The 64373-nt window shown below is 43.2% G+C and overlaps 3 protein-coding genes across 10 annotated transcripts; 2 read left to right on the top strand and 1 right to left on the bottom strand.

Moving 5' to 3' along the window:
- Window positions 1-11309: 11309 nt before the first annotated feature.
- LOC116784407 (24-hydroxycholesterol 7-alpha-hydroxylase) lies at window positions 11310-35727 on the bottom strand. 4 transcript variants are annotated; one of them, XR_004356055.1, is made up of 13 exons: window positions 35375-35715; window positions 30168-30303; window positions 28692-28866; window positions 26503-26652; window positions 25737-25830; window positions 24192-24290; window positions 22218-22308; window positions 21074-21207; window positions 20152-20247; window positions 18195-18283; window positions 14509-14596; window positions 12296-13774; window positions 11310-11876 (listed from the first exon to the last, which is right to left on the bottom strand). XR_004356055.1 is itself a non-coding variant. In XM_032682993.1 (12 exons), the coding sequence occupies exons 1-12, from the start codon at window positions 35549-35551 to the stop codon at window positions 13703-13705; spliced, it is 1401 nt and encodes a 466-aa protein (XP_032538884.1). In that variant the 5' UTR covers window positions 35552-35715; the 3' UTR covers window positions 12146-13702. The 4 variants fall into 4 exon arrangements, 1 of the variants encoding a protein (XP_032538884.1); XR_004356057.1 differs by lacking the exon at window positions 18195-18283 and having other exon boundaries at window positions 35375-35727; XR_004356056.1 differs by lacking the exon at window positions 26503-26652 and having other exon boundaries at window positions 35375-35723.
- A 4034-nt stretch (window positions 35728-39761) lies between these two features.
- On the top strand, window positions 39762-49932 carry SLC25A27 (solute carrier family 25 member 27). 4 transcript variants are annotated; one of them, XR_004356058.1, is made up of 9 exons: window positions 39769-40107; window positions 41581-41772; window positions 42530-42614; window positions 43233-43355; window positions 44064-44176; window positions 46368-46452; window positions 47026-47137; window positions 47481-47583; window positions 48729-49932. XR_004356058.1 is itself a non-coding variant. In XM_032682994.1 (9 exons), the coding sequence occupies exons 1-9, from the start codon at window positions 40005-40007 to the stop codon at window positions 48798-48800; spliced, it is 969 nt and encodes a 322-aa protein (XP_032538885.1). In that variant the 5' UTR covers window positions 39770-40004; the 3' UTR covers window positions 48801-49932. The 4 variants fall into 4 exon arrangements, 3 of the variants coding, with proteins under 3 accessions (XP_032538887.1, XP_032538885.1, XP_032538886.1); XM_032682994.1 differs by having other exon boundaries at window positions 39770-40107; window positions 47045-47137; XM_032682996.1 differs by lacking the exon at window positions 43233-43355 and having other exon boundaries at window positions 39762-40107; window positions 47045-47137.
- Window positions 49933-52260: 2328 nt separating this feature from the next.
- Window positions 52261-63287, top strand: TDRD6 (tudor domain containing 6). Of its 2 annotated transcripts, XM_032681467.1 has the most exons (5): window positions 52261-58923; window positions 59363-59481; window positions 60535-60624; window positions 61050-61107; window positions 62619-63287. In XM_032681467.1, the coding sequence occupies exons 1-5, from the start codon at window positions 52308-52310 to the stop codon at window positions 62678-62680; spliced, it is 6945 nt and encodes a 2314-aa protein (XP_032537358.1). In that variant the 5' UTR covers window positions 52261-52307; the 3' UTR covers window positions 62681-63287. The 2 variants fall into 2 exon arrangements, with proteins under 2 accessions (XP_032537358.1, XP_032537359.1); XM_032681468.1 differs by lacking the exon at window positions 61050-61107 and having other exon boundaries at window positions 62619-62759.
- The last annotated feature ends 1086 nt before the right edge of the window (window positions 63288-64373 follow it).

Below are 64373 nucleotides of genomic sequence, written 5' to 3'. Positions count from 1 at the left end.
CCACATTGCAAACGAGGCCAGAAGGTGCATTTGTATGACTCTTAAGGAATGTCACATTTACAGTGGGGAAAAAAGCTGATGCTGGTCATGATTTTAAAAAGAAGAGAAAGGCCTCACATACCCCCAAGGCACACTTTATTAAAGGAAGGGCTATTTTCTCTCTTCCAGCTGTACATCCGAGGCTGCTCAGTGTCAGAGGCTAATGCTGATTTTCTGTGTCTCTTTGCTTTGGAATGTAATACAGAGTGATTTAATCAATAAGGTGATATGGAAACTTAAAGAGTTTTCTGTAAAGATGGCTTTGAAAATCTATAGGGTGTAATGGAGAACTAGAAGACTCTCATATAATTATTAAATACCCAATAAAAATCTATATAAGGAATAATTCTCCATTAGTTAAAAATATATAAAAAGATGTGTGCCATTTATAGCAGCACTTTCCAATAATAGCAGAAAAAAATGGTGTAACGTTTGAAATCAATAGCATATCCCACCTCATCTGTGCAAACAGCAAAAAGCAATGCATTGGAGATTGTTCTACTTGCAACAGAGGAGTTTCTTCCTGGTCCCTTAACTAAGGACTGACTTATGTCTCAATGCATGTCTGGTTTAGACCCCTTTCAGGCTTTCTGCTTTAGTTCTACTTTTGTTTTTAAATAGTAATAGGTAACTTATTATTATTTTTATTGGTTTGTCCTTATGTCTAAAATATCAATCCCTGACCGTGATTTCACTGCTTCAGGCACTGTGCAGAAGAGAAAGCAAGCTATGGAACCAAAGAGGTAACAATACAAACTAATTAGGCTTTAAATCAAACTATACACTTGTTGGTTTTTGTTTTAAGAATTAAGCCTGGTAGGATATCTTACATTGTCTCCATTTACATGTATTCCCTTAGCATGATGTGTTATTTTAATATTCTGAGTAGGAAGAGCATCCACTGTGCTTTATCTGTCCTGCATTTTATGTTATACCATTTCCTTGTGTCTTCTTATCCCCATCCTCTTAACTGTGTCATGTGCACAGCAGCTTCCCCCAATTTTCATTAATTTTCATATTGGGAAGATTATTTTCATTATGATTAAGTTGCCCTAGCATATGTTTTCCTTGCAGTAAAACAGGAATCTCTGCAGTTATGAAAGCAAGCTAATCCATGTTCAGGAAAAATCAGGAATATCAAAGTCAGCACTTTGGATTTATATGCATCCAGACATTATCGCTAAAATAAAGGTGAAAAAACCCCTAAATTCTACTGTTTGCAGAAAAGTGTCCTTCAAACTAGATAATTATGAGAATGGCAACAATAGCAGGGTTTTAAGCATTAAAGACTTCTTTTAGGAAAGGTCACAAAATAATATATTATTTAGACACGGAAAAATGGTGTTGCCAAAATAAGAGATGTCCTTCTTGGGGCCCTTTAGCCACATGGGCCCCAGAGCTATTCGGGCCACGCACCCTGTGCTTCCTAAGGGCTGTGAGCATCTTCCCTCAACCCAAGTAATTGTAGAGTGCCAAAACCTGGAGGAAGCTGAAATTCTGGAAAGGATACCAAAGGAGGTGGTAAAACAGCTGCTACTTGCAGGATCTGCAAGCAGTGCTGCAGACCTACTCCCACAGAACTGAGTGGGAGTTTGTTACTGATATCCGAGAGCGCAGGCTTAGCCCATCTCCTTCAAATCCTGAGCTGCTCATTATCTTCAGTCTGCACCTGCTTCCTATCTCCAGATTTAATCTGTAAGCAGAAGTGGCCTCTCGAGTGTGCTGAAGCAGCCATGGTGAATTTCAACACCACTGAAGCAGTCTAACCAAAAGATTTTGCCCCCTGTCATATTACTCTGATTTCTAATCATCAAAATACAACCCCCCTGCTTCAGTCCTGCACCCTTTGCAAAAGCTTGGGTGACAAAGTTTCTTCTTTTCAGATTAAATAAGTAAGTAGTGCCTCAAAATCTGTATCTGTACATGCTCAAAAAGTGAATACTTCATCTTTTACATTTCTGCTCACTGGGATAATCCCACATTCTTTGGCCAGATATGGATTATGATTTTTTGCAAATGGCTCAGTCTGGAGATTAGAGTGGATAAAGCAAGTAAAATTAATGTTGACTCTGTCAGCATTATCATACCCTTGACTGTTTCTGTTACTTTTTTAGAATATAAAAAACACAGTTGGATCCATCTAGCTCTGTGTTTTGTCTCCAGCAGCTAAGACTGCATGCTTAGTAAAACAGTGTAAAAATAGACCCTGTATTCTTTTCCTATTTACCTTGTAATTTTTCAGCAACTAGTGAGATAGGGATTTCTGGAACTCAAGGTTGTGTCCAAGCTACTCCACTTAGTAACTATCAGTGGTCCTGTTCTCTAGGAGTTTAAGCCCCATTTGTGATTTTTCTTTCCACAATGTGCTGTGACAGGATAATTCTTCACTATTTAAAACCAATTTCAATTCTTATTCCTGAATAAGTGTTGCATTGTTATAGAGGCTGTAAATTTAGTATTTTGACCTTCTCACCAGCATTATAAGATGAGGGGATATGGCCTTAAACTGAGGGAGGGCTGGTTTAGATTAGATATTAGGAAGTGATTCTTTACTGTGAGGGTGGTGAGGCCCTGGCACAGGTTGCCTAGAGAAGCCGTGGCTGTCCTGTCCCTGGCAGTGTTCAAGGTCAGGCTGGATGGGGCTTGTAGCAACCTGAGATAGTGGAAGGTGTCCCTATCCATGGCAGGGGGGTTTGAATTGGATGATCTTTAAGGTCCCTTCCAACCCAAACCATTCTGTGATTCTAAGATTATTTTCCAGACTTGAATTGGACTGCCCTTGAGATGTCTCTCTTTCAAGCTCATGTGGTTTTCTCTGTTTTCAGTGGGAAACTTTATTACCATTCTCTCTAGCCTTTCTAATTTTACAAGAAAACACTACTTTCTTTAAAACTTTAGTTCTACTAAAATGACTTGAATTTTGCTGGATCTGAAGTAGGCAAGAGCTGCCTGGCCAGGGGACTTTGAAGAACTCTGAGCATCTGAGTGACAGAGTCCTATGACTTTGGTGGTCTCCTTGTCATCTCAGGGAGGAACTACTAATTCTTAACATTCAGTTCCCCTTTTTGACCACTTCTTAGCCTCATACTGACGTTTTAAGAGCGCTTTCCCCTTCAGCCTCCAGATCTCCTGCAGCAGAAGTGGTAGCTGGAAAGAGTGTCTATGTATGTATGGCTGGGGTTATTTTTTCCCCTGTACATTACTTTGCACTTATCACTGCTGAATTTCATCTGCCAATTTATCACCCAGTCACTCAATGCAGTGAGACAGCATTGCCTCGACACCTCTTCAGTGCCATCCTGTGTGTGTACAGCAACTGCAAAGCAGCTTAGCTACATCATACTACAGAAAAAAAAATGTGCAAAGCAAACACCATCTCTCTGTTTTGTTGGGGTTTTTTTTGTTTTGTTTTCTATCTACAGAGCATTTTGCATGGTTCTGGGCACAAGAATAATAATGGCACAGATGAAAAATTGATGCAGAAAAGGAGAATATCCTTCACTTGTTGTAAAATGTCAGTGCCTGTAGTGCCCTTGCATGTGATACTCCATGAGCAAGGTTGATTGTGGAGCAGAGCTGTTTCCTTTGGGGGTTTGGAGATGCAGAGAAGCACATGGTTCAGCTGTGCACAGGGCTGCCTCTCCAAATCTAGTATGTTGGGGTCCGGGAAGTAAAATTAAGTACCTAAAGGGGGCTTCCAGAACTTGGAAGGGCTACAAGAGAACTGGAGAGGGACTTTTCATGAGAGCATGTAGTGATAGGACAAGGGACAATGGCCTTAAGCTGAATGAGGGCAGGTTTAGATTAGATATTGGGAAGAAATCCTTTACTGTGAGGGTGGTAAGGCCCTGGCACAGGTTGCCCAGAGAAGCTGTGGATGCCACATCCCTTAAAGTGTTCAAGGCCAAACTGGATGGGGCTTTGAAAAAGCTGTTTTAGTGTAAAGTGTCCCTGTCTGTGTCAAGGTTGGAACAAGATGATTTTTAGGGTCCCTTCCAACTCAAAACATACTATGATTCTACAAGTACCTGTGGCACTGTTCTGGTAACCAGTGGGAGAACCCCTGCATTTGGCTCTGTTGCTCCCTAAACTCTGTCTCTGGTATATCCCTGTTGTTTCTGAGCATCTTCAGGGGCAGACAGAGGTCAGACAAGAGGCTTGTGTCTTTTAAGTAATGAGAATAGGAACAAAGAGTCTTCACATTTTCCATCCACTTCTGAGAGTGAGAGTTACCTGAAAAAAGGTCTTTTGGATTTGGCATTGCAAAATTCCCTGTCTAACGTGAAGTCACACAAATCGGAACTTTATTATCTTACAGCCAACCCTGAGTTTTGAAGACAACAAAAATGACACGTCCCCATTTCGGGTTAAGGAATATTTTTAACCAAGGGATGTTTTTTCAGCCTAGATGCATGATAGATCAAGGGGAAAAACGGGTTTCATTGACTTTTAAAACAGTCTCCATTTCAAGAAAGAAGAATGCAAACTTTTTGTTCTGTAACAAACAACATCCTTGAAGCACAAGTACAGTTCTCTCAGATATGAAATATTATGGCCAGGTATTAATTCTCCCATTTGAGTGAGGCTGCTGAGAGATGAGAAGATTTTCAGTTTCTTCCTTGTTTCTTTAAAATTTTGTGTTTTCCTTCTGATGTCCTTTTCCCAGTTATCTTCTCTCTGCAGAGTTCTGGACTGTTTATTCCATAACTGGTTCACTCAGGCCAAGGCCTGTACAAGCTACTGTGCAAATTCAAAAGCAGTCCTGGAGGTGTAGCCACAATTCAAGAGTGCAACTGATGATATCAGCTCAAATTGCTCAAGAATAAACTGTGGTTTGCTGCCATGTGTTAACAACTGGAAGCACTTGGTCTCTCGAATTTACCCAGTCACAATACAGGAAGCTAAAACATCTGGCTCTTCAAATGATCATAATGTTACAGAGGGAATGACAAAGATGCCAGACAAATAAAATCCAGGATATGAGCACAGTTTAGCCACAACACAAGTTCAGTCTCTAGACATCCTGTCTTACTTTTCTGATGCACTGATTTCTGTTTTTCAGGCTTTAATTCACCATGAAGGAAACTTCATGTATTTGAGGAAGTGCTAAGCATCGTGATAGTTTTTAGTAAGTAATTCTTACCACCTATCCTGCTATTTCTTACATTTGTGATGAGAATTATTAGAAGTGACTTGCCCATTGTGACCCAAATGGAAATAAAAAAATGCAATGAGCCATAGCTATGTGACCTCCAGCCAAACGCTTCAAACTCATGTACCTAAATATAGACACCTAAATAAATGGCCTGGTTTTCAGAAGCACTGTGTAACTCTCAGAGTTGTAGGTGCTCTGAAAAAATCAAGATGCTTATTTAGGTATCTAAATACAGACTGAGCTTATGAATATATTAATTAATTTGCTTCAGAATGTAAACAACTAAGAAAACAAAGCTACTAGAAATTCTATTTTTATATGTGCTAATTAGAAGACCACAGAGTGCAATTCACTGCAAGACACAATTTACTCCTATAAAGCAAATAATGTGGTAATTATTGTTTATTAATTGTTGAGAAATAGAATTTTGGAGCCCTAGTTCTGAAGCAGTGCTAGACAGGTTTGATGGAGAAGTCCACTGTAGTAGATTTCTTTGCCTTTTATTAATCTTTATCCACAATTACAGAGATTGACACAGAAAGGCTTTCCAAAATGTAATTTTAAGGAGCTTCATTTATACTGAGAGATCATAAAAAACCAATTTATGTGTTTCAGTCTCTTCAAGTGTGATCCATAATCTTGAGGCTTTTTGTGTTTTTCTTTGTTGCAGAAATTTTCATTCATTATTCTGACACTTTTAGGTGACTATTGAAGGCATAATGGGAGTATCATGGGAAGCAGAGGGCTGTGAATGATGAGTTATTAGTCAGCACATGGCACCACATGCACATTCAGTTAATAGAAAATAAGCAGCTCCAGTAGATAAGTAACAATTGCAACTGTATTTTTGAGCCTGAATTATGCCTAGAAGTAAGAATTTACTTCTTCAACAGTTCTATTAAGATATGTTTTGCTTACACACTTTATCTGGGTTTATGCTTATTTTATTATTTTTATATATTATAGCCCCGATCTTCTAGAAATCACATCAGTGATTGACAGGTGGCCCCTGGATGGTGCCAGTGCCCTTGTCCTGCCAGCCCTTGTGCAAGGTGAACACTGGAGATGGCAAAATGGAGACGGGCCTGGTGACACAGATATTTTTGGGCAGTCACAGCTCCCACAGCACTGAGTCACTGTGGCAGAGCAACCTCTGAAGAGTGTCCTTCTTCCACATCAGCCAGGGGGAAGACTCTACTCTTTCCTCCTGCTCTCTCAGCAGGGTGATAGGGCTCCTAAAGAAGTAGCTAGGTCCATCCAGGCATTTTGGCCTACCCAGGGACTGATCTACCAGGCTTAGCCTTGCAGTGCTGCACTCCAGCTTTAAGCTTTTTAGATATTTGGTTATCTGAAAATCCTGAAGGAAAATGTAAGCTGAGCTGGGAAGGGAGGAAAAAGGACACTAGTGAAGTTCCCAGGGAGGACAGGAACAGTAAATGGAAGTGGAAAGGGAAGGGAAAGGGGAAGGGGATATGTAACATGGCCTTTAGTCTAGACTGTGCCCTTGGCCTGCCACCTTGGGAAGAAACCGCTGTGCCATGAATTCATTGTGTAAATCTGTTTGCAGAAGGAGCCTGTGCTAGAGATGTCCTGTTCAGACAGTCAGCCCACCAAGACATCCAGTGGCACAGCACAATCCCAGGCTCTGAGATACTCAGAGTCCAGAAGGCGGGACAGCCCAAGCTCCCACATTTTGCCCAGCTTCCACCTTCGACCCCTGCACAAAGATGGCAACACAGGCATGTCTCCATGTGGAGGGATGAATGTACCTTGTCAGGTACAGATCCATGCTGGCAGGTGTGGCAGCTCAGGGCAGATGTTTTAGTAATTGCAACAATCACTTGTGGCTTGTGGGTCTGTAGAGAACTCATTTCCTACACACTCATGCATGTGCAAATTGTGCATGTCCACAAAACCTCTGAACCAGGCTGCAAGGACAGAGTCTGTAAGAAAAATTCAGTTGAATATGTTCCTTAACACCCAAAGGACAGACTATTGCTGATTTGGGCCTTTTTATTATTTTAAGGGAAAACCAGATCATTGCGACAAAACCGGCTTTTAACAGAGGGGTGCTTGGTTTCAGTTTATGGTAAGCAAAGAAAGCAAAGACCAGTTGCCAGGTTTTCAGATAGTAAAACATTCTTTGGTTTATTTTTTCAGAAAAAGGAACTTCAAACCTCAGCTTTAATGCCTGAAAACACCCTTGTAATCATATTTTTTTATCTGTGTATTATTCCAGTTCTATAAACAAGCTTAAAATAGTAAATGAAAATACCAAGATTTGGACAGAAGAACATCAAAGACCGTATCTTCAGCTGTAATGAATTACTTAAAAAGCAGAACTCTAAGTATCTTGCACTGCTTGTCTATTAATTTTAACCTGGGAATCACACTTGGGGAACCATGTCGTGATACTGGAAGGCCCTTGATTTTCTTCTGGTATCAAGCAAACAGGACATACATGATGCTTTTTCTGAGCGATGGTGGTTTTCAGAATAAAGGCCAGATAAGAGGCCAGTACCTTGAAATTGCCTCTGGATCTGTGTCAACAGTAACAAAGACCAACACTATGAACCCAGTGAAACTTTTGTGTTTAATTTGAAAGGGTTAAGTGTACAATTGAGACCTTTGACATGAGAAAGTGTGACAGAGCCCCATCTTCAGCTTGGATCACTCTTTACCAGTGCAAGACTCCACAGCTAGAAGAGTTTGGGCATGTAGTGTTGAGAGACTACACCCCTCAGAGCCTCACTTGGCTCTTAATTTGGGTCAGATCTTCACAGAAATCACTGATTATTGTCTCTGAGCAAGGACCCAGGAAAAAGGGAATGCCAAGTCTTTCCATTCCCTCATTACACTTTGTAAAGAAAATGATCCTCCTTAGATTTAGGCTTCTCTGCCCAGCTGTGATCACTTGATCTGAGTATTACACCCTCAGAAAAGAGATATTTCCTGCCTTTGTAGACTACCTAAAACTTGCTTTATTGAAGCAGAATGCCCGTATAGAGAATTTAGGTCTTCAGACTTTCCTGATTTATGTTTTGCAGATTCCTGAAAAGTAATCAGGATGCCTTTCTCTCCTCTCTGCGAACACCCCAGATCAAAAGCTTCTGTTTCAGGAAAAAAAAGGCAATTTTGTTGTCAGGACTATTAATTTAGAAATGTCATTTCAGTGCTTGGTAAAACAATTCAATTTCCTGATCTACATTTTTACCTCATTTCAGGTGGGAATCTGCTCATTTTCAGTTCACTGCAAAAAGGCACAGCAAGCTCCAAAGGCCCATCCATTATTGAACTTGGGTATCCTCAGGCTGTGCTCAAGTCACTTCTGAGCATTCTCTTTCTTAAGCTCACCAGATGGACTCCAAAGCTGAGCAGGCTTAGCAACATTTCCATCAACTTTCTGATTCAGCTCTGATCTCTCTCAAATTTATCAGCAGCCGTTTGGAATCACAGCCAGGGCAGTTACAGTGCTATTAATGGGGATGTAGTATCTCCTCTCCAGCACTGAAGTTTTTGTTTTCATATCCAAAATCCATGGTTTCCCCTTCAGGCATAGTATCCCACTGGGCCTTGGGCCCAATTGTTTGCTCATTTGCCATCACTCCTTCCTCACTTGTCTTTTTCAAAGCTGCACTCTTGGAAAGATGATGTATGAAGTTTCTAAAGCAGTAAAAGCCTGGTGCAGCTTAGGGAAGTCAGAGTATGGGTGTAGTTCCTACTCACAGATGGTTGCTACTCAACATTCTAGGTTATGCTCCTCTGCAGAGGTTGGTTTTATGAAAGGACATTGTATTTTTACTCAACAACAAACCTTCCCATAGTCTTTAAATTCCAAGCTTTGCATTAAAAACAAAGTATTTCTAAAGACTGAGGGGTACAGCTTGTTCATCATCCTCTTAAAATGTATGGATTAGGAGATTTAAAATATTTCCCCTGAATACTTTGACTGTAACTCCACAAGTAATGTAATTTACAAGGAGCACATCTCAGGAAAGCACGTATCTTATCCAACTCTTCCAGACACCCATTGCTACCCATAACCAGGCTTGAGTGCTCTGATGAGTGGGAGCAATACTTACAACTTTTAAGCCATAGAGGCTTTGCAGCAGTGGGTAATTGTCATTATTACCCCAATGTATAGGTGAGGAAACTGAGGGATGAAGTGACTCCCCCAAAGAGCCCAGTGAGTCAATAGGAGAGTTGGGAATAGAGGTCAGAATTCCCTGCCTTATGCATTGGAGTCCTCAGATAATATCATTTTATAAATGCTCTATCTTTGTAAAGACTTCAGTGCTATAATTATCCTCCCAGGACTCTCATGGAAACAAGATATTTATAACTCCATTAAGCCTTTCCTGGTAATTTTATGATCAAAGTGAAGAAAACAAATAACACCGTGACAATCAGCTGCATGTCCAATGTCATTCAGAATGGCCACATGATGAAAGACTCGCCTTGGTTGTTGCAATTAAGTGCTTGCTATCTTTCAAATGCCTTTTTTGTGTCTAATTCCCCTTCCATCACATACTGGCTGAGAGGAAATATTTTTCTGCCATATGATGAGCCACACATTTAGAATATACCAAATAACTGGGAAAGATGCTTGCTGCCAACAAAGCCCACTGGTTTGTGCTCTAAATGCTTCCTAAAATCCTTCAATGTTTGCCAGTTTCACCTAAAATGAGCAAAGCCACCTCAGTGTTTCCACTAACCCCCATATGGCTTTAAAATTACAGCACAGATGCCAAGACTAACTGTAAACAACAGGTTAGGGACTGAGGCATTTGGACCCTGGCTCAGCAAAGCACTTAAGCCTGTGCTTAAACTGAAATCCATTCTTATTCTGCAAATCCATTTTAAGTGTTTGTTTAAAGCAAAGCACATGCTTAAGTCAAGTTTTGCTTGGCACGGTGCTTAAGCCCAGCACAGAGTGAGGGCCTTAGAATTAATTTCTTTTGGGCAGGAAGTAATTATTTTTAGCTCACCTCTCAGTGGCCACAGCCCTATCTTTTAGTCCCCAGACATCTATTTCGAGGAGGTATACGTGCTAAGCCTAAACTTCTGGGTTCTGTGGCAATCAGTGGCAAAGAAAAGAGAAAGAGACCACTTGAAATACTTGACTGCTCAGTACAGATGAGAGGGGCCTTCGGGGAGGCTCATTAGAGGGAAGACATGAAAGAAGTTGTGATTATTCTGGGAGGTGGTTGCTGATATGGCACGTCATCTTTTCACTGTACTGACTGGAGAAAATTCACTTGCAGTAGGTGAACAATTTTAACTCAAAATGTTTTCATGAGTTTTATATTTCCAAGGGAAATTTATGATTTCAAGGCAAATATTTATACTTTCTTCAAAAGTGTCAAAAAAGGTTTGGCTGCAATGTGATAGTTTCTCTTTTTTTTCCTTGTTTTTTTTTTTTCCCTGAAACTCTTCATTAATATACCATAAAATTCAAAAATTGTTAAAGGAAATTTGAATTAGCAGAGTTTTATTGCTCATTTCTCATAATTCTATATTTCCTCTCTCTGTAAGACAACTCCTACCACTGTTTCACTGGCTTAGATGTTGGAATTATTTATCAGGTAGATCTGGCCTATGGCATATCTGGAGGAGAAACAATTGCATTTTCTAAGATGTTTTTTGACGGATGTCCCACTGCATTCCCTTTAACATCCATACTTCATACAGAAGGTAGAAATACAAAGGTAAGTCAAAATACAGTATTTTTTTTTCCTCTGTGGGCTTAAAAATCTGCTGCTTCATACACTTTTGGTACTGGCATGGATAAAACCTGTTTCTGACTCCTGCTACTGATACATAGAACAGCTTTCTAACAGCAGAGAGGGTAAGAGGACAGATCCCCTATGGAATTTCGGCACTGCTGTATTTAAAAGCAGATTGGATGAACACTTGAAGAAGAATAATTTAGATACTGTTAATCCACTCCTGCATAGGGTATCGTGATGACCTTTTAATTCTCATTTAACCCTGTCCCATGGGAAAGTCTCTCCCTCCCCCAGAAGCTTCTGAATTATTTCCAGGCAGAAGACCTCATTTAGCTCTATCTCTTGACCACTACATTGCTTTACTAATCCATCTCCCTTGTTTTTTCCACCTAGGAAAGTACAGTGAGTGCCTGGAGCTGTCATCCACCACAGGCACTGATGGGATCCCAGAGCCAAGCCCTCTTTTCTTTACCTGCTTGTTTGGTATTTTGGTATTTCTCTGCCACAAACAGGTATTTCTTTCCTGCCAAATGCCCACATTTCTAATAAAAATAAGTCATGCCTTTCAGGACAGATATTTTCATGTCTGATTCTCAGCTGCTTAGCAAGTTGCTAAATCCTGTATCCTCACAGAAGTGAGGCTGCTGTAGCTCTGGGCCCAGCCTGTAGTGAGGCTGCACATGGATTCCCAGCAGGCACATACACAAACACACGTGTAAAACGCGTGTATGCAATGATGGCCCCACTGGCCAACTCAGACAGAAACACTCAGCACTCACAGAAGCAACACCAATGGCCTCATCCTGCTCCCTGCTCTGGCACATCAAGGTAAAGGTCTGTGCAAAAGGGGTGCAAAATATATAGAAAAATCATCACAGAATCACAGAATGGTTTGGGGTGGAAGGGACCTCAAAGATCATCTCATTCCAAACCCTTGCCACAGACAGGGATACCTTCTAACCAATTCGATGTTGACCTTCTTTTTGGGACCTTTTACCTTTAAAGTCAAGTTTGCCATTATAGAATTTTGCTTTTTTGATTTACCTCTCGTGGGGAAAAAAAAAAAAAATCCCACATCACACAGACAAAACCAAACAAAACAACACAAACAAAAAACACAAACAAAAAAACCCATGCACCAAAAAAAAACCAACAAAAAAACCCCAAACAAAACAAACCACAAAAAACCCCACCAACCTCCAAACCCCAAAATCAATTAAACAGAAAAATAAAAAACAATGTGCATTTTGGAAAAAAAATAACTTTGCAAAACTGGAAAATACATAAAACCATAGAATCACAGAATGGTTTGGGTTGGAAATGACCTTAAAAAGATTATCTGATTTCAACCCCGTGTCATGAACAGGAACACCTTCCACTAAACCAGGTTGCTCAAAGCCCTGTCCCACCTGGCCTTACGGATATTGCAGTGATTGCCAAATTTTAAAATTAAAATATACACTTCTAAGTAATACCATACATGAAAACCAAGGGAATAGATTTCAGTTTTGGAAGAGACACTGAAACAGCAGTTAAGAGTGCAACTCTTGCAGAGTTGACTATAATGAGCTAAATTAGAAGTTGGATGAATCATTTTCCAACCATATAAATCATTGAAGTTGTTCTATCCATAACAAAGGTAAGCCAACCACGTAATGAATTATACAATGTGTTATTTTCCTGTGCTTGTTATTCCCATAGTTTTACTGTTGTTGAAAGTCTATTTGTGTGGGATTTTTTTTTTTTTTGCAAATACTTTTAAAATGATGAATAATCTTTACTTAAAAGACTAAAAATACATGCCAGCTATTATTGTATATGAAATCTGACAGCAGTGAAAGTGTTATCTGAGCTTACTTGACAGCTCCATCAAACAACTTTTACTAGGTATTCTTTATAGGATTGAATATTCTTAGATTTGTGCAATTTGTTCTATAGGTCATGTGAAAGGGAAAGCAAAAGTGTTCTAGATATTAGACAACCAGTCTTTTCTTGCAGTCACTTTTTATTGGGAGCTGAACATCCCAGTCAAACTTTCATTGTATATTCATGCCAGGACCGATCCTGAATCCTGTGGAACAAGTAATGCTCAGTAGAAATTTTAGGGGCTCCGATGGAATAAGTGCTTGCAATTTTTCCATTACAAATGCATTTTATTTGCAAAAAGTTGGCACCTGTTGCAGGCAGAGCAGGCCAGATCTTCACCTACCCACAGAGGCAGTGGCACAGAAGTCATGATACTTTATCAGGCTGTGGAACTGATCCGGTGGTCTCTGCTCAGACTGTCCTGGATATTGTGCACACCAACACCAGGGAGATGTACAGTGTTACCAATCTGATTTCTTAACATGAGGCACCACTTTGGCCTTGGTTTGAAGCAACCTGCACATTCTAGCTGGTTCTAGCACAGCTTCCCCGCAGGATTTCCAAACACTGCAGCTTTTTGTCCTGAATGTTTGGTTGGCAAGCTTAGCATATCAGATTTGCAAAATCTGTGAATAACTGCCCCCGAAAGTATGAATGCAGCAGGAGAGCTTGGATTTTAAGCACTAGGACGTGGGCAACCAGGTGCAGAGCACAGGTATGACTATTCTGGTATGGCAGAGCACAGTTCAGCATTGAATATGTGAATACTGAGTATGTGCAGCATTGAAAGTTGAAATTAAGAACTCTTCAGGCAGAGAACTTATCCGAAGGTGTAGGATAGGGAAGCAGCTCAGTGGTTCATCCATCGCGGGGGGGAGGTAGGTGGGAAAGGAAGGTTAGTGCTGGGCAGCTTTTATTCCCGGCATTTATACTGGACCCGGAATGGTGCCATGGGTTGCTGTGTCCCCACCAAGTGTAAAGGGCTCTGCAGAGAGAAGAAAATCAGTAGGAACATTTAAGTTAGTTCAGTTATTGGATTATTATCTTGCTTTAGTATTAAGATATAAACATATTCTTGGAGCTTTGGTCTTAGAGAACCAAAACCAAATACCAAGAGTATTTCTTGGCTTTGCCAAAGCCATTGAGGAAGGCCTTCATGATTAGTTTTTATTCCAGTCACTCTGCCAGGATGACACATGAGCTCTTAAGAAAGTCTCACAGTTTTGAATATTTTCAAAATATTAAAATAATAAAGTGGAGACTGTGCCATTCTCCCTTAATGGTAAAACTTCTCTATGTCACAGTTACTCCTTCAGTCTTACCCTAATGATTTACCTTCCACCACTGAAAATGGAGTGGAAGAGCACTATGAGTGCTGCATCTGATTTCATATGTTTAGAGTATTAATGATCCAGTTCCATATTCACTGTTTTTGTGAGGGGCAGAAAGCAATTATCAAATCTCTGGTGATGTTTAGGCAACAATGAGACAAAATACTTTTTTACGGTAAGTGCAGCTCCACTAACTGGAATTGCTGAAGTCATTCTGGGTTTTCTAAGTTCAAACAAAGACTGAGCTATGCGTTACATGTTTTATAACACTCCTCTCAAAATTTCATTTCATTATACATAACCACAGTTGACCATGGCTGTTCAGCTGAGCCTGATGACTGGAGGATATAAAGATGGGGAATGCTATATGATTGCATGGAACTCTTACCTCCTTTGGTACTGCATCCAACGCCACAAATTCATACTTGTACAGGAACAGAACAACGAACAACTGGATTTCCATGATCGCAAACCACCTGCAAGAAAAGGGAGGAAAACATTTGCCATCCAGCCTGAATATAACACATGTGTTATCATCAGGTAACAAACAGGGTGTCTGACACATTTTACACTCCATGCTTTAGTTCTGCTTGAAAGTTTATCTTCCATAGGGAAATCTGCTGTAGCTTTGTTCAGCTTTGTTCCTCAGCAAAGAACATGAATGTAGTGGTTGCCCCTTCTTTCTGGTGAACCATTAGACCAACAGTATCCTTCTGACACCCTATTTTAAACCAGACCCTTATCATTATGGATTTTTCCACTGTATAAACATTTATGTTCTCCTAACGCTTGCTGACTTGAAATAACTTCCTAGGAGTGAGAAGGCAGTCAAACACAGAAAAGGCCATATGACTAATCGTGCTATATAAAGTTATATAATACAGCTGGGAGCCTGATGACATCAGGGAGCGGTGACAGTGGGAGTTATTATTTAATGCATCAGCATTAGGATGCAGTAGGAGACCCAAGGGCATGATTTCTTTTTTTCTGTAACACTCTCAGAAGGGTCCTTCTTAGTCAGGCCGGAGAAGATTTCGGATAACTGCAGGTGAACTCCTCCAGGCTATTGCTTTTTAAGGCTGATACATACAAAAGCTTTCTGCTTTAAGCAGCATACACCTATGCCCGGTCATGGGATTACTCACTTGCAGAATTTAGACATAAGTCTTAAATACCCAGTTAAAATAGTAATACTACCTTCCTCTTCTACAGTTTATTTTCTGTAATCTGAGTGATGCTGGAAAACCTGGATGAAACATCTATTGGGGAATTCACAGGGGAGGAGGCCATGTGACTGCGCATGGCGTCAGCCTGGAGTTGGCCTGGGAGGTGTGAAGAAGCTAAGAAGCCCCAGGAGACCCAGGCTAACTCCTGCAGAACCATCAGGATCTGCACATGAAGCTGCCCTGGGCTCTGGAGTGGGAGGATACTTGTTTGTTTTAGCTCAGCTTCAGACCCAAATTATCTTTGTGATGTCACACTGGAACTACCTTACGACAGGGAGCTTTTGATGACCTTGAGCTCTGGGGAAAGCAGTGCAGGGATCTTTCAGTAGATATTAGCCCAGATCAGGTGGGATGTACTAGCCCAAACTCCATGCCTGCAGCACTGTACAACGGTGGGATCCTTCCAGTCACAGTCCTGTTTGCACAGTGGAGCCCTGGACCCCTGGTGCTTGAGGTCCTGCCTCTGAGCACCCTCGCTGGTCTTGCAGGGGTGAATCATGATGCACCCAAAAGCATCTGGATTTCCCAGAAAGTGGAAAGGCTGCGTGGACAGAGTCCTTCAAACACCAGCACAGCCGGAGGTGGACTGTGCAGCCTTGACCCCTCTGTACCCTCTGCAGCCTGTCCCATGGATATAACCAGCAACTGACCACAGCACTTCCCACCACCAGATCCCAAAGTGTTTTTCCCAACAGGCTGCTGTGGTTACTCTGCTCTGCGCACAGAGATGCTAAGATACAAGGATAATAAGCAACACATGTATCTGAGGGTGGTCAGAAGGACAATCCAGGAGTGAAATGCCAGACTGCAGCATTCCAGCATGTCCTCTTCCATGGCTTGTTGTACTGAGCAGAAATCGTGAGCTTTCCTGCAGCAAAATGCTAAAGCCCCTTAGTTCCCACCTGTCTTTCATGTTCACGACTGAGTCCTAGAGCAGTTTTCCTGTAAAAACCCTGAGTCACTGATGCCTTCCCATTTAATTTAGTGACAAAGGGGCTGAACCAAGATGTGCTTTCTGAAATCTTGCTCCCAGTGCACTGCCACATATTTGGGTGGTGCTGGAACCCAGGATCCCAGCTGTGGATTAAGACGCTGCAATAAATGGAGCCCGAGAAGGAAATCACAGCTGTTGCACTGGTTTTACAATGTCAGCACAAGACAGGAGACAACAGACAGAGCCATGCAAGATAAGCACAGTCACACAGGCAATAATCACCTTGTTAGACCAAAGTAGTCAAACTGACATCACATTTTTCTTTTAGGTGAAAAAGATGGCACAGAAATGTCTTTGTGGGAGCCCTTCCCATGTCAGTTTGCTAGAATATTTGACAAGTAAGTTATTTATTTCATTAACTTTTCATTTCATGTTGAACTTTTGCAATGGAGAAATTAAATGTTTCATGCATTTAATTTATAAATCTCAATAGTGGATTAAAGGAAAATGCATCTTAAACTTCAAATATCATTCTTTCATTCAGTCACATCAAGGAAATCTGCAGCCTGGAATCTAGATACAACCGTTGATTTAATTTTCTTTTTTTCAAGACCACCGCATTATTCTTATACAATTATTGCTGAAAAACTTGAAGTTGTATGTTACCATGTGAACTGCCAAATGGTTTTAAAGAGTTTTTTTGTCTGTCAGCAAGAAAAATATTCTCCATCTGTTGTCTATGTAGAAATGTTATCATTTTCTTCCTAACCACAAACTTATTTTAAAGATGTTATCAGAGTCCAGAGAACAGCCTGAACAAATAGGTCAGGATATACAAACAAGCAGCTTTCAGAAACATTGTTTTGCAGCTTTCCCTGTACCTGCAGATGCCTCTTGTGAATTTTGCTGTCACCCTTGCTGGAATGAGGCTGTGCTCATATTTAGCTCAGGAATATGGTACAAGCCACGGAGGTACAGCAGTGAGTGAGCACCTTCCCCTGGTAAGCCTAAATAATGAATGCAGTTTTATTCATTTTGCTCATTTTAATGCCTTCACAAAGTTTATCTGACACTCATGTCCAGCCTGCTACAGGGAGCAGATTCCAGAATGCAGATCCTCTGCAACTCTCTCCAGATTCCTTGCTCCACATGGGACTCAAGATAAAATGACTACTTTTAAGGATTCTTGATTACTTGCTTCTTAGAGGAGACCAGGTTTTGAAGGCAGAGGATTGAGCATAGAGATGTTTGAACACAGAAACAAGGAGCAGCTGGCTCCCTGGGACTTGTTCCAGAAAGAGGGACAGCAGAGAAAACAGCAGAAGGAATTCAGGAAGCATCAAGGCTGGCATTGCTGGAGGAGTGAAGTGAGACAGGATCTGCAATTTAAGCCATTATACAATTGTGTGGGCCTTAATGCAAAGACAAGATTCAAACACAGAGGGGCCAGTTAAAATATTTCAAGATCAGCAAAGATGTCAATGGCATTGTAGAGGATGGAATGAGAATCTCAGACCAGAGAAATGTTCTTTAGGTTTGTTTAGAACTGGTTTATGGCAGCTTAAATACCTCTGTCTGTAAACTGGCAAGTTTGAAAGTGGGACGACTCCCCCTTGACGAAAAGATGCCTCAGCAGAGGCAGAGCTGGGCTGACTTTCCTTCCAGGGGGTGGAGGGGCAATAGCCCTTGATACACTAGTCTCAGATTCTGCTTTTGCAGTGTGACTTAACCTGTCTTTTCCAGGAATGAAACCACTTTTAAATCAGTTTAAACAAGGTCCAGATGATGCCAAATATTAGGAGACTGACAAAGAGCAAAGCAAACACTTTATCTCCAAGTGTAAGAGGAGCCCAGTTCAAGAGAGTTGTTCTCTCCAAGATTTGGGAATAAATAAACCCCAGCTGTTTCACTGACCTTCCTGGACACTGATGCTTCCCTCCTCCAAATGCCACAAAGCTGTCCAAGAAAGCATTCTTCTCTAAATTTGCCTCTTTCCAACGATCCTGTGGGAAGAAACTTTTTTTTCCAAATCAGCCTTATATAAATAAAGCTTAACTTTATTTCTCCAGGCTAAAAATGACCTTGGACAGCTAATCCTCAATACAAAGTTGCACTAATGCCATTTTTTTGCATTCAACCTGTTAATGTTAAAGTCTGGATTCAAAAGTCAGCACCGACTCAGGGAAAGAAATGAGGGTCCCATCTGAAACATATTTAGGTGCCTCAAAATGCTGGTGAGGTTTTCAAAATCATCCCTAAAGCATTCTTCCTATACCTCCCCATTTGCCTATAAAAAATGGACCCTTGTCCTTTTAAATATACACAAATGCCAAGCAAATGTTCAACCAGTACTGGGGGAAGCCTCAGCCACAAAATTGTGTCATGACACACAAGTGGCTCGTGCATATCTTGCACAAAAAAACATTTCTAATATGCTGTGTACAGACAAATGCAAGGTCCATGAGCTGTATCTGGTGTAAGCCAGTGTGTGAGAAAATGAACTATTTGGAACAAAAACAGCTCTGTCTGTACCTACAGGGATCCTTGTCCATCCTGAGTTGCTTTGAGAGAAAAGGAACAACACAAGGGACAAGGCTGAAGTTTTGGTGGGTGACACTGAGAGAAGCAAATCTCTTGACTGCTGAGTGACAAACCAGCCTCCACAAACTCAGCACAACTCTGCCAAGTAACACCCTGTCAAGGTTCTGGTGGTGAACTACTCTGATGAAGCTGTCCCAGAGAAGATGTCTTTCTTTGGTCTAGTTTTGGGTTTTTTTTTTTCAGCTAGGGCTGTTTATATCTTTCTGAAGAGGAAACCTGTTAGCATCAAAATTCAATAAAAGAAAGAAAAAAAATCTAAGGGACAAGGAAGGAGGTGACACATTTGGAATGACAATGTCATTCAAATGCCGAGGAGCACTCATCTATTCCTCGGGAAAAAAAAGTGTGAGTTTCTAAAAAATAAGCTAGTTTGCTTTTTAGGAATAAAGTTACTAAAGAAATAAGCTGCTGCATCAGGGTTTCAGCTTCAGATTTCAAACAGTCAGGAATTGTTATGAGAGATTTCAAACTGAGAAGAGTTTGCTAGAAAGGAAGTTTTGTTTAAATTACTCCTTGATGTATTTCTATAAAAAAGACAAACTGTTCTATATCAGATGGTGCTAAAAAGAGCAGTTACAAGCCTGCCCACACAGCCACCTGCAGTGGAATAATAATCAAGAAACTAGATTAACTACTAAATTAGCAGAGCTAATACCTACCAGAAATCATCTGACAGGGAGAGGAGAGTACTTGGAATCATAGAATTAGTTTGATTGGAAAAGACCTTTAACATCATTGAGTCCAGCCATTAACCCAGCACTGCCAAGGCCACACTAAACCATGTCCCCAAATGCCACATCTACACATCTTTTAATCCCTCCAGGGATGGTGACTCCATTACTTCCCTGAGCAGCTTGTTCCAGTGCCTGACAACCCTTTCAGTGAAGAAGTTTTTCCTAATATCCAATGTAAACCTGCCCTGGCATGCCTTGAGGTCATCTCCTCTTATCCTATGAGCTGTTACTTGGGAGAAGAGACCAATCCCCACCTGGTTACAGCCTCCTGTCAGGGAGTCACAGAGAGTGATGAGGTCAAGATCACAGTGATATGAAGGAGTACCATATTACCTGGAACATGTAATTGAGTTTACAGTCTTGCTTAATCTTACAGGCTCCTCCTTTGTGGGCCCATCTTTTCTGTGTACAAAGCCATCCTCCAGTCAATGGGGAATACTCAACTTTGGGCAAATTTGTCTGTGTGCTTTTGTTGTGAAATAAGTGAAGAGGAGAAAAGACAGCAAAATATACACACAAAAGAAGTGACAACTTACAGGTTTGAACGTTTCTGGGTCTGGAAAATATTTTGGATTCCGGTGCAACCAATAGGGCGACAACATCAGCATGTCACCTGCAGGGATGGTGAAATTCTAGAAAGAAGGAAAAACTCTAAGAAAGGAGAAAATCACAAGTCAAATCCCCAAACAGTCCCTCCTTGGTACTTCTCTTCCATCACAGAAAGTCCTAAGAGAGAAGTGGAGGTGATAAATCCTTGATGGCCATATTACATGTTTGAATTTTCTTCTTGCTGTTGCTGTTTTCTTCCATAAAACCTAAACAGTGGAGACCATGAGAAGACTGTGTTCTAATTTGTTTTTTTCAGGTATCAAAAGACAAGAAGCATTATTTCTCCTTTTCTGATTCTTGATGTAGCATGTGAGCTGTTCGGTTTTTTTCTAAGTCTTTTCTTGAACATTTCATTCAATGTAAAGAAATTCATAGAAGGTCTTATATGATAGCAGACATTAGTAATTTCTTAAGTGTCAGGAGCACTGCTTCCTTAAGAGAATGGGTTTTTCCCAAACATTTCTTTGCCAGATTCCTAAATGCTGACACCTCCCTTCTGAATGTCAGTGAGGAGGACAAACAGAAAATGAGTTTTATCAGTTACTAAATTGTGGTCCTTTCTACTACATTTGTTGTGTCTGATTACTATTTTACATACCATCAGCACAGTATCTCCATCTCAATTCAATTCAATATAAAATCAACTAAAAATTGAAGGTAAAACTGTGAGCAAGAGAAGCAAAGCCACTCATAAATTAATGATGGTGAATAACTCCATTAAAAAGAATATATTTGTGAGATTGGGAAATATCTCTGGTACTTTAATTTTATCCAGATCTGTTGGGAGAACCCTTTCCAGACAAATCATACAGCATCCTTTGGGGAAAAAACCCCACAACCAAATCTCACCTTAATTTTAATTGGGTTTATTACTTTCTTGGTGATTGCACCTGGAGACCTCAGCCGTATGGCTTCCAAAGTGCACCATTTAATAAAAGGGAGCTTCTTCAGGTCCTCTTCAGAGACTTCCAGTTTATCTTTACCTGTCGTGGCATGAGAAAGAAGACTCAGTGTGAAAAATGAGATTTCATAATTGTTTTGATAGAGGCTGACATATTTTGCTTTAGAACTGTTGTTAAAATACTTCAAGACATATTTTACATTCAAATTTTTTCTTTATATTTCAAAGTTTTAAGAAAAGCCATTGAAGAGAATGTAGTAACTCTAAGGTGCTGTATTAGATATGGTGTTGGCCAAGAGAAGCCAAAGATAGGTCATTTTGAAAGGTAAGAGAGTCTCTGGACTTTTTCAGTGCTTTGGTACTGCATGGAAATTGCAGGGATTGTAGGCACCAAGACAAGAAGCCATGGCTGAGCTCCTGGGCTGTGTTAACACAGGCAAATGAAACATGGCCAGAAGAAAGGCTTAAGCACTGCTTTGTGATTTTCTTTATTGGCTAATTATTGACATGTTTCTTGATATGGTTTTGACCCATGTCAACAAAGAGCCTTCCATGAAACTTCAAGCATGGTTCAGGGCACTGCATATGGGAATCACTGCTCCCAGTAGGTAACTGCTTTTTGAGGGAAAGAGATTAGCCATGGGGGGTGAATCATGCTGGATAAATTGGCCTCTGATGACAGAAAAGAGAACAGTTCCTGGCCTGCTTTTTTCCACAGAATAGCTGGAACTGGTGAACATCACACCACGAAAAGCAGCTGAACTGAAAAACCTCATCTGATGCTATCATAGGTACATGGAAAAATCATAACACTGGTTAATACAAATCCAAGTTTAAATGATTTAAATGATAGGAATGAGGAAACATATACAGTTCTTTTCCTACCTTCTTTTGATAACATCAAAGGTGTTCTTGCTTAAAAATACTTCTTGAGCATATGCTGAGTAAAGAACTGAGAGCTGGATTCAACGTTATCAGTAGCACTCTTAGCAGCAACACTCCTTGTTCCCAGCCACTGACCAAGTGTGCTGTGTGCTGGGCTGACACAGAATAAATCATTTCTAACCTCCAGGACATGATCAGATTTATTACCTGCTTTGCCAAAAACAGAATCCAGGTCTTCCATGACTTTCTTGTAAATGGAAGGATGAGACAGTATGAAAGCAAGGGTCCAAAATGCAACCTAAACAGAGATGGAAACCCTTGAATTTAGGAATACAGAACAGAATGACAGTATCTTTGTAGCAAATCATGGAGGTAGGTGAAAAAATTTTCACTTTTTTTTTTGTGCGTGCCTGTTGTAGTTGGGATGCACAGGGAGCTGTGCTTTCTGGGTAAATCCATATCTAAGGGCTCAGCTCCTGGGAGATTACGTCGTCATCTGCTGTGTACTTATCTTTAGTGAACATTATATAGCTTTGGCCTTGAGCTTTGAGGCACAGAATCCTTACTTTATTTTCAAATAACTAGGTGTTAAAATGAACTACGAAATCATTGTGTGTGATTAGTTTCAGCTTCATGAATGGAAATAAAATTCCTACTAATATTAGCAGAAATGAGGTTAAATAATTTGCAGGGCATTGTCATAGTGAGTCACACTAAAACGGGCAGGAAAAGTTTTAATTAACAGCAAAACAGGGAGTAGTATATCCCCTTTAGAAATAATTTGCTAACTGATTATGCAATGAAGTTGAAAATCAAGAAATTTAGGAAAGGAGAAAATCCTCTTAAGTAGGATGAAACCAGAAGGACTGGCAGCAGTGCCAGGAGTCTCTCTCCTCTTGCTGAGCTAGCGGGAGATGCAGCCTGCACACAGATCTGGTCATGGGCCATCTGTGCTGGTGAGGGATGAGAACTCTTACTGTTATTTCCCAAATAGCCTGACGTGGATGCAGGTCCTCCTTCTGCAAAACAAATCTGGTAGCTTAGTTTTCTTGTACAGCACTTGAACATTTTGGCTTCACTCCACGGGCTAAGGAGGGATAACTGAATTGTTTCAGATAAAAGGGTTTAAAGTGCTTGTAAAAAAATGCCCTTGGAAGGTGAAAGGCCTTTTTTTCCATCATTCCATTCCCCAGAACAGTGGTTGTGCCTATTCTGAGAAACAGCGAAATATCTGTATGTCTATTTACAGCTGAATATTACAGGAGTAAGTGTTGTGGAAGGAATGTCAGTTATCCTGATAACAGACAGCAGGCTATGCCTCCCACTTATACCAACACATGAATCCACAGAAACTTCACTGAAATGGATGAATTTCCCTTAGGCTAAATTTCAGTGATATCCAATCTACAAAAAACATAGATATATCCATTAGGGGTACATATAAAAATAACTCACTATCATGTTTTTCTACATCACATCTGTAATGGACGTAACTGTGCTGGAAAGGGCTTAGTAGTCATGGTAAATAAAGGATGGTTGTGCTGCTATGGATTTTTCATCTGAGAAATTCCTATAAATGTCTTTGGTCAGCCTAAGCTGTGTTAGATATATTAGGTTTGTTAGCATACTTATATCAGGATCATTAATCCAGCAAATCCTTTTCTAACATGGACAAAATTTAACAGAAGTAGAATCAAACTATTGCTTTTCTTCCACTGGCATTTTTACAGCAGATCCCCCAAAATGAAAGAGACAAATTCACTCAAGGATTTACACATGGAGGAAGTTACTCTATATTATGCTTTTGATATTCTTTACAATTGGTAACACCAGGATATCTAAAATAGAGTCTTTACTATAACACAGCCACAGTGCTTCAAAACAGAGTTAAATGCTCTTCACAGCTTAAGACTGTGATCTTAACAGCTATGAGGCTTATGTTCCTGAAATGTTATGATAGGGGACAACATAATTTAGGAAAAATACAAGAAGAGCTTTTCTTGTCATTGCTTCTGTGACATTGCAGCCTGGGTATATTTGTAGTGATGCATGTGGGCGTGATAATCCCTTCTTTGGAATCCATGCAGTGTGTGTGTGACCTCTGCTTCAAAGTCTTTGCTTCCCAAATACAGGCTTTTGAACAGGATAGAAAGAAGATGTTTCTGTAGCTGATGTACTTACGGGGACAGCATTTGCTTGGGCAGCCCAGAGCATGAGGAGACCATAATTGGGAGCTAAATGTTTTCCTTGCAAGTTGTCCAGAAGATGTTGCAGTAGTGTCTGTTATAAATAAAAGATAATGGCTATTTCCAAAATATTAAAAGTGTTTAGGGTAGGGCTTACTAGAATTCAAGGATTAGTTTATCAAAGAGAAGTAATATTAGTCATGGCTTTTTTGCAACCACAAAGTAGAGATGACAGCTGTTAAGAGAAAGTGAGACACACATAGGCAGAGAGCAAGAAGCACTCAGTGCTCCACGTGAATCCCTACTGAATACTTGCACTGGTCTCAATTTCCTTAACATTTTTAGGGCATTGGGCACCCTCAATCCCTATTGTTGCTTGTACATGGAAGAATTCTATTCTAACTCCTGCTCTACTCCTCTAAAGAACCTGAAAATAGGAACGAACCAGTTGAATGAATGAAAATGAAGAAAATGTTCTCTCTGTTCATGCTTGTTATGAAGAGATGGTCTGATATATTAGTAAACTCCCTGGTTTCAGGCACTTTGTTGGTGACCTAAGCAGTGACCTCAACGGGTGGATATTCTTTGAAACTATAGCAACTGTGTAATGTTCTAGGATCAGCTTTTGTTTATAGTATTTCCTTAAATACAAGGCAACCATGCATTCAAGACAAAGCTTCCTGTCTACTTTTCAGAGGGAAAAAGGCTGACTTTGAATAAAAAATTACTGATCTTTTTTCCAGATTCCCACCCAATCTAAGACACCAAGTTTGTGCCTCCTATTTTGTGCATCTTCTTAGGTCCCACCATCCCCTCTCCACCCTTCTCTTTCTTTCCATTAATCTGTTTTATTTTGCGAAAGAAAATGTGGTATGTAAAGCTTTTAAAGTCTAAATAAAACTTGTTTTGTTTAATGACCTGTTCTACAACCATTTGGTAGATCAAAATTCCCAGGCCAGTCTGCCGTCACGTTTGTCAGCTGTATCGACAGAATTCCTGCCAGAGCTAAGGAGAATAACCAGGGGAACAACTTATCACAGCTTTGACACAATCAATATTTAGGGTACTTGGCTTCCAATCCAGTAATCTGCTATTTTCTACTAGTCTGGCTGTTGGACGACCTACTCACTCTACACCAGGGTTTAAAAATAGTACATGTAAGGTTTTGAGATTTCACAGCATGGTGCCCTCAGAGAAACAACTGAAGGATCTTTCTCTCACCTCTTTCAACTGCTCACTGCAGTGTGATACTGGAGGCTGGCAATGGATCATAGCTCTGAACCCTTGGCTTAAAATTCCCCAGAGGAAGACATTAATCCTCAGAATTGTTGGAAATAAACTAAATAGAGAAGTAGAAGTCAAAGTTGTGGATCTGGATCTGTCCTACTGCAGGTAACAGCAATACTAGACAATGAAGGCATAGCTATAAAAGTTGACATATTTGATTCATTTCTTCCAGTACTGAAATAATTCTTGTCCTCCATTGCTTCAGTGAGAATATACAACAAAGTCATCTTATTTCCTAGCCTGGGATGTTTACCTTGGATGTGGTGTCTGAAGGGTTGGTCCTTTCAGCATCCAACACTACTTTCTCAAATAATTTTAGAAGCCATTTTTTGGATTTAGACCAGTTCCTGTAAAGAAAAGCAACAAACAAGAAGCACTTAAGTGAGGCAGCACAAACCAGCATTTCCTTTTCCATGAGAAGGACTCCTTGTTTGTTTTCCAAAAGCCCCTGGGCAGCAGTCAGTTGATGGATAGCCAAGTGTCAGTCTGACTGATTGATGTGATGACTGACATGAAGAACAGCACGTCCAAGACCTTCACCTTGGCCAGACCTCATCCTAGAGCCAGGACCTGTGGCTGCAAGACTCCTGCATTTTCCTACCTTTTCACCACAGGTTTTCATTGTGGCTTTGGACAGATTGCTTAGGCCAATCTTTTCAAGTATGATCCTCCTGAAGAAAATCAAAGCCACATTTTTAGAGTACCCTCAATTCTTTCTGAAGGCTATTTTGGGGTGTTTAAGGCAATATCATGGCCCTGGGAGCACTGACAGGCTCTACAAGCACTTCCCACCCTCAGAAATTGGGTCTCTCTACCCAAGGTCAACTCTGCAACAGTGCAGCCACATAATGTGAGATTGGTCTGCTGGGAAAACAACGAAGGTATGGAAAAGATCGGAGGGACACCTCATTGGAGACCCCCTGAGCTTGGGACTCATATTTAGGGTCAGGCCTTTGCCCTGTTCTGCTGCTCCCTGGCAGGTCCAAGCTGGACCCTGCCTACCCAAGCAAGGTTGTTACCTCAGGAAGCACTCAGGCATCTGAGAAGCGTATTCAAAGTCCTCATCGTACTTCTGAAAATGTTCTTCAAACTCCTTGATTTTGCTCTGACTTGTCGGGCAGATGCCTTTCCCAAACAAGGTGTTCACCACTGCTGGATACATGACATGCCTGCAAGGACAAGATCCCCAAGACTTAGGGGCCATAGGAAGCCATGGCAGCAGTTTTAGGTCAGGATGCCGCGTGTTAAATTGCCAGCACTTGTGGGACTCAAGCATCCTGCCGGTATGGAAGGGCTGGCACAAGGCTCACACTACACTCATACCCTTTTTTAAGATTTTAAGCAGAGACTTGAAGATACATAAACCTCAGGCTGGTCTTCTGCATGTGACTGAACTTCATCAGTTATCATTTGGTCACCTGAGCAGTGGCAGGAAAGCTCTGGGCCTCAAGGTCCCTTCTCCCCATTAACAACCCCTCTCATTTCAGGTCGTCCTACGTGAACCTTCCAGGCATTGCACAAACCCTTCTGGACCAGACACCCCAAAACATTGTTCCTCTGTCTGCAGCTTTGCTGGACAGTGTTCCTTTGTTTTCATCTCACTCCTTCCCTGCTTGTTCTTCCGTTATCCTGCAAACTCTGAGCTCCCTTCTCAGGCCCTTCTCCTGTACGGTCTTTGCAAGGTTCCAGCCTCTGCTAAACTGGGAATAGCGCTCACTGTCCTGCTTTTCTAAAGATCATAAGGAAGCTGGGGCCATCTAGTGGCTTTGTGGATTTAGTTTTGAGGCAGCTAAATAACAGCTATCCTGGGCATTGCATTCCAATTCTTTTACTCTGCCTTGTAAGAACAGATCACCCCCACTCCCAGATTTACTGTGGATGACTTTTATGGATTCTGTATTTTATCATCTAGCAAATAACTTGGGTTTATAAATTTTAAACAAATAACAGCTGATGTGAATGCCAGGACAGCCATGGAAGTGGAAAGAACACATCAGGGATGCAGTAGGATGGAATGCTCCATGCATAATTTGTAGGCTCATGGCACCGCTGACTCTTGTGGACCACAGTCTGTACTGGTGCCAGTACAGCACAGAACAACAGGCCCCTGTCCACAGAAACTTGATCCCAGGTTAAAAGACAACAGATGGATTCAAAAGGGGAATAACAGGAAAATGTGAGCCAACATTAGCACACCAGGCAGTGGTATGGGTCACCACCAATTCAATGATGCCCATTTTTTCACAAGAAGCAGATGTGAATTTGATCTCAGAAGACAGGTGGAGAAACATCATGGGATGCGAGGGTTTGCACCCCATTATCAAGACAAGTGGGATAATGGGAGGGTTTCAAAGCCCCTTTCCCCTGTATTTTCCCCCAGTTAATCCATATTGCAGCAATTGCAGTGACAGGTGCTGACTGTTTTAGCTGCAGTAAAAGCTGTGTTATGCAGAAAAAGTCAGCAAAAGACAACCTGGTGTTAGAAACCGGCCTAAGCCAAAGGCAATATTTGCCCTATCCCTTGGAAGTGTTCAAGGCCAGGTTGGATGGGGCTTTGAGAAACCTGGTCTAGTGGAAGGTGTCCCTGCCCATGGCAGGAGGTTGGAATGAGATGACCTTTAAGGTCCTTTCCAACTCAAACTATTCTATGATTCTATGAATATTCAACTTCTAGTACTGACGGACAGACAAGATATAGATGTTGTCCCAGATGACCAGGAAAAAGGAGAAGTTAAGAACTCTGTTGATGTCACATGAAACTGTCAGTAAAGGGATTTTTTTTTACATGAAGAATGAAGTTCTGGCAGCAAAGTTAGTTGCAGAGGATTAGTTAAGTTTTGGCCTAGGCTTGGCCCAAACATGAAAAGTTTTCAACCTGCTGAAGATCAAGCATTTTGTCTGTTCTTAAGTTCTTTATAAATGTGTGAAGTTTTTATCCCATCTTCTGGGAAACAGGGTTTGTTGGAAGATTCCATGTTCTCTTTTTCTTTCAAACAGGCAATTCAGATGCTTCTCCTAGCTGGGAAAAAACACCTTTAGATGAAACCCTGCCTGCTCTGTGAGCCACCTGAAGCAGCGAATCTGTGATGAGCATCCTGACAAAACTTTTGTAACACTTGAGAGCCTGAGCTCCACCTGCTTTACAGTAACACCTCTGCTCCCATGTAGGACACCCCTGCATTGGAGATGTGCTGCAAAACTCCCTTACCTTACCAGGTCATTGAGGTCGCCTGTGCCCTCCATGCCCAGCTGAGCCATGTGCTCATGTAGCTCCTTACACAAAGTGCCCGTGAACATGTGCAGATTGGAAGGACTCATTTTCCCCTTCATCATGCTGTACAGGTTACCGTGATTCTGATAAAATGCTTCTGCAGGGACAGAAACTAAATACAAAAAGAAACAGAAACATTTTGGAAAGTAGACAAAGTAGATTTTCACTGAAAGACAGAGTGAAAACTTTTACACTTATCTTTTGACTGTAATTTAAGTGCCTTAACCCTCATTTTCCTAGAGTGAAATACTCTGTAAGCTTCTTTCTAAAGAAGCTTCTTACAGTAAAGATTTTGGTGAGCCCTCTGCTTCTACCAGTCTGTGTAACATCTTCCTGCCTCATGAAGCTTCAGTGCCAGAATCAACAATCCAGAGACTTCCCCCCAGTGGAATATAGAGAGATGTGCATACACATCCACAGAACTGACTATAATGAAAAATAAATTATCCCAAGAAAAAAGTTTGTATCACCTTTCTACAGTGGCACATCCTCTCAGGAGAGGCTGAGAGAGCTGGGACTGTTCAGCCTGGAGAGGAGAAGGCTCAGGGGGGGTCTTGTCACTGTGGATAAATATCTGGTGGTAGAAGAAAGATGAAGCCAGGCTCTTCTCAGGGCAGGAGGCAATAGGCACAATGGCAACAAAGGAGACTCCACTGAGACACGGGGAAGTTTTTATTGTGAGGATGATCAAACACAGGAACAGGTTGCCCAAACAGGTTGAGAAGTCTCCAGCCCTGGAGATATTCAAAGCCCAACTAGACACAGCCCTGAGCAATCTGCTGTCACTGACATTGCTCTGAGCAGGGACTTGGACCAGGCAATCTCCAACAGTGCCTTCCAGCCACAGAGATTCTGTGATTTAATCTCTCTGACAATTTGCTTCTCTCTTATTTCACAGTCCAAAATTGCCAAACTACTCAAAGAATTGCTGTCTGTGCTATTCTGTGAGGATATAAGCACACGAGCTGATAGAGCATGCCGCTCTGGATGGGATATATACCTCGCCCATTTTTAATGCCTGTTGTACCACAGGGTAACAACTAATTACTGCTACAAGCTGATTTTCAAATGAAGTGATAGGACTACACTCACTCCAAACACGGTACACACAGGAGGAGTGTCTAGCCACAGAAAAGGACCTGATCTCAAACTTGGGTTGCTTGATGATGAAAGTAATAACAGTCCTTGGATCAGAAACCTCTACTTCCCTGTGACTGAATCCAAATCACTTTGCAGGTTTACAGTGCTGGATCCACATGGAGAAATTGAGTTTCACCTTCATTTCACAGCATGGTCATGGGTTAAAATAAGCATTTAAGGTATGATCAAAGAGCCAGTGGGCTTCTGGTTTGCTTTAATGTTCCTGGGTAACTAGATTTTATTTACTTTAAAAAAGAGCCAGGTCTCAGTTACCTGCATTCTTGACAGCTTGTTGTACTGCCTGTTCAAAGTTTAAGTCTTCAGATTTAAAAAATGCTTCAGTTCCTTCTTCCTCAGTCACAAAAGTAAATCGTTTTCCCAGAGCGAATATTGTGAATACGGGTCCATACTGGAACAAACAAAGATTTCATATTACTGCACTGTTAACTCAGTGCTGCTGAGAGGTCAGGAGGGAGGAGCTCGTCCTTTCTGCTCTCTGCACACCTTTGCTCAAGACATGCACAAAGAGGAGCACAAATCAGACCAAAATTTGTAGACTTAGGGACCAGAAGGGAATGTGATTTGTGGCTGCCTGACCTTTTGCAGAGTAGAAGGGATTCCTTCTCTGAGAGTAACACTTTATACTTGAATTACATTACATTTCAAACAATACAACCTACCTGGATTTAGAGAATCCAAGGGATGGACTATCTACTGCATCCCTTGGCTGCCACAGTGAAGTACCCACAGTGTAAAAATACATAATTGTACCTATTTCGATCTACAGTTTTTTAGCAAAAAATCCCCACTCCTACATCTTTTTATTCCTCTCCTTCTCCTCTCCCATCCCCTCCCCTTCCCTTCCCTCTCCTCCCTTCCCTTGCTCTTTTCTTTTTTCTCTTTCTTTTCTTTTCTTTTCTTTTCTTTTCTTTTCTTTTCTTTTCTTTTCTTTTCTTTTCTTTTCTTTTCTTTTCTTTTCTTTTCTTTTCTTTTCTTTTCTTTTCTTTTCTTTTCTTTTCTTTTCTTTTCTTTTTTCTTTTCTTTTCTTTTCCTTTTCTTACCAATGATTTCTTTCTTTTACAGATGTTGAAAGATTAATATCGAAATAGCTAACAAGCTTTGAGCAGAACAGATTGACTTACATTCAGGGAAGGTTTTTGATGCCATAAATCATTCTTTCATCTTGCCTTAATCTAATATCCTAGAGCCCTCTCAAAACTTTCAGCAATAGGCATTCACTTCTGAATTCTACATTATGCAAATGGTCACTGACACTTGGAAATACTCTAAACTAGAAAACAGATGTGCAGTATCTACTGTCTGTGAGATGTAGGCATAAAAAATCATTCCATCTTGCTCACATGGTTTATGCCATTGACTGTAACCGTTTCTTTTGCTGTCTGTGTCTGTATTTAAAGTCTGCTTTATCAAAAGGTCTTTGAAGCCAAGAAAATATTCCTCTTGACATCAGTTGAATTTTGATTGTGTCCTTCAACTGTAAATTATTAAAGAAAGAATGACTGTTCAGACCCTCTGGGTAATAATAAATAAAATATTGTTTTAATAATAAGTGTTCAAGGCCAGGTTGGATGGGGCTGTGAGCAACCTGGTCTAGTGGAAAGTGTCCCTGCCCATGGCAGGGGGGTTGAAACAAGATGAGCTTTAATGACCCTTCCAACCTAGACCATTCTATGATTCTATGATTCTATAATAGCTAGATTTCTAAGGTTGCTATTTTATGTCCAGGTCCTCATTATCAGGCTGGCTAAAAATCAGTGAATTCGTACTCTGCTTGTTTTCAAATAATATTTTTAAATTAACATTACAATGTATTTAAACTAATTTTAAAATAAAATCAATTTTGAACTAATAGCAACTAGACTCTGATTACTACAGAGACAGAGAAAGCAAACTAAAAACCCTCTCAGGATTTACTGCTTTCACTCATGAAAGCTCTGTTTTTTCAAAAGACTGGGAGACACTGCAGTGCCATGGTGAGAGGAAGATCTCTCACAGAGAGATAAAAATTTATTTCTCTCTACAGAGAAATAAAAACTTCAGAAGGATGCTCTTCAAAACCCCAAAGGAAGGAAATCAGGGAAACAGCCATTTTTCCATGGGGCACTGACAGTCAGGGAGCAACTACTCTTAGCTGGGACAGCTGCAGTTGCATCAAGAGTCACGCTGGAAGCTGGGAGCACTGGGTGGGTTTCCTCTCCCTTGGCACACACACATACATGAGGTCAGTGCCATGACCCCTCTTTATCTCAGGGACTCCAGCATTTTGGTCTCCTCTGCATGGAACCAGGGCCACAGACCTTCAGGGACTGGGCTGTGGACACTGACTATGGAAATGCTCCACCAGAAGCCTTGTCCTCCTGTCCAGCCTGTTTCCCCTCCTCATGTCCCTTGCCCTGTAACCCAGTGAGCCATCCCTTGCCCAGCCACACACAAGACAGTAAGGCCAAGAGGCATCTGATGAGTCCTGAGACATGGCACCATGTCCCAAAAGCAGTCAATACACTGAGAGGGATATATGGATCCCACAAGTCCCTACAACAGTGCAGAACAATCTCCTGGGTTTAACTGAACTTTTCCTGTTAGCTTAATAAGCAAACTGATAAGAAGAATTTGAAATTCCTTACTAACTCATGTCATGTTTGCCAGGCAAAGTGGGGAGCTTCATCCTTTGAACTCCTCATTAAGCAGCTCTCCCTGTATTTTATGTTGCACAGTGACCCTGGTTACCCATCCCAGACCACCTGCAAAACTGCTTTAACCAGGCAGGCAGCTTTAGGAGGAAGAGGTGGTATCTTTTATTAGATGAGAGATTAAATATTTTATTTGAGCAGGGGAACTTGCTTTTCTTAGTCCCAGTAATGACACAAGGGGGAAACCAGACAATTCTTCCAGCCCACAGAGTCTTCTGTAGGAGGAAAATAGAAGCAGCAAACTTCAAGAAAAGTGCAGGCTGGAAGTAGTGGAAGTCTGCTGTGCTACTCCAGGGCTTGAGAGAGAATGCAGTGAGGGATAGACAGAAAAGGAATTAAGAAAGAAAGGAATCAAGATATTAAGAAAGAAATGAGCGTCACTTTGACAGGCTGAAGGATTTATCCAGAGGAGGAATTTTCTAACTGTAAGAGTCTCCCCTGAAGGAGCTGAAGAGGTTTTCTCCACCCTATGGAGCTGAAGAGGTTTCTCACTGCCTAGAGCCTGTTTCTGCACCACCTTTTACAAGGGCAGCTTGCTCGTGCTAAGGACACTTAACTCTGTTCTGGCAATATTAAGGAGCCTGGAATTATTGCCGATGTATTTTGCAACCCCTGCAATGCCTGTTAATGACCCCCTTGGCAGCAGCACGTGTTTTGTTTGGCTGTACTCTGCTAGAGTGCCTACTCCTTTAAAAGGGAGCAGGCAGGAAAAGGCTTATTTTTCCTGGCCTCAGCACAGCCTGCCAGCGTGGGAGGTGGGAAGGGAGGGAGACTCTGCAGTGCCTGGAGTGTTTAAGGAGAGGAAGGGGAGAACAAAAAAGCAGCCCTCCTCAGGGACAGGGGGACTGTCAGATGCTGCTGCTGCAGCCAACCTTGTAGGGGGGGTGTGGATGGAGACATCCCTCTTGGCCCAGGGGCACCTTAGGGAGAGGTCACAAGGATGCTGATTTGCTGGACTGAAAACAAAGTCAAAGGAAATGTCCTATCTGCAAACACAAAAACAAAGGGGAGAGATGTAAGAAAGCCTTTTCCCTCTTCTTTGCCTTATCTAGAGTTTTCTCCCACGGAAAATGTTTCTTGTTCTAGTTTCTATCCCAACAAAACCTGGAGTTTACAAAGTCCATCAGGTGTTTTTGGTGTGCTCAGATGTGTCAGCAGCTGCCACAGCACCACCAGCAGCCTATAGGGTCTCCAGGCAAACAAACACCTAAATTAACGAACCCAGAGCGTCTAAGTGTGCATTTGTACATCAACACAAACATGTAAATGCTTTGCTCGTTCAGTCTGTGAATGAGCCCCCAAAAAGGACTCTTCTGCCAGGTTTGTTTTAAAATTTCATCCAAGAGATTTTGCTAAAAGCTTCTTGGGAAAAAAAGGCAACTAAAGGAAGTTTAAGTCATGGTGAAACAGCTGTCCCCAAAAGGGACTGCACTGGAAAGGACAGATTGGCAGGCTGCTTTAATTTGGCTGCCACCAGGACATGTTTGCAACAGAACAGGGCGGGGAAGTTCTCTAACAGCCTCATATCAGAAAAGTAAAAGAATGTTATGACTGGATTATATAAGTGAGGCTTGATTAGTTTATTTAAAGGATTATATGGTCTCTGAAATAGGAGGAGAACAGGCTGGAATGAGTTTTCTTCCAGTCCTGCATTTCTGCCCTATGATGAATGAACAAAGAAATGATTATGGTGTGCATAGATGAAAGATACAGGAAATACAGAGTAATATAAGGTTAAAACTGGCCTATTAAGCACAAGGAAGCCAAGGAACTCCAGATCATACATATGATCTTACCCCATGGTGAACCCAATATGCTGTAATACAAGATTGACAGCACCTGATGTTCTCAAAAATTATACTTAAACCTCTGCTTTCATTTAACATCATGAGTTTATAACAATAATGACTGTAAAGATGCACTTACAAACATGAAATCTAACAGTTGAAAATGAAAAAGCAAATTTTAAACATCCGATATTTATGTATGCATTGGGGTTTTTTTGTTTGGTTGGTTTTCTTGTTTTTTGGGTGTTTTTTTTTTTTTTTTTTTTTTTTTTTTAAATTTCAGGATGTTACAGTGGTTTCATTTTTAGCCAGTTTTTGCAAGTAGTGGGCTGTGTGATCCTTCAGTATGGAACACTTGAGGCTTGACTACATTGCAGTAGCAGGTGATATCATCCCTGAATGAAAGTGGGAAACTGGTTTTTTATATCAGTTATTATTAGCTACCTAGAAATTAGGCATCTAACCTAAATTAACCATTTGGTCTTTATCCAACAGACACAGAGAAAGAAAGTTATGTCCAGGGGTGAAATCTTCACACTCATGTTTGGTAAGTTTTTTAGGATGGAAAATGTTGCCTTCCAAGCATGTCTGTGTCTCTCTTGAACGCTGAGGGACACCAGCTGGTACTCAAAAATCTCACCTAACTTTAGGCATGCAAATAATTAGTTTCCTGGTCCCCGTGTTTGGCACAGAGCTTTCCACATTATCTGAAACCAAGATTAACATACAGCCAGACTGCAAAAGCAAACCAGCAGAGGTCCAAGCAGGATAGTCACAGCACAGAGATTGCGTCTGGATCAGATCCACAACTTAGCGATGTTAGTGGTACAAAGCCGATTCTTCACCAGCTAAATGCTCCTGATGTTATAAAATGTGACAGGAAAGGAGAAAACTTAACACAGAAGCTTTGCATTGCCTTTCCCCTTGAAGGTAGCCACCTTGAGCACACACCCACGAGCAGGCATGCCGCCACAGACATTACCTTGTTCCTAGCTTGCTCTATAAACTCCAGAGGAGCTTTCCCGAACTGAAACGCGGCTCCAAACCAAGGGATCCAGCTCCTGATGCAAGGAGGGCAGCTCGGGTTTCTCAGCTGAAACAAAACAGCCTTGACAATAAGGAGCCCCAGGACTGCTGCCAAGAGGAGAGTGAGATCCATTTTGCCTGCTCGCTGCCTGCCCCGGCAGCTGCTCAGTCCACCGCGGCACCGGCATGGCCGCGCTGGCCCGGGCTCCCCGAGTTAATGAATAGGCCTCCCTGATCAGCCCTGCCAGCTGAGCACTGCCATGGAGACAAGATGTCAAAGCACCAAACAGCCCAGCGGACAAGCCCTTGTTCTGGGAAAGGCAGAGCCAATTGTGCTCTGTTCTGGGATGAGGACCAACTTCCACGGCTTGCAAAACTGAGATGTTGCTGTGGCAAGTCCTTGGACTTTGTGCCTGTTGCTGAGAGGCTGCTCAGGCAGCCAGGGACATGGTCAGGGACACTGGTAAAGCAATGTAGAGCTTTCTTCAGTTAAAAAAAAATTACTTTTTTTGCAATATTGAGATTACAAAGCAGAAAGGTTGTGATTCACAGACCTTTAGCTTTCAGCAAGTCAGATAGCAAGAAACTGTTGCAGGCATCATCTGAAGGAGAAACCTTATGGAAGGTATTCCTCACCTGCCTGAGATCATCTCAATAAAGACTAGATGTGTGTCCAGTGTCTGAGAAGCAAGAGGTTGAACTGACAACTCAAAGCCTGCTGGTCACCTGTGTTATATCACTGCAATGTCAGAAGACAAGGGTACAGAGGTCAAATTAGTTTCTTTGCATATGTGGAAGTGGCAGACCAAAATTACATATAGAATTCATTAAGTATAAAACATTCCCCCTAGGAGGTGGTCTCACAGCCTTCCCCCACACACCCTCAGCAAGAAGAGAACATAAAACCAGGAGGAGTCACTGATAGACCAGATGAGTGTGCTGCCATTCAGAGGGACCTCAACAGGCTGAAAAAATGGGCAAACAGGGACTTATCTTAAAACCACAGAATACCAGGTTGGAAGGAAGCTCAAGGATCATGTGGTCTAACTTTTCAGGGCAAAAAAGTGACTTCATGAAGTGCAGCAAAGGGAAATGCCAAGTTCTGTCCCTGAGCGGAAACAACCCCATGTACCTGGAAGGCATCTGCCTGGAAAGGAATTTTGCAGATCTTGTGTCCTGGTGGACACCATGTCAAACACAAGTCAGAAATATGCTTTTGCACTCAACAGCACCCTAGACTGCATTAGGAAGAATGTTGCCAGCAGATTGAGGGAGGTGATCCTCTGCTCAGTGCTGGAGAGATCGGCTAGGAGTGCTGGGTCCAGTTCTAACCTTCCCAGTGTGAGAAGACTGGAGTGAGCCCAGTGAAGTGCCAAGAAGTTCATAAAGGGGCTGGAGCATCTGTCATTTGATGAGAGGCCGAGAGAGCTGGGACAGCTCAGTCTGGAAAAGAGAAGGCTCAGGGGGACCTTACCAGTGTGTATGGACACCCGAAGGCAGGGTGCCAAGAGGATGGAGCCAGGATCTTTGTAGCGGTGCCCAGGGAAAGGCCAAGAGGCAGTGGTCATAAACAAATTGAGAAAAATCCACTTACTTTTTTTTTTTTAATTTTGATGGTGGTCAGGCACTGCAACAGGTTGCCTAGAGTGGCTGGGGAGTCCTGGGAGACATTCAAAACCCAGCTGAACACAGTCCTTAGAGCCTGCTCGAGGTGACCCTGCTTTAAGCAGGGCTTAGGACTAGCCAGACTCCAGGTCCCTTCCAGCCTCAAATGCTTGATTTTTTTTTTTTTTTTTTTTTTTTTTGGTGGGTGTGTGTGATTTTGTCTTTGTTCTTCTCAGTCCCAGGACCTGATCCTCCTTGCTATGCCCAGACTCCGTGCTTCAACAAGCCCTGCTTACCTTTTCTAGCCTTTCATCTGTTTGCTCCACAGTCAAGCAACCAGATGTACATCAGATCACAAGAGCTGTGAAAACCAGATCTATGTCCTTCATTAAACAGTCATGTTGAAATACCTTGGGATGTTACCTATCAGTCATAGCTGCAGAAAAACAAGCCCAAATATACCAACTGTGTCAAGTAGGATGCTGATGTCCATTTCACAAACTGTCTGGAACAAACAGCTAAATCACTGTTAACTGTGGTATTATTACACTTCTGTGTTTAGCTATCACAGCTCTTTGTATGTTTATTTCCTGGGTTTAGTTTATCTATTAAATTCTTTCTTTTCCTACAAATGGGTATGTAGTGATAAGAGAGCTAAAGACCTTGGAATATTGGAGTACATTTTCATTAACTGACTGAGTAGGGAGTTTAAAGTGATCTATGTGTACAGGTAATACAAGCCCTCAGCCCTACGTGAAGACATAAATTAAAGGATTTTGTGTTTGTTTTGGTCTTCTTGTTGGTTTGTTTTTGTTTAGCTTCTGCTTTTGGGGCAAGATGTGGTGAAGGACACGAGATGCAACTGCAAGGCACTAATGTGAGGAGGATACAACCAGTATGACATTGCAATAGTCACTACCAAGCTTTCCTCAGACTAGGCCCTAGTCCTGGGCAGGTATTGGTTAGTGGCCTTTCCAAGTAAACTAACACCTGCAGAAGCAGCTGAGAGGACTGGGCAGTCTGGCTGCCTTTCTCCATCACAGAGAGAACAGCCCTACCAGGCCCTGCTGCACTGTTTCCCATCCCATCTGAAGTCCACACTCCCTCCCTGCATATGTAGCCTTTGATCAAACTGGCTTTGGAAAGAAACCAAAAAATGCGGTCTCAAAAAATGAAATAAATGAATAGGAAGGGTTCTCTCTGCTGGTGCTGTCTCCCTCGGGATTTGGGGTGTATGAACTCCAGCTATGGATTTTCATGAGCACTGGCCTTTCTCTGCTCCACACGTCACAGAGCTGCCCATGCAAGCATCCATCTCTAGTCAGGCTCATTTCAAAAATTCTGTGAGAAGAGAAAATTCTTCTTTGTTGCCATCTCTAAATCAGTCTCATTTAAAAAAGAACCTATTTCTTCAGAATAAAAATTACCATGGAAAGCTGCTCTTTCCATCTGCAATGCTATGGGGTTTATTTTAAGGAGAGATCTACTTGTTGTTTTCCACTCCCTAAAACATGGTTATAGAGAAAACAGAATGAGACTGTACCCAGAGGTGCACAGCTAAGGGATGATGGTGAAATCCTCATCCTGGGAGGTTTTCAGGTGACCAAACAAAACCTTGGGCAACCTGATGTACCTCTGAAGCTCTCCCTGCTCTGAGTAGAGGATTGTACAATGACTGTAGGTGACCTCTAGAGGTCCTCTCCAACCTATATTATGAATCGATGATATGCAGGCTGATATGTAGTGGCCAAGCCCAGAGAACAGTTTTGGAAGGAGGCACAAAGTGCCACAGTAGATTTCATGAACTGTCAGGAAAAAGGCTCTGAACCACTTGTACCTTCCCTGCAGCCGGGCGTTTTCATTCTTCCCATTTTTAACCAGGGTTTTGTCAGTAGCCTGCTTTATCACTGCATGAATTCTAGTGAATTTTAACCCAAAGAAGGATGTAGTTTAATACCGATTACTGGTGAGTGACAACATAAAGTCATTGGACTTCAGCTGAGTATTTCACCTGCAATGCTCACTTTGTTTGTCTGAATCCTTGCAGTGGGGACCACACACCAAAATGTCAGGCAGTCAGACAAGTGTGTGGGGAGGTGGTCTGGAATAATTTTCTGTGACCTAAAAAAATCCCCAAATCCTCAGCATGAGGATTACTGACTAATGGCTAATGATTAACTTAGGGATTCAGCTGAGCCTTAGTGATAAATGAAACGCCTCTCTCGAACAGCACATACCTTTTTTTTTTTTTAATGATGAGGACCTAAATATGTCTACATTAATATAAGAGAAATTAGGACCGGCACACAATTAACAGGGCTTCAGCATTCAGCCAGGAAAAGCTCTAAACTTTTCACTTACGGGGCTCTGGGCAGTGATCAGCTTCCGTCATCCCGAACTGCACTGCTTCGTGCCTAATCCGCAGGAAACACAGATTGCTGAGAGCACTCCATCACCCCAGCTCGGCACACAGCTGCTGCTAATGCAGTTCTTATTGAACCAGATCTGTATCACTTCATCCCTTACGGATGCCTGTGCAGCTGTTTGACATGGGAATGCAGTTTGGGGCTACCGAGGCGCTGCTGTCAACGACAGCACCTTGTAAAGCAAACACCCCCCACACATGTGCTTGTAATCTCGAGCTCTCGTTAATGATTACACTTTTTAATACAGATGATTGTGGACAAAACTGTGTGTGTGACTGTACCTACACTGCCGGTTTCCTGGCGCAGGGCAGCGTCGGGGACAGACTACATTTCCCAGGAGCCTGTTGAGCAGGATTCTCTTGTGTCACTGCAGAAGGACCTTCCAGCTCTGCAGGAGACACCCGGGCTGCTGCAGTTCCTGGTACTGGCGCTGGAGAAACATGATCTTCAGCAACTTATCTTCTAAACGACCCAGAACTGAGCTGTGCTAGGGTCTACTCTCGCTCCAGACAGACCCTGGGTGGCTGGTGAGCCTCGGTTCATGTGAGATGCTAGATGTCACCTGCAGAAGAAGAGAAGAGCTTACCTCTTCCACAGAGGTGGCCCCGAGCCAGCAAATTTGCTCTGTCAGCCTGTGCAGCGGCTGTGGCAGAACTAGGTACAACTCATCCTGATTTTCCGAGAGGGAAGGGGGTCAAAATTTACTTACGGGGGGCAGGGAAAACGTCGGCCCCTGGCTGCCTCATTTCTCAGTGTTCTGCTCCAGCAAATCTGTGCATTTCACTGTGCTCACCATGACTTTTCTGTAATCTAAACCTTGCAAGTGCTTTATGTCACCTGAGTGTGGCTGGAGGATGGGTTTTTCAGGATGAAATCTTTGCCAAAGGACTGCAGTCATTAACACAGAACAGTTGTGACTGGTTTAAGCTTTGCTGTTGCTGGGTTTCCAGCAAAATACTAAAGAGGCAGGGAGATCTGTTGCCTAAGTTACTAGCAAGGCCTGATTCCTTTAGGAATTTGCTTTTCATAGTAAATGGAAGTTAATCAAACAAAAATTGACTCTTACATGACTGGTTACAGTGGAGATGGCTTTAAAAATGGAGTTGAAAACTACTTGGTGAAACGTGGGATAGAAGCACTGTGGCATCTGCATAGCACTGCTTTGTGATCAAGTAGCTTATTTGGAATATTTTTCAGCAAGCTCTTACAGGCAAATCTGTTACCTTGCTCTAAATGATTTGTAACTTCTCAATTTTCGCTAATCTTTAAACACGAATACCAAACCTAATGCACAAATAGACTGTAAACCTGCTGAGGCTTTGAGCATTGACTGCATTCCCCCAGCACCTGAGTCCTGCTCTGGAAGGACCTTGGTGTGTTGCTGAGGAACCACACCAAAGACAACCCCTGCTCCTGGGCAGTTGCCACCCGAGACAGCCTAGGAAGGTCCCTAACCCAGAGAGGAACTCCCGGTCTGGAACTGAAATGAGGGGTAGCAACCATGTATCCATACTGTTTCAGGAGCAGCCCTGGGAAGCTGAAATCAAGTTGGACCTACTTCTCTGGCCAGCAGTTATTTCAGCGAGAGAAATAACAGGCTAGACACGATTTTAGTCTCTGAATCAGAAAAGCAGCGTGTTTTAGGGTGGTTTGTAGGACAGCCTTGTAGATAGGTTTGTAGGTGAGCCTGTATGTGTATCTGCATTACAATGGCCAGTGTGGGGTTGTTCCTGACCTTAACATGCCGCCTCTATGCTGGGCAGAATTGGAGAGGGCTCATGAACAATTGAGAGATTTGACTGGTCTTTATTCAGGGGGACTAACGGGAACAGGATTTTTAATCATGAGTCTCTTGGAAAGTACACATACTGCACAACAAATCTGCAAAATGAAATGCGGGAGAAAGACTTGGTGTTTGACAGGAGTGTAATCGGGTTACTTGTGCCCAGAGCTGCTTTTAACAGATCTAGATGTGAATCTTCTCCCCTCCATGAATCTCCTGCACCCATTAGGTACAGCGCCTGATGCCCGTGGTGCCTGGTAGGGGGATCTGGTGCAGATGTTCCCAGCGTGGGAGGTCTCTCCACAGCCACACTCATATTCACATGTGTTCCCTGCCCTTTCTCCTCAGTGACATTTCCCCTGGATCTCATGAAAACTCGGCTGCAGATCCAAGGTGAGGCTGCCGTCCGTCGGGATGGAGCTGTGGCCAGCCAGGCAGCCCCGTACCGTGGGATGCTGCGCACGGCAGCAGGAATCGTGCAGGAGGAGGGATTGGGGAAGCTCTGGCAAGGAGCCACGCCAGCCATCTACCGCCACATAGGTGATTATCTGCTTGTGATGGGACAAGTGTGGGTCCTGCCTTCTGTGGCCAACAGCCTTTTGAAGTGAGCTTGACATATCTCTTTGTATTTTAGATGTATCTGTGATATATCTTCAGTCTAGCCTGCAATCCCACTTTGAAATATATAGGGGATTTTGGATCAATATTGACTCTTCCTTCTCTCCTTATGCCTTATTCTGGCTTCTGGGAAAACAAAATATAATTTCCCTGTCACCTTTGCTGGAAGGCCTTGTGTAGGAAGCAAAACAGGCACCTGTAGTCCTCAGAACCATAAATATCTTATACTTGAGGGAAGTGGGGACGGGCTAGGAAAAAAAGATAAGGTTGCAAGCACTAGGGAAAAATACAAGTTCTAGATGAAATGCATTAGGGGGTTGGCCACAGGTAACAGCTTTCTGTACTTTATTTGGAAATACGGTGATAGCAACCTCAAAAGTATTTGTGGGATGCTTTGTGTTTGGTATCAGCTGAGGGGGAAGCAATGCAGTCACAACTCCTTAGGATGAAGGCAAATCCTCCTGGTAGACCCGTGGCTCAGCCAGAGAGATTCTCTGATGCTGAAACGTTCTATCTGTAGCACTGATACCAGGTAACGCCCTCACAAACGTGAGGGCAGTGACCAGCTGACCCAGGTGAGATCCGGAGTGTCTTAAACCAATCTCTTGATGTCTCTCTCACAGTGTGACCTCCAGAAATGGCAAACCCAAGAACTCTCTCCTGCTTTTGTTTCCCACAGCGTACTCTGGCATTCGGATGGTTGCTTATGAACATCTCCGTGACTCTGTGCTTTGTAGGGCTGAGGATAAAACCTTTCCTCTCTGGTAATGTTGCATATTTATGCATATTTATTGCTTGTTTGGGGATTGTCCTCACTGAAGGAGTCCTGCAGACAAATCTTGGGTCCAAAATATATCTGGTTTTAGGATGAGATTGAGAAAATCTAATATGAAATACTTGCCATGGCTGGTGCTTCAGGAAGGGGGAACTATGGATACTACTGAAATTTCTGGTTTTACTAAAATAAATAGAACCAGAAAATGAACACAACCCAATTAGCAGCAGTGAGAGATAGAGAAAAGTCTTAAATATCAGCAATCAGTTTAGAATTTCACACTGGCATTCAGTTGTAGTATATGGAGCATCATCCCTTATTTGTGTACCTTCCCATTCTGCCTTTAAACCTTAAGTGAGGAGCATAATGCAACCTTGATTTTTTTTCCCCAGGTAAGTTTTAACCCTTTCTTAAAATTGGCAGAAATATTACTGACTAACAACCTGCAGTCACCACAATTATTACCTTCACTTTGGTCACTAGTATATGGAGCAACCATTTACACTTGTTCCACTTGGGTTGTGCTGCTGAACTCTGCAGCTCAAGCACTGTGATTTTTGAAGATTTTCAGTTTATTCTGGAGCACAAATTTCCCCCTGTTTGGTAGGAAAGCTGTGGTTGGAGGCATGTCTGCAGGTGCCATCGGACAGTTTTTCGCCAGCCCAACTGATCTGGTGAAGGTGCAGATGCAGATGGAGGGAAAGAGGAAGCTGGAAGGAAAGCCGTTACGGTTGGTTCCTCTCAGAGCTGGTGTTTTTTTTCCTGTTACTGATCATGCTCTGGCCCAGAGTGTGGTTCTCTCTGTTTTCTGCCACTCCCTCTCCCCAGCTTCTCTTTGCTTTTTCAGGGGGAGAGCACACAATGGCTCTGGGCAGTGAACAGGGGGGGAACATAAGACTTTCTCCTTATCCCATTTATACTTGCCTTCCTTATTCTGATTTATTGGTCCCAGAACCACAAACTCTCACCTGTCCTCCGTGCTGCAGCATGTCCAGGCCACCATATTTCCATGGGGAGGGAAGGATGCCTTCTAAAGATGGTAAACTGGAAGAAAGGATGAGGGAAATGGCTCATGCAGGATGCACAGACAGCAGGGCTTGAGACCCTCCTGCAAATACCAGGACACGCTGCTCTTTGCATCCCAAACTGCTGCCATCTTTTGGTGTCTTGTACCTTTACTACTGCAAAGTTGTGTGGGATCAAAGGGTTGTCTGCTGTTAGAGATCAGATCATTGCTTAGCAAGGCAACCAGTATGTTTGGTAAAATATTGTGGCATGAAAGTCAAAGATGGATCAAAAAATGGATCCAGAGGGCCAGATCCTTGCAGGTGTAAATTGCATAAATCCTCTGTGAGGATCTGGTGCAGCAAAGTGCTGGAATATGCAAAGATTTCTCTGTATCTGGGCTGTTTACCTACTAGTTGCATATTGATTTCAGGTTTCGAGGTGTGCACCATGCATTTCTGAAGATCCTGTCTGAAGGAGGAATACGGGGACTTTGGGCTGGATGGGTGCCAAATGTCCAGAGGGCTGCTCTGGTGAACATGGGAGGTAAATGGAATAACTTGGTCTGCAGCACATAAGGCCACGCAGAAACTTTAGGAAAGAAGAGTCTTAGTGTCTTGATTACCTACACTAGGGACCCGTTTGGAGCTCACTGCAGGTGACCTCTGCCTTGTGCACCTGTGTTTCAGTCCTGTGGAAATCAAATTGTGTAAAAATTTATTGTATAAAAATAATTGTGCCTCAGCTTAAGGAAAGGTGATCCAGGCGCTGAGGGGATCCCACAGCCAGCAAAGCAGGGACCTCACCAGGCTACAATCCAGCCCCCAGCACTCAAGGTTTGCAGGGCAGAGCCATGAAGGCAGCGAGACTTCACCAAGATCCAGACCCTCAGGGAAGTGTGTGGTGATGAGACAAGTCTGAGGCCAAGCCTGGAAGCTGAGCCAGCAGCAGGTCTGGTGAGGGTCACCCAGACACAGCTGAACGATCACCTCTGGGGTAAATTAGAGCAGCTGGGAACAAAAAGGAGAATCATAGAATCAGCCAGGTTGGAAGGGACCTCTGAGATCATCAAGTCCAACCCTTGATCCACTACTGCTGTGGTTACCAGACCATGGCATTAAGTGTCACATCCAGTCTCATCTTAAAAACCTCCAGGGACAGAGAATCCACCACTTCCCTGGGCAGCCCATTCCAATGCCTGATTACCCTCTCTGTAAAGAATTTCTTCCTAATATCTAACCTAAACCTCCCCTGGCACAGCTTAAGACCATGCCCTCTTGTCTTACTGATAGTTGCATGGGAGAAGAGACCAACCCTCACCTGGCTACAGCCTCCTGTCAGGGAATTGTAAAGAGTGATGAGGTCTCCCCTGAGCCTCCTCTTCTCCAGGCTGAACAGCCCCAGCTCCCTCAGCCTCTCCTCATAGGATTCGAGTCCCTTCACCAGCCTTGTTGCTCTTCTCTGGACATGCTCCAGCCCCTCAATGTCCTTCCTGAACTGAGGCACCCAGAACTGGACACAGCACTCCAGGTGTGGCCTCACCAGTGCTGAGAACAGGGAAAGAATCACTTCCCTGGACCTGTTCCTTGATACAGGCCAGGATGCCACTGGCCTTCTTGGCCACTTGGGCGCACTGCTGGCTCATGTTCAGCTTCCTGTCAACCCAAACTCCAGGTCCCTCTCTGCCTGGTTGCTCTCCAGCCACTCTGTGCCCAGCCTGTAGCGCTGAAGGGGGTTGTTGTGGCCAAAGTGCAGGACCCGGCACTTGGCCTTGTTGAACCTCATCCTGTTGGAATCAGCCCAACTCTCCAGTCTGTCCAGGTCCCTTTGCAGAGCCCTCCTGCCTTCCAGCTGATTGACACTCCCCACCAACTTAGTATCATCTGCAAATTTGCTGATGGTGGACTCAATCCCCTCATCTAAACCATCAATAAAGATATTAAACAGAACTGGGCCCAACACTGATCTCTGGGGGACACCACTAGTGACCAGCTGCCACCTGGATGCAGCACCATTCACCAGCACTCTCTGGGCTCGGCTCTCCAGCCAGTTCTTAACCCAGCAGAGAGTGCCCCTGTCCAAGCCGTGAGCTGCCAGCTTTTTCAGGAGAATGCTGTGGGAAACGGTGTCAAAGGCTTTGCTGAAGTCCAGGTAGACACATCCACAGCCCTCCCCTCATTGACCAGGCGGGTCACCTGATCATAAAAGGAGATCAGGTTGGTCAGACAGGACCTGCCCTTCCTAAAACCATGATGTCTGGGTCTGATTCCTAGTCCATCCCGTAGGTGCTGTGTGACTGCACTTAGGATGATCTGCTCCATAACCTTGCCAGGCACTGAGGTCAGGCTGACGGGCCTGTAGTTTCCCGGATCCTCCTTACGGCCCTTTTTGTGGATGGACATGACATTCGCCAACTTCCAATCATCTGGGACCTCCCCAGTGAGCCAGGACTGTCGGTAGATGATGGAGAAGAGGCTTGGCGAGCTCCTCCACCAGCTCCCTCATCACCCTAGGATGGATCCCATCTGGTCCCATAGACTTGTGAGGATCCAAGTGGCATGTGCTCACATGTCTAAAGACAGGACTTAGGTGCCAAAATCATCATCAGAACCTGGGGGCAGAGTGCCAGCTGTGCCAATGGGAGGAGTTGCACTGGAAATGAACATCCTATGCCATGAACAGCACAGACACCATTTGCTTCTGACAGTATTGTTTTTTCTCATTATCCTCTCTACAGATCTGACCACTTACGACACAGTGAAACATTTCTTGCTTCTGAACACGCCACTTGTGGACAACAGTGTGACTCACAGTGTTTCCAGGTGCTGTATTCCCTGATTACCCCTTTTCCACTGTAGAGCACTTCCAGTCTTGCTGTCTTCATCTGCCTCTCTGTGTCAGCAGAAGCCCCTATTCTTTGATTTTGATACTGCTGATGAAATGCAACTTTGGAATTTTTTTTCCTGAGAGAGCATCACTTTACAAAAGTCACAAGAGAAAGGATGTGCAATTATTGCTACAAAACTGCCCTCACTACAAGTGCCTGCTGGTGCATTTAAACACCTTTGCTCTCATCTGTGGGAGCATAGTCATATAACCCCTGCAGAACAACCTCTTTTACTCCCTTAAATTCTGAAGAAATCTACTTTATAGAAACAATATAATGATGAGCGTGTTGTAGGTCCTTCACTCCTGCCTCAGAACAGTACACAGAGGTGAGGGCAGCTGGGAGGACATCTCAGCAAGAGCAATACTAGCAAGCCTTCTCCCAAGCCAAGTTTATTTTACAAGTTATTATTCATGATTTTATGATAACTGTTGTAATATATCTCTATTATAAGAACTGAAATCACAATGCTACAGTTGTCATGATACATCTTGGTTTCTTCTTTAAGTATCTGTTGCTGTTGGCAGTGCCTGTTCTGGCCTGGTAGCGGCTGTTCTGGGAACTCCTGCTGACGTGGTCAAAACCCGAATAATGAACCAGCCGAGAGACAAGCAGGGAAGGTGTGGGCACTTCGGAGACCAACTTTTCAGAAGCAAAATGAAAACCCTAAATCTCACCGATTTCACTGGACGCAAAGTGCTAAGTTTATGATTTGCTCTTCATCTTTCTGATTATGATTTTACTGATTTAGTAAATGTCTGAAGGGCTTTGTTGTGATGGCCACCTAAGCATAGCCAGTTACTCCAGTGGATTTCAGTTCTGATTAGATTCCAAGGAGCTTACAAAAGAGCTTTTTCTTGTAAAGAAATATCAGCAACAAATTATTTTTATGAGCGGGATGTGATTTTTTAAAATTGCACATTTGTAATCCTAACACTGTTTGTTTTCCTTGCACATTCCTAGAGGTCTGCTATATAAGTCTTCCATGGACTGCTTGATTCAAACTGTCCAGGGTGAAGGGTTTATGTCTCTGTACAAAGGCTTTATACCAACCTGGATGCGAATGGTATGTGCCTTTTAACTCTCTTTACAAGAACAACTAGCATTAAAATGTGAGGAGTTTCTTCCTCAACACTATTTGAGTCTCTCAGTTTCTTTAATTGCAGTTAGCATAGCTGAATGTAGTGCATTACACAGCTGCATGTAGGGTCACTTCTCTCATGTTGCATTTTATACCTCTTTAATTTGGAAAACATTGTCCTGCTTAATTGCTAGCCAGTTTCCTTTCTTTTTTTTTTTACAATTTCAGGCTCCCTCCTTTCTCCCTTCCCCAAACTCTCCAATGCTCCCTTCTTACTCCCAGCTCTGGACTACCTTTGCATGCCTCATACTTTCATTCCTCCTTCTCTCTTGATCCCAGAATTACTTTTCCCTCCTGGGTCTCATTTTCACCCCTCTTGTATTCAGGCTGGCAACCTTTCTCCTGCACACTGCTGGGCTGTTAAAGTTCCAGCTCTGCAATTAAGCCAGGCAGCAGTAACTGGAGCCTGGGAACTGGAACTCTGCTGTTAGTTTGAGCAAAGGGCAATTCCTAAAAGCAAATTTACATGTGACTACCTTTTTTAAGTCCATAAGAATTAAAAAAAATCAAAAAAACAAAACAAGAGCATCTCAACTAAATGGGTGCAGGATATACATTTTATGCAAAGGAAACTCTGTCATTTTCTGATTAAGGTTTTAGAACAGGTAAACCCTTTAAAAAATTTAAAAAGCACTCAGCCCAAAGTACCCCACAAGTATGAAACATTTCAGGTCAAACATTCATGAGTTGGCAAGCTGAAAAAAGAAAGAGGTTTAGGTGTCTTGTGAAGGATTTGGTAGGCCTAACCACATGTAATGTTACGATTTTTGTATGAAAGACAAAATCATAGAATCATACAATGGTTTGGGTTGGAAGGGACCTTAAAGATACGGTTCCAACCCCCTGCCATGGGCAGGGACACCTTCCACTAGACCAGGCTGCTCAGGTCCCCATCCAACCTGGCCTTGAACACCTTCAGGGATGAGAAGTTCACAACCTCTCTGGGAACCAGTGCAACATGAGACTGAATTTAAGAATATAATTTTTAAGAGGAGACAAGTTAATCTAATGGGTTTACTTATTGGATTACTTCTGTGCTAAGTCTCTAACTTCTGTGTTTGCTTTCACAGGCTCCTTGGTCGCTGGTATTCTGGCTTACATATGAACAAATCAGAAGGATCTGTGGAGTTAGTTCTTTTTAAAATCCTCAGTATTGACAAAACAGAGAAGAATCAAAAAGCTGAATTCTCATTTCACACGGCAGTAGGATCCCATGTATACATTGCTTCTCCAAATCCAGTCCTTACTGGTTAGAAACAGCCATGACTTAAGGACACTATTTGGTTGTCAGACTGCTAAATGAAATTTATATTATCTGCACAGACTAAAATTGTCACAATAATACTTCAACTAGCAGCCAGCATGAGCTTACTGAAACAGTAAACAGGGTAAAAGAAAAAGTCTACCAAGTAAATAGAATATAATAATGTCTGCTTGTTTGACAATAGAGATGGTTCCTATTGTTAAGGACAAGAGCAGGTTGAAAACGTAGCACTGAACATCTTCTGTGGCTAAGCATCTATAAAATTATTTGGGCATTTTTGTTATTAATTGTATTTGCACACACATAAAGAACTACTTCTTGTTAGTGTGATGCCTCAGCAAACCAAGCCTGTAGTACTAGGTATTGAAAAAGATAAAAGCAGTTTATCTGATTCCAAATTTGCTTTGCACAACAAGCGGAAGGGTTTGTGTTCCTTTTACTTCCCAGAGACTGCCTGACCTCTGTACTCAACCATGAGTAGATCCATGATTGAAATGCAGTCCTGTTCCCAAGAAATCAAAAGCCTAGTTCACTCTGCCCCTCTTGAAGGACTCATGGTACTCCAAGCTGAACTACTTGTCCCATGACAGTCCTGGTGCTGATGTGGCAGACTGGGTTATTAAGGTACCACTTTTCCATGGAAATACGCACTCAGCCCCCCTCTAAATCTGGTGGAAATACAACATGTCTTTAAAACACAAATGTTTGAGGAGGAGTGATTTGTTTATTTTGAAACCTAAAGCCTTCCAGATTTCATAGAGAAGGAGATTAGTGCTGTTTGTCACTAGGTTCATCTTTGGCAATGAAGAGGCAAAAATGCAGTATTAAAAGCCACCATTAGTAGATAGAACAAAGCTGGCTTTGATTTAGTAATATCTAATAATGGAATGACTGTGCAAGACTTGGCTCTCTGAGTAAATACTCATGATTTCTTCTAGTCTTTGAGACCAGTGACTTCAATGTGCCAATTTTCATTAAATAAAGTCTGGGCGTCTTTTGGCTTGCACTTATACTTTTATTGTAGCTCTGTTGTGGCTTTATGCATTTGGGGGTGTTGGAAAAAATTAATCCCACCATTATTAGGGAGTCACAGAATCACAGAATGGGTCAGGTTGGAAGGGACCACAGTGGGTTATCTGGTCCAATATCCCTGCTCAAGCAGGATTATCCAGAGCACATGACACAGGATTGTGTCCGATGGTTTCTGGAATATCTCCAGTTAGGGAGACTTCCACACCCTCCTCTGGGCAATCTGTTCCAGTGCTTGGTCACTGCACCGTAAAGAAGTTCCTCCTCATACTTAGGTGCATCTTCCCGTGCATCAGTCAGAAGGTTTTCTTCAGAAATACTGATATTTTTCTAGTTGACACCCTGAGAAACTAATCCAAGTTCTTTTTCCCTTGCACATCATCACCAGCAATGACAAACCAGCAAAGCTGCTGCTTCAGTTACATTCTGAGGGGTCCTGCCTGCCATCTCATTACCCTGATAACCCTGCTGATGGATATGCAGATGTACCTATTGATTGAGTTAGAATAAGTATTTTTATCACAGAATCATGGAATCACAGAATGGTTTGGGTTGGAAGGGACCTCAAAGCTCATCTTGTTTCAATCCCCTTCCATGGGAAGGGACATCCTCCACTAGAACAGGTTGCTGAAAGCCCCATCCAACCTAGCCTTGAACACCTCAAGGGAGATTGGGCATCCGCAGCTTCTCTGGGCAACCTGTTTCAGTATCTCATCACCCTCACAGCAAAGAACTTCCTCCTAATATCTAATAAACCTACCCTCTTTTATTTCTGATCCATTCCCCCCTTGTCCTGTCACTATATGCTCTTGTAAATAGTCCTCTCCATCTTTCTTGTACGTTCCCTTCAGGTACTGGTAGGCTGCAACTAGGTTACCCTGAAGCCTTTTCTTTTCTAGTCTGAACAAGCCCAATTCTCTCAGCCTTTCCTCATAGGAAAGGTGCTCCATCCCTCTAATCAACTTGGTGGCCTCCTTTGGACTCACTCCAACAGGTCGAGGTCCTTCCTGTTCTGGGGACACCAGAGCTGAAGGCAGCACTACAGGTGGGGTCTCACCAGGGTAGAGCAGTGGGGCAGGATCATCTCCCCTGACGTGCTTTGGATGCAGCCCTGGACACAACTGGCTTTCTGGGCTGCAAGCGCACATGGCTGGGTCATGTCCAGCTTTTCATCCTCCAGCACCCCCAAGTCCTTCTCGACAGGGCTGCTCTTGATCTGTTCATCACCTGCCTGGATTCATACTAGGTGTTGCCCTGACCCTGGTGCAGTACCTTAAATTTGGTCTTGTTAAATCTTATGGGATTCCTGAGGATCCACCTCCCGAGTTTATATAGGTCCCTCTGGATGTCATCCCATCCCTCAGGAGTGTAACAGCACCACTCAGCTCAGTGCCATCTGCAAACTTCCTGAGGGTTGTACTGATCTCTCCGTCTGTATAATTAAAGAAGATATTCACAGAAGTACAGAATATGTTGACTTGGCCCTGCACAGGACCATCCCCAAGAGTCACACCACATGCCTGAGAGTTATCATCACTTTTGAGCTCTGTCAGACTTGGTGCTGTGATCATTGTCTTGGGGAGCTGTTCAGTACTCAACCACCCTCTGGGTGAAGAATATTTCTCTAATATCAACCTAACCCTCCCCTGACACCAGTAACACTGGCCCCAGTACGGATCCCTTCAGGGGACACCACACACGCACATACAAAAGTCTTGTGAAAGTGGTAGTGAAAAACTGCTTTAATCCTTAACAAATCTTTCTTTTTCAGTGTGAACATACTGACACCCCGGGAGCTCACACCGCCGCCCCTTCTCACACTGCGCCCCCCGCCCCGCGCGCCGCACCCCACCCTCACACCGCCGCCCGCACTGGCCAATAGTCCCCAAGCCCTGCCGCATGTCCCGCCTCCGGTGCCTCTCTGGCCAATGGGAGCTGAGCAGTCTTGGCTCCTCTCCCCTCACCCCGCCCCTCCCGCCCCGCTGTCACCCGGCTGACGTGGAGGGCTCACGCTTGCCGAGGGCACCTCCTGCGGGCTCTGCGCTGCGCCCGCGGGGCCAGGGCGATAACCCCGTAATAACCCTCCTCTTTGTGGCGCCTCCGGGCAGTCGCGGTTGAGCAGGAGCGGTCCCCGTGTAATTAGCGCCCTCCACCCCTTCTCCCCCACCCCGTCCCCCCGCGAGGATCGAAATGGGCTCGACCGCTGGGACAGCCGCTAAACGGTTGGCCGCGGGTCACCGGGGCGACGCGGACCCATATAAGGCCGGGGGCGCGGGAGGGAGGGAGGGAGGGAGGGAGGAAGGGTCTTCGCCTCGTGCGGGCGGCGAAGGCGCGATGAGCTCCCGCAGGCCCCGCGATGGACGCCGGGCTGGGGTCCGCTCGGCCGCGGCGACGCCGTCACCTGCGCGTCCGCGCCGTGGGGCTGCGCCCCGACGTGGCCCCTTCTGAGGCTCTGGGGGCTGCTGGCGAGCGCAAGGCTGACTACGCCCGCCTCCACCGCGAGATACAGGCGGCGGCGGGGCCGCGCCTGGCCGCGCGCCCCGAGCCCGGCGGGCAGGCGGCCGGCGGGGTGGGGCTGTACCCTGGTGAGTTGGGGCTCGTAGAGTTGCTGGGGCTCTGGTACCGCTGCTGCGTGGTGAGTTGCAGCGCCCAGGGGTACCGCGTGTTCCTGCTGGACGAGGGGTACCTGGTGGCCACGTCCGCCTATCACCTGGCGCGGGGCTGCCCGGAGCTGTTCCAGCTGCCGCCGGAGGTGCTGGGCTGCGTCGTGGCCAATGTCATGCCCTCCCAAGGCCCTGAGGGCACGGGCTGCGGGGACTCACCGGTCTCCAAGTGGACGGTGGAGGCGATGGAATTCCTCAGCTTCCTGCACGGCAAGGAGGTGTCTGGTGTGGTGCAGGAGGTGATGTCCCCGCAGCTCATCGTGCTCGAGCTGCCCCAGCTCGTGGCCCAGATGCAGCAGCTGGGCTTGGCCAGGCGGGTCTCTCCTGTCTGGTTCTGCCAGGTGCTCAGGCGCTGCCTGCCTTTTGGCCACCTAAAGCAGCAGCTCTGGCAGCAGCAGCCCTCAACATGTTCCCTTGGAGCTTTTGCAGTGCCTCGGCTTCTCCACGTGCTGCTGTCATATCGGCCCCTGTCACCTGCCTTGGATTACTTCTACCCACAGCTTCAGCTGGGTGTGACAGAGCCCGTCCTAGTGACCCATGTCTCTGACCCACATCACATCTACTGCCAGTTGCAATGCCTGTCCCAGGAGATCCGTTCCCTTTCTGATACCATGTGCCATGTTTATGACCGGTGGGAGCAGGATTTATTGCCCAAGGTGGGCTCACCCTGTGCTGCCCGTGGCACGGATGGCCAGTGGTACCGTGCCCTTCTGCTGGAGCTTATTACAGGGGAGCAGGACCAGCAGGCAGCTCTCGTGATCTTTGTGGACTATGGCAGGAAGGAGACTGTGACCAGAGCTAACCTGCGCCATTTGCCTGCTGAGTGTTTTCGGATGCCTGTGGTGACTTATGTGTGTGCTCTTCAGGGTGTTTCTGATGGGGGCTGTGGCTGGTCCTCATCACAGATCGATGTGCTGAAAGCACTGGTGCAAGGCAGAGGAGTGAGTGCTCGCATCAAAGCCTTTAACTCCTTTGAGCATCTCTATTACGTGACCCTGTATGGGGAAAGCGGCGTCAACTTGAACCATCTTTTTGGGTCTCAGGCTTGCTGCCTGGTCAGCAGTTGTAAGCAGGTTAGACAAACTGAGGCTCGTGGACAGCTGGGATTAGAAGAATCCTCAGCTGGAGAATTGGAATTGCCATCAGATGCACCTCCTGTCTTAACACACAGAGATTTGGGCTCTGCTGATGTACCTGGTGTACAGCTGAAGACCTGTGTGTTCTACAGTGCACAGGTCTCCTACCTCCGAGATCCATCTGAGTTCTGGCTGCAGCTCAATGAGCACCACCAGCTTTTCAGGCAGCTGAGGCAGTGCATGTGGAATTTCTACTCCCATGCCACGAAGCTGGATGGTGCTGGGTGGGACCCACACCCTGGATCCCTTTGTTGTGCCAGTGGGAACGAGGGTGGCTTTTATCGAGCGGTGGTCACCAGGGTGCTGGATGGTGGGGTGGAAATATACCTGGTGGACAGGGGCAGTACGGAAACTGTGGATCGGTGTGCGGTGAAGGACCTGCTCCCTCGGTTCAGGGAAGTCCCTGCTCTAGCTCTGAAGTGTTGTTTGGCAGGTGTCTCCCCTCTGAGAGGGGCTTGGAGTGAAGCCTCTGTGTCTGCGTTCAGGGAGATTGTGCTGAACAAGGGACTGAAGGTTTGGTTTTTGAGTTTGAAGGGTGACAAATACATGGTTGAAATTTTTGACCAGACCCAGTTAGGAGAGAAAAGAGTAAGTAAACTCATGGCCCAGGGAGGTTATGCTGAATACCAGAGGTGTGAAATATCCAAGACTCTCCAGAATTTAGATGAAAAGGCTGTGACACAGGCCTCTTCCCTAGCAAGTAGTGCAGAGGAAAAACAAATAAATGCAGAGAAGAGGCTCAGAGAAGAGTCTGCTCTAAAGAGCAATGATAGAGCAGTTGATCCTGACATCACTGTGATGGTCAGAGAGAGTCCTGTTGCAGCCATTCACAGTTCTAAAAGTAGTGAATCTCTTCCTACTCAGGAATATAAGGGCAAGGGAAACTTGCACGTGCCTTTGAGACAGAATTATGTGGAAATTAAGCCAGGTTATTCTTGTGGAGGCCACTTAGAAGTGGGAAGTACTGTTAGTGTTATTTTGTCATACGTTGAAAACCCTAGTGTTTTCTGGTGTCAGTTGAGTAGAAATAGCCGTGATCTTGAGTTACTAATGGATGAAATTCAGGAGCACTGTAAGAATTCATCCCAGCCACATGTTTGGCCAAATCTTGTGTGTTTAGCCCAGTACTCAGAGGATAAGAAATGGTACAGGGCTTTAATTGTTAGTGAAGCACTTCGTGCAGAAAAAGTAGAAGTCGTCTATGTTGACTATGGCAACAGAGAGCAGGTGTACCTGTCAAACCTCCGTGCAATTGATGAGCGATTCCTCAGGTTGGAGGCTCAGGCTTTCAGGTGCAGCCTTTATAACTTAATCCAACCCAATGGTCAGAATCCTTTTGCTTGGGAAGAAGAAGCGATTAATACTTTTCAGCAGTTTGTTGTTAATTCGTCATCTGAACTTGAACTGAAGTGTACAATATTTGCCTTGGCTTCAATAAATAGGGACCTGTTTAACATCGTAGATTTAATAACACCTTTTCAGAGTGCTTGCCAGTTTCTGACTCAGAGAGGTGTAGCCAGACCTTTATTTCCTCAAAAGCATCTGGCATCCTTGGTTCAGCTTCATTCTTACTATTATTCTAATCATGGTATCAAAATTGGGAGTGAGGAAGAAGTTTATATTACACACATTGAGGATCCATGGACGTTTTATTGCCAGCTTGAAAGATGTGCAGATACCTTAGCACAGCTGGCTGATAACATCAATCACCTGAGTGAAACAATGACCAGCACAGGAACCTTGAGAACGTCTGGGAGCTTGTGCCTAGCAAGGTATGCTGACAGTCAGTGGTACAGGGGAGTAATTATGGAAACACAACCTAAGGCAAAAGTCTTCTTTGTGGATTTTGGGAACACAGAGACCGTAGAGAAAGACGATCTGCTTCCTTTACCCAGTGATGCTTCTGATATCCTACTTGTGCCAATGCAGGCCATAAAGTGTTCCATATCTGATGTATCTTCTGTTTCCAAAGAAGCTGCAACATGGTTTAAGGAAGCTGTCCTAGAAAGGCAATTAAAAGCAATAGTAGTAGCAAAGGACTCTGATAATACGCTGCTGGTTGAATTGTTTGATAGTAATACTCAAATTAATACAAAACTGAAGGAGCTAAGCCTAAACAACACAAGACTGTGTAGTCATGTAGAAAGTGAGACTCGGTGCTCTAGAAATGGAGATGTGAATGAGACTGCAGCGTCCCCTTTAAATACAGGGAGGCCTCTTGAAAGCAAAAAATGCGGATCTGAAGCTCAGGGAGGACAAGGGAGCAAAAGGCACTTCAAAGAAGATGTAAACCTTTTCCAGCCCTCTAGCAAGGGAGGTCTGGCAGCTGGATTACTACAATCTGATGAAATGCTTAGCAGTAAAAAGGATGCTATTTTGTTAAGTAAAGCAGGGGAGGAGTCTTTACTCTCTATCCAGATGGATACACTGTCAGATATTAAATCTGGTGCTGAAGACAGGTGTGTAATGCTTAAAAATGTGTCTGATCTACCACAACAGAAGATAGTGCCAGCTCTTAAAACATTAGTGTATGTGTCTTATGTCAATGATCCACTGGATTTTTATGTTCAATTAGGGAGTGATGAGGTTCAGCTTAACAGCATTTTGGAAAGTTTAAACAAGGGGACACCAGCGAAGAATCCTTGTGGACAATTTTTCCAAGCAGGAGATTTAATCAGTGCTGTTTATTCAGAAGACAACCTGTGGTACAGAGCTGCAGTAAAAGAGAAGACTTCTGACAATTCGATAAGGGTACACTATATTGATTATGGTGATACTTCAGTAATTAGTGTTCATCAAGCGTGCAGGCTCCCTGAGGACTTGTCATCTATTCCAGCAATAAGCATTCACTGCTTCCTAGGTGGACTTAAGTGCAAAAAAAATACAGACTGGGCAGAGAAAGCAGTGCTTTACTTCACCAAGAGAACAAGTGAAATCCTTCTGTCATGTGAATTTGTAGAAAAGGTTGAGGATAAATGGGAAGTTATTCTCAGTGACCATCAAGGTATAATAACAGTGGATTTACCTAATGATCTTGCAAATACAGAGAGATCTTGTTCAACTGAGATAATTGATAAAAGAGAGAACAGTGACATGATAACTTCGTGTGAGCCTTTGCCTCCTCAGGCACCAAGTGAGATTTCCTGTGATTGTAAATCATTTATCTGGAAGTTTCCAGAGGCAGGTCAGACTTTAAAAATTTACATCACGGTAGTAAATGGCCCAGAATACTTCTGGTGTCATAGTGCTGATACTGAACACTTGAGCTACATTGACAAAAAAATAGAGGAAGCTGAAAAGCTTGGACTGAGCTCTTTGAACGATGGCAGAATATCTTGTATTAAAAGTGGTCATACTTGTCTAGCAAAATACAGTCAAGATGGATGGTTCTACAGAGCTCAGATCATCAGTGTAAAAGGTAACAGCGTAGTTGTTCGACATGTGGATTACGGAAGCCAGGAAGCTGTTGGCATGGAGATGGTCCGACAGATTCCATGTGAACTGCTCAGAGTACCTGGTCAGGCATTTGCTTGCTGTCTCTCAGGTTTCAGTCCTTCAGAGGGCTCATGGCTTAGTGAAGCAAATCAGAAGTTTTATAATATGACTGCAGACCTTGTATTAGAAGCTAAAGTAGTAGAAACTCAGAAAGATAAAGATTCTGAAGTTCCTCTCTGTGTTGTCAAGCTGGAAGCTTCTGGCAATAGTATTAATGAAGAGATGAAGCCCTTTTGGAAGGCTAATAAAGGAACTGGTGACAGTGCTTTCTCAAGTCTTGACAACCTCTTAAAGGAAAATAGAAGTTCAAACAGTGATATGGGTCTTTGTCTTGAAAGAGAAACTAGTGCTGTTTGTGGATTAGGTCAGGAAGGAAGTGCTTTACTTTGTTCTGAACCTTTCCTGGGTGTAACTTCTGGGTGCTTAGAAACTGCAGAAGCAAATGTATCAGTGGGAGCTGCCAGTGGGAACGCTGATGATGGATATGAAACAGCAGAGCATCAGAACAGTTTTGATAAAGAGGTACCTCTGTCTGAAGGTGATAGTGATAACAGTATGTTACTAGAACCAATGAGATGCTGCAGCCCTCATATTTCAGGGAGTGAAGTGACAGCTTCAGAACAAGAACTGTCTGAAGTACTGTTTGGAGAGGATGCTGAGCTGCAAGCAGAACTGACGGGCAGTGCTTCAGCAGCCACCCTCTTTCTAGGAAACAAACCAGAAGAGCTGCAGCAATTGCCAGTGCTCCAGGCACAGCCGTCTTCCAGCGATGGAACAGGGATGTTAGTAGAACTGGATCCATTAGAAATGCACTATTCGTATGATGATTTAAAAGAGTTCCTGCTGGATCTAGAGGCACTTTCAGCCAAGTCCTCCTTCAGTGAAGAAACAAAGGAAGCCCTGGAAACAAAGTCACTTGAAGTGCAGACAGCATCAGGCAGTGAAACAAGAGAGACAGTGTTGGAACAGGAATTGCTGGAGCTGCCAGTTTGTAGTGAGGAGACAGGAGAGTTGGCAGCTCTGAACTTTCTTGAAATTTTAACATTACTTAATGAGAAAGAAAACCTGGTGCCTTCAGTTAGTGATGGAAAGAAGTCAGAACAGCCGATTCTGCCTGATGTTCAGCCTTCTTTGGGAGGGAACCCAAAGAAACTGAAAGTGAATTTGTCTGGAATTCATCAGGCAGAAGATCTACTAGGTGATTGGATGGAAGCAGACACCCCTCCCCTAAGGCTGTCGTCATCTGGTGGGAGACCTGAGAAACAACTGGACCTGAAGACCCATGACAAGCAGTCAGTGGTAAGTGCCAAGTTTGGGCACTTTCTGGAACTGGTGCTGCCTGATGTTCAGCCTTCTCAGGAAGACAGGGAGGAGGACTTGTTAGAGCTGGAACATGCTGTGCTGCAGAATTCTGCAAATAGTGGAAGTCAACTTTCATTTCTCACGAAAGACTCAGTGGATCAGAGGCCTGTTTTCCCTGTAAAATCATGTGACTACAAAGTTAAGAAACGTAAGGGGAGGCAGAAGCAGCAAGATGACTGTGTGGAAGAGTGGATGAAACAAGACTTGACTGACTCATTTAAAGAGTGTGGAAATACGCATGGGCAGTCGTCAGGCTGTAAGTCTGGGGATGAAGAAGAAGAAAAGCAAAACGAGAACTTGGCTGACTGCAGTGCAGGTAAATTACCTCATTTTGAGAAGTTAAATAATTAAAATGTTGTGCTCACTCAGACATGAGAATAGCTTGCTTGTAGAAACCTAATTTTTATTTCCTGATAAGCTAACATGTTAGCATTAACGTCAGTATGATTTGATGGGTTAAGGACAGCGGACTAAGTGTAGTATCTCATGTTTAATGTGACAGTGCAACAGCAACTAATCTTACCTGGGGAGAATAATGATTTTGATTGGAAATCTATTTCAGAACATGAAATACATTTGCAAGACTACTCAGGATGACAAATTTTAGCTTTGACATATCAAGTAAGTAGTTTGGAGGGGGGCAGGGGAGCAGTGTTGTGAGGCATCTTAGGTTTTTTGGGGGGTGATTTTTTTGGGACTTTATGTGGTTGGGTTTTTTTCTTCCTCCTTCATTGATATGTCATAATTTCTTGTAGCACACCCTGAATATCCTTGTAATCTGAAGGGCTTTGCTGTTGGTTCCAAATGTGTGGTGTGGACCTCTCTCCAGTGGTGTGAGGCTCGCATTTTGGAGATATCTGAAAAAGGTACTAGGGTAAGTATGGTTTGAATATTCTTTCTGCCTTCTTAAGATCTGGTCATTCTGTAGTCTTCCTCTAAATATTTTAATATTGAATATTTTACATCTTCACTCTATAACAGGCTACACAGAAACAGAAGTGTCTCAAATAGAGTTGGATGCTACGTGCCAACACTTGATATTCCCTTCACATCTTATTCCCTTGTATTGACTGGGAATATTGAAGGAGTTGGCTCCAGATTGAGATGCACACTTATACATGTGGTTCTATCTGGCCTGCGAGTTAATGTTCTGCTGTGGAGCTGTTTTACCATTAAATGCTCATGAAACCTGGTACTATTTTACTGGTGTTTTGAGGAATTAGTGCTACAACAGCAGAACTTCGGGAAGAAACTTGAACTATACTGTATATAATAATGAATCCAAGACTATTCCTGCTTCAGTGAAATGTGTACTACGTTAGTGGCTGGTGGGAGGTAACTTTAACAGTAGAGGATAATCTAGTGAGCTGCCTTGTTCTACTGCTCTTTATGCTGTGGGATGAATCGGAAGCTTTCCTTCAGTTCAGGGGGAGTGTGTGTCTATGTACACACATCACAGATGTCATACTTGGATAAAATGACCTTTAAGTTATAATTAAGGTTGCAAATCCAAAAGATCTTTACAGAAAAGCAACTTTTTGGAAGATTGAATGCCTGAGATTGTGGAAGCCAGCTCCCTTGCTAGTAGATCCCTTGGGTATCTAAAACTAACCTCAGCTGTATTCAGATGAGGTTCAGTGTCTATTATGTATTATTATTTCACCAGCTTTCTTCTGGTTCTGATCTAGTAGGTATTTTACAGCCTTTGTTTCTCACTATACTTAGCTTAGAAGTCCAGAAGAGCCTTGAACAGATTCAGTAATTATATTCAGTTTTTTTAGAGATTAACTTGCTCTTCCTTGCAAGATACAGACTTCTCAAAACCTTCTAAAGGCAGAGAGTCCTCAATTGTGTTTTCCCACTGCAGTGTCTTATTTGGTGAGTGTATTGCTGCTGTGCTAGATACACTTTGGCTCCCTCTCTGCAGGTCTTGAATCTCTCCAGTGGCAATGAGGAAATTGTGGCTCCTGAGAATGTCTGGAACGGTATTCCTGACTCGGCTTGCAGATCATCTGAGGTATGGCAGTGTGGTAGTGGACTGGGTAGGACAGTACTGGTTTTCAGAAAGGGTGCTAACTAACTGGTAAATCATGAAAAATACTTCTATTATGAAGTAATTAGGAAAGAATAGTAAGGTTTTCACCAGTGTTCTTCATGAAGTACCTACCATGAAAAAGTCGTGTCTAGAACCCAAAGCTCAGGTCATCAGCCATGCTGTGGTGATAACAGAATGAATTTCCAGTTTGTTCTTCACATGCAGTTTTTGAATCAAAGCGAAAAGTGGGCAGAAGACCTAATATAATGAGTTATAAGGGGGGAAAACAGTGGTAAATAGGAGTCCAGTAGTGCTGATGTAAAAAGTTAGTCTAGTATTAAAGGAAGCACCTCAGTGGATGTCTTAGCAACAGTGCCAGCTTCCTAAGAAGATCCCTTTTTGTATAGGCATTAACCTCTGCAGCAGAAAACTTCCAGTCCTTACCAGAGGAGTCCTTGCTTCATGGTAAGTGTACCTGAAACCTCCCAAATGGGTTGTGTATTTGGTGTTGAGATGTTTTCTAATTTTCTAGAAAATGTTTTATTTTAGAAAACACAGTTAAAACACTAATTTGAATTTATGTAGTTGATACTGTTGTTGAGATTTTCTTAGTGTCATTAGCTTACTTACTGTCAGTTTAGGGGTGACTACATGCAATGAGAGCTGCTACTCTGTCTGGGTTGGAAATCAGTTTAATAATTATTTATTCACCTGATGGATTGAGCCTCTTGGAAGAGCTTGTTCTTGGATGGTTCACCCAAGCTATAATTTTTGAGCATCTGCCATTAGCATGCTGTTCTTGCTCATGTTTCTGAGGCAGGTTGAGTGACTGCTAGGCAGACTCTACCAAGCATTTAGTTTGGGATTTGAGTGCCCCAATCCCATAATAGATCTTTGGTCTATAAATCTAAACCCATAATAATACCATCTTAGTTGTTTGTGAATAGCGCATGTACATCTTTTTTGTTTCTTAAAAATTTTGATGTGTTACTGGTAATCAGTGCACCAAATAAATAGTACAGGTTCTTTCTGGCTATAATCTATGGAATTGTAGGGCAGTTCTGGTTGAAAGGGGCCTTTGGAGCTGCTGAAAGCATCTAGATGAGGTTGCTAAGAACCTTACTGACAGGTCTGGAATCTATCCAAGGATGGAGAGTCCAAAACCTGTCTGGGCAACTTGTTTCTGTGGTTGCCTGATGAAGACTGAACTGAGTTTAAGTAGAGATAGCATATGTGCTTTCAGGGATTGAACTGGTAATTATATTTCAGTACAACTGTACTGAAAGCTGACTGGTTTATGGGTAGCAAATAATGAAGCCTGCAATAGAGATCTAGTTGCCTGTTAAGCAAAAAAAAGGCAGTTAAAAGAACTTGATTAAAATGTGAAAATGGTGAATCTACAAATTCTCCCGCAATTGCATCACCTAGATGCAGAATTATTCTTGATTTTTGTGGTTTTGATAATACTTTTATAGTTTTTACCTCTTTGTTTTAGTTGTTTTCCCTTATTTGGTTGCTAAATATTATTGTCCAAATTTGCCCACTGTCCTTGAACACTTTACATGGAATTAGTATGTTCGCCCTCTCAGCAGCAGCACAGGAGATGTGAGCTAAGGTGGTGCAACCACATGTCACAGAGCTGGATCCTGCTGCACATGTGTGCCACTGCCTGGAAAGGCAGTTTGAGTAGAAGGTACCTGATCCACAGGATGCAAAAACTCCTGCAGTGGTGTATGCCAAGCCCAGTGAGGGATGGAGTGACTTGAACTCATAACTGGAATCTGGGAGCACTGCTGCTTCATCTTTTGGGCAGGTCTGCTCTTTCATCTTTTTGTAAATGTAGTCTTCTAATATGGTCCAATATGTTGATAATATTTAGTCTGAAGCCCGGTAGAGCTGTGACTTTAGATGATAATGCATTTATATACATTTATAGACACATCTTGTTGGGTCTAATCTGTGTTTATTCCCTGTAGAAAAGCAAACCGGCCACAGTTGTGATTTAGTTGAAGATACTCGTGCCCTCCAGCACTGCTGAAACCAAGTGACATGTTCACCACATGAAACTGATAAAGTGCCTGTGTGCCAAACATTCCCATGAAAATGTATTCATGGGAACAAGAATACAAGACAAGCTATTGAGTATTTTTTTTCTCCCTGACTAAATGCCTGTCACTACCTGCCACTTCCTTGTCAAAGAAGTGTTGATGGTAGACATTGTCGACTTTTTTTCCTACACATGTTGTTGGTAGACTGTTATTGTTAGCTTGTTTCTTATAACTGTACTTTCTTACGAAATAAGTTGCCCTCTTGACTGGCATTTCTTATGTGTGTGGGTGCACTGACTTGTATCGAGTTCTTATATTAGGTGGGTGCTGTTCAAAAAAGGCTTCTTATGAGTTTCTGTATATGCTATTTGTTGTACAGCACTGCTTGCTGATGTTTGCTTTTGGAAGCAAAAGTTACGTTGTACATGGGTTTTTTCCCTCAAAAAAAAGAAAATTGAGGGTATTTTTGCAGGGGTGTGGTGGGGGGAGGAGGGTTTTTTCTCCAGTGGAAATACAGTGTTTTGGGTTGAAATCTTGCCTTTGGTGCTTTTCTAAAGCAATGGAAGAAGCTAGAATAAAGCTTGTGGCTGACATATACTGGTTTGTTAATGTGTTTTTTTACTGACTTGTATCTGTTCCCTATGCATAAGCACAAATGCTGTATGGGTGCTGTTCTGCGGTCCCTAGTTCTGTTTGACTTTAACCAGCGCTCTAGAGCACTGTGAGCTATGGTGAATATTAGAAACAGTAATTGCACGTAATTAATTGAAGTTATTCCAATTTCACTAATGAAAGATGAAGCTTTTTCCAAGAATATGAAGATGACCCAATAGAAATGGTGTCGGCTTACACAGGTACAGCAGTGTAAGGACTTAACTGCAGCTGTTCAAAGATCTCACCTTTTAATCTCCTCCTCAGGTGTTGAAAAGGGGATTTTATTTTATAGCGGTGTTCCATGCTCCTATATGGCATAGCTTTTTCCTCCTCGTCAGAAGCTGTGGAGTTTTCATGCTGCATATGGATTAGGAACACGGCTGGCTGATAGTGTCAGTCTGGCTGCCTCACGGTAGATTTCAGGTGTTAGTTGTGACTCAGAACAAACTCATCTTTAATTGCTTAATAAAGACAATACATGGTGGTAGGTTGGAAAGAACTTCATTAAATTTTGAAGGACAGGTCTTAGGTGTTGTTGCAATCTCATTTTAAGATCACAGATTATGTAACATTTAATTACACTGTTAATTGCTTTGCTTGTTCTGCTTGCTTCAGTTTTGTTTGTAACCTCATTTTGAAATGAACATAATTCAGAAGACACCCTTCCCATGGGGCAGATTCAGAGACTTCCTGATCCAAAAATGACAGCCTTAAACAGGCTGACCAGGTGGCTGTGGACACTATTTGTCCAGGTATTACCATTGCTCTCTGTCAGTGGGAGCCAGCTGCTTCTGCTGTCAGCTACAGACAGCACTGTACCTGGACAAAGATGAGTATCAGGGGAGAATTAGTACCATGAGAGACCTCAGGAGATCAAGCAGTGCTAACAAGGATCATGTAAAGGGAGCTTATACAGGTGACCACATCTCTGTAATTTCACCTGCAGGCTGTGTGATAGTGGTAACAGACATTAACAAGAGAGGACTCCTGGAGCTTTGCCCAAAGGTAATTGCAGTTGCTACAACAAGA

Source organism: Chiroxiphia lanceolata, chromosome 3 (assembly GCF_009829145.1).
Source record: "Chiroxiphia lanceolata isolate bChiLan1 chromosome 3, bChiLan1.pri, whole genome shotgun sequence".
Classification (NCBI taxonomy): domain Eukaryota; kingdom Metazoa; phylum Chordata; class Aves; order Passeriformes; family Pipridae; genus Chiroxiphia; species Chiroxiphia lanceolata.
The sequence above is the reverse complement of the archived record's forward strand: the minus strand, read 5'-3'. Positions and strand labels throughout refer to the sequence as shown.

Bases quoted from the DNA above. Each gene is read 5' to 3' on its own strand.
- LOC116784407 (XM_032682993.1), bottom strand. From the start codon at position 35,551: ATGGATCTCACTCTCCTCTTGGCAGCAGTCCTGGGGCTCCTTATTGTC. The intron at 24,291-25,736 runs GTAAACATCCCA...TATTTATAACAG, and splicing joins CTTCAGACACCACATCCAAG to ACACTACTGCAACATCTTCT. The intron at 13,775-14,508 runs GTAAGAGTTCCA...TTCTCTCTGCAG, and splicing joins TGGATGCAGTACCAAAGGAG to AGCCCTTTACACTTGGTGGG.
- SLC25A27 (XM_032682994.1), top strand. From the start codon at position 40,005: ATGTCACCTGCAGAAGAAGAGAAGAGCTTACCTCTTCCACAGAGGTGG. The intron at 44,177-46,367 runs GTAAATGGAATA...TCCTCTCTACAG, and splicing joins TGCTCTGGTGAACATGGGAG to ATCTGACCACTTACGACACA. The intron at 47,584-48,728 runs GTATGTGCCTTT...TTGCTTTCACAG, and splicing joins TACCAACCTGGATGCGAATG to GCTCCTTGGTCGCTGGTATT.
- TDRD6 (XM_032681467.1), top strand. From the start codon at position 52,308: ATGGACGCCGGGCTGGGGTCCGCTCGGCCGCGGCGACGCCGTCACCTG. The intron at 59,482-60,534 runs GTAAGTATGGTT...CCCTCTCTGCAG, and splicing joins TATCTGAAAAAGGTACTAGG to GTCTTGAATCTCTCCAGTGG. The intron at 61,108-62,618 runs GTAAGTGTACCT...TATTCCCTGTAG, and splicing joins AGAGGAGTCCTTGCTTCATG to AAAAGCAAACCGGCCACAGT.